A 72,089-nucleotide genomic window follows, 5' to 3' on the forward strand; every position below is an offset into this window, starting at 1 on the left:
CTTTGTATCCCATCGTGGGCTCAGGGTTTACTACCTCTGCTGGTCGACTGAGCACTCGGTCACGGGGGTAGCAAGATCAGCCTGGAAAAAGGCTCATATTATTGAGCACATATATAGCCTCCATCCTTGTCAACATGGCAGCCCAAGGAGTTCATGCACCCAAAGAGTCAAGGCTCTCGAGTAGTGGAGAAGGAGGTTGTGCTGGCCATCTTATACTCTTGAGTTAAAGATTCTCACACGGTGAGTCATTCTGAGAAGTCCATCCATACGATTCTCCCCCAAAATGTGTTTCTCTGTTACTAACATGCCAATCCGGTAGCCACTACATGGCGTGAAGCAAGTCATCTTGCCAGACCTTAGCTGATCTTTGGCCAAGCAACGTATGGCATCTCATTTCTGACTGGGCCACCACTGAGTCCGGACTTTGATGTACCTGATGGGCAAGCTTCTCGGAGCCCCTCACTTTGGGCAGGTTGGCACAGTGAATCCAGAACCTCTGATGAGGGCACCCATATTGGTAAATCTGGTACAATCCAAAATTATATTTCCCTCTTTTGGGCAGTCTCCCTCAGAATCCACATGTGTGGACATTTACCCCAGCTCTCTGTTTTCTACCTTCAATGTCTGTAATTCTCCTGGTGTGTAAGCCTTCGGGGTTTGACTTCATCTCCCTGGGCCGTGCAGGAAAGTGACTGGGTACAGACCTGGGGACAGTGAGAGGTGGAGGGAATGTAGGTGTGGAGGGGGCCAACCTGTGTCCCTCTTACAAGAAACCCTCTCTGGTGGGGGAACTGTAGGGCCTACAAGGAAATAAGGAGGTGCTGGATCCATTAATTGTCAGTTCTGTTTTCAGGGCCCAGTCTATCCCCCCAAGAAATGTCCTAACTTTCTCATAAAATACTTGGTGACTCTGTGAATGCAAGTAATTTGGTAACCCACAAGCTCTAACTTGGAGTTTAATTTTCAGCTGCTTTAGCCCTACAGCTTCAAGAGATAATAGAATCAGGCTTAAGAATGAAGTAATTTGTTTGTTTTACTCTTTCGTAAGCTCTCTGAATGTCTTATCTCCCTTCTAGAATTCCTTATCTTCTTCTGTACTGTTCTCAGGGATGCAGAGTTGGTCCCCACAGCCTTGCCTCTTTAGGTGCCTCATTCCTATGACCACAGGTAATTAACTGATTTAGCCTTTTGCTACTGTAAGCCATTAGCTGCCAGATTCCCATTCTGAAACATTAATGGTGGTTTTCAGAATCTTTGTATCTCTCTGAACGGACTGGACTGTAACAACTACTGATATTTTTAAAAAATTAGTCGAGGGCTTCCCTGGTGGCACAGTGGTTAAGAATCCACCTGCCAATGCAGGGGACACGGGTTCGAGCCCTGGTCCGGGAAGATCCCACACATCATGGAGCAACTAAGCCCATGCGCCACAACTACTGAGCCTGCACTCTAGAGCCCATGAGTCACAAATACTGAAGCCCACGTGCCACAACTACTGAAGTCCAAGCCCGCGTGTCTAGAGCCCATGCTCCGCAACAAAGACAAGCCACCGCAATGAGAAGCCCGTGCACCGCAACGAAGAGTAGCCGCCGCTCGATGCAACTAGAGAGGACTGTGCACAGCAACGAGGACCCAACACAGCCAAAAATAAATAAATTTAAAAAAATTAGTTGAAGTTTTTAATTGCAAGCAGCAGAAATTAATCCTAGACGTCTTAAGTAGAGAAGAAAAATTTCTGGAATACACTGGGGACTGCACGAAATCAAGAGAGCCTAGGCTGGAAAATGGGCACAAACCAAGACCATCTGAAAAAGACATTGCCAAGTTCCCACTGGAGCCCCCAGGGGAGGGTCTGTCCTTGCCTCCTCCAGCCTCTGGAGGATCCAGGAGTTCCTTGGCTTGTAAGCATAGCTCCGACTTCTAGCCTCCAGGATTGTGAGAAAGTAGGTTTCTGTTGTTTAAGCCACCCAGTCTGCGGTACTTTGTTATGACAACCCTACCAAACTAATACACCATCCCACCAGGTGAGGGAAGCAGGCAAACCTCCCTGCTTCAGTGGCCATGGAGAAAGGCAAGGCCCTGCATCTCACCAGTACTGCACACTAGAGGCTGTCCCTAATCACAAATACAGCTGCATGTGAGGCAGTCCAAAGACACAAGACAATGGCCACCAAAATGCTAGTACTGATGTGTTTCTGTATACTACAGAGTAGACACAAGGGAGCACAAGGTGGTGAATCCTAGCTGGGGTCAGGAAATATGACCCAAGCTGAACCTTCAAGAGAACTGTGTCTGGCAGGTGGGCTAGAGAAGAAAGGTAATTCCAGGCAGAGGGAAGAGATGAGCAAAAAGCACGAAGACCTCAAATGTCTAAACTGTTCGGAGAATCACAAGTCAAAAAGGTGACACCAGGTAAGGAGCTTGTGCCTGAGTGTGAATCAGCTAAGTTGCTAAGCTGACGGCCTTTTTGGGGACAGGCGATGTTGAGTAGCACTGTAGGACACAGGGCATGGAGCTGGGGGGTGGGACATCACAAGGGACAATGCTGGGGGTGGGCTGGGGTCAGACTGTGGAGGGCTTTATGACCTGCTGAGATATTTGGACTTTCTCTTTAAGTCCGAAGAGGGGAAGCAAGATGTGACTGTGACAGTGCTGTAGAGGATGAATTTCAGGGCACAGAACTGTGACGGCAGGGAGATTGGTGGGTTGGGAAACCACTGTATTAATCTGCTCTCCTAAACCCAGTTCTTTTTTTTTTTTTTTTTTTGGCTGCGCCACATGACTTACAGGATCTTAGTTCCCCAACCAGGGAATGAACCCATGCCCCGGCAGTGAAAGTGCCGAGTTCTAACCACCGAACTGCCAGGGAATTCCCTAAACCCAGTTGTCTATTCCAGTGTTGGTTTGTGACAGTGTTTTCATCAATCTGTAGTAAAATGATAAATTTTTAAAAGGTAGAGTACATTTTTCATAAAGCTGAATTTTATTTAATTTTAAAGGACTTCTTCAGTTCAAAATGGTGACCTCCCAACATCTGTGGGGATAAACTGTTTATTCATCGATGCAATCATGGTGTCAGTGAATAACAGGTTTTTAAAAAAAATATAGGTGTGTGCTAGCCTTCAAGTGAAGAAACAGCTGGTCCCTCTGGTTCTCCAAATGTCCCTTTGAGATTTCCCGGGTCCGTGAAATCCACAAGAGTGTGAACTCCTGGATTACTAGGGCAGGGCTTAAGCTCAGGCTGAGGCAGTGGGGAAGGAGACGGGGAGACGCATAAGGGGAATGAGACAGAGGTGGAATCTGTAGGACAACATACTTGACAGTCCAGATGTTACTGTACTTTGCACATGGACTCTCTTCCTGAATGTCAAATATACAATCAGATTTTTTTTCCAGTAATATCCCATGAGTGCCTCTTTTGGGTCAATTGTATTATAAACGTATTTTATAAAATACACCTACATAATTCACTCTCACATTTCTCCCCTTAATTCCATTCTTAGAATAACCATCATATGACTCATAGTTTTACGGTTGAGTACACGGGCTTCCCGCAAAAGCTCCTTCTTGAACAATCATTTGACGAGAAGATTCTAAAATGACCATGAGATTCCTTGTCATGCAACCTGCCGAAACCTTCTTCCCTCAGAGGAGAAGGGATGGGTACTGTGCCGCTTCTCTTCTGGCTTTGCCTTTCGTGATATCACAACCATCTCCTCCCCAGCTCCTGTGCCGGGAGCCTATTGCCTCGACTTTAACACAGACCGAGAGCTGGTTTCATCAAATTGACACGAGCAGCAAATGCCGGGGGTTATATTCTCATTTGTCTTAAATCTCATATTTGACTTTCTTGTCCTTCTCTGGCATTCTCTAATCTACACAATCAAGATGAACTGTGATAGAGTCACAATGAATACGGCCCAGCCGGTGCCCGCGGAGAAGCAGCCTTGGACAATAGATCTCATAATGAATATTGTGCTTCCTCATTTCCTACGTTTTTGTATTCTCCACCCGGAACAACCCCCCGTCCCTCACACAGACACACATTCCTCGCCTAGATGTTACCACCTTCATTTCCTTTATTTAGATTCTGGAGATACTATTCCACTCTGACACGAAGTCAATTTAGACACACAGTCTTCGAACATTTTCAAGAAAACCAAGTATTCTTTGGGACTATTTGATCTTTCCCCTAAAAGAAACCCCCTCATTTTGTCCACATTCTTTCCACATCTATTGACTCCAGGGTAACCTTTCGGTCCCTGTTGGGATTACAGAGAGGGTCCTGTTCTCCCAGAGCTACATATTTGGTTAGTTGAAAGCCCTGAGTTTGTTCTGCTCATAGGATTTCAATTAGAAATGCCGGCTGCCGTGCTCCTACCATTTCTACTATAATCTCTGGTGTATCATTAAGTGGTTCTGTGTAGCACAGGCAATACTAATTAGAACAGCACCCTGGCTTACATGCCTCATTATTTAGAGCGAGTAATACTCGGAGTTAAAGGGTCACCCCAAATTATATTTATTTATTTTATTTTTATGGCTGCGACTGGTCTTAGCTGCAGCACGCAGGATCTTCATTGAGGCATGCGGGATCTTTTGTTGCAGCGTGTGGGCTTCTCTCTAGTTGTGGCATGTGGGTTTTTCTCTCTCTAGTTGAGGCGCACAAGCTCAGTAGTTGTGGCGTGCAAGCTCAGTAGTCGTGGCGTGCAGGCTTAGTTGCCCCACGGCATGTGGGATCTTAGTTCCCCGACCAGGGATGGAACCCATGTCCCCTGCATCAGAAGGTGGATTCTTTACCACTGGACCACCAGGGAAGTCCTCACCCCAAATTATAAAAGCTGACACTGCTTGCTACCTTTGCTGCTCTATCGATAAATCATATGCTTGCTCCCTACAGTGTCACTCTTCACCTGTAGCTTCTTGAGAGTGAGCGCCACCCACCTCTGTTCTTCTCAGAGCTACTGAAAGCAACAGTTGCCTAGTAGTTTCTCAGTCGGTATTTCTTGCATTAGTCTAATTACTCTAGAACCCTAATAGCACGTGGCTAACCTCTCCTCTAACATGTATGGCGCTGACTATTGGTGATTCATGGTCTCCTCACCTCATGTTTTTTCTTGCTCTGCACAATCTCTTGATTTAATTCACTCCCTTTCTGTGGTGGGCTGGGTTTTAAATTATAAATGCTAACTGCCTCCGGGTGAAAAAGAGCTTTTAATAAACACCTTATTACCTCTTCACTGGACCAGCTCAACAACTTTAATTTTTTAATTGTGCAGAGATTTTTCCATGTAAATAGAAATGATCGTTAACTGGTTCCTTGCCTTTGCCTCTTGGGTCCATCCCCTGGACCAGGCTGGTGCTCAGGAGATTCTGTTTTTTAAGCTATTTGAGTCAGACCAAACTGTATTTGGTTGTGTCTGAACACTACATGCCTTCTCTCTTTGGGAATAAATGGTAAAAGTTAAAAAAAAATGTCACTGCCAAGTCCTAGGATAATGATGGTTTTTAAATGATTTCTAGTCCAGCCTGCTCCCCTGAGCTTCATATCCATCTTACTTGGTTGTCCTTCAGATACCACAAAAACAATACGTCCAAACCTGAACCCTCCCTCGGATGTATTCCCTCTGACAGTGAACTGTAGCACCATCTAAAGGGCCCTCTTTTTTATTCTTCTCTGCCTTTCTTCACATATTTTTACCACAGACACCGACTGAGTGCTGTGTAAATTGCAATACTCAACAAGGATGCAGCGATCACGAGATCCACTGTCCCTATCTGGAAAATGTTGCCATCAATTACAGAACATACGGAATATATACAAGCAGCCCAGGCCATACTATAAAATATAATGTGCTACTGATCACTATGGCAATTCCGTTACAACACCTAGTCCTTCTTATAGCCTCTTTCCTGTAGATGCATACATGTTAAGTAACCTTCTCTGGCTGTATTCACATGCATTCCAAAGGAAGCGTTTGTCACAGTTTATATATGGTCATTACCAAAGTTTCCTTTTGTTTGCCTTTCATTCTCACTCTCTCTCTCCCTTTATTTTAGGATGGAGGTGGTAGATCTTACAGGATCAGCCTTATCATATCACTGCTTCCTCTTCAGTGTGTTCTTTGCCTTAACTCTTCATCAGTCACGAAGTCCTATTAATGTGATGCTCTCTCCTTAGTATCTCTTGTATTTTCCCCCTCCTAAGCATCCTTAACATCATTCTTTGTCTACAGTATTTAACTAGGTTCTTTCTCTGTGAACCTGTCCAGGAAATATTAGTCTACACTCTTGCCATAGATTTCTGGAAACCAGATCAGATTTTGTCATTTCTCTCATTGACATAATTCTATGGCTTGCCATTATGTCCAGGATAAAATCTAACTTCTTAGAAAGCTAAACGAGGTCCTATGTGGTCTGACTCCTACGTACTGTTACAGCATCACCCATCCCTCCCTCCCTCCCTCCCTCCCTGTCGACTGTCTAGGTAAGAGTGTGAACTCTGGAATCTAACCTTCTGGTTTCAAATGCTGGCTCTGCTATGTGACCTTGGAAAGTCACTTATGTTCTCAGTTTTCTTGTCTATAAAATGGGGACAAGATAGTTCCTGTTTCATATAGTTATTGGGTAGATTGAATGAGTTAATATATGTTAAATGCTTATAACAGGCCCTGGATGGTAGTAAATAATATATGTTGTGTGCACATGTATGTGTGTCTTGCTATTATTAAGTTACTTGAAGTTCATCAAAGATTATAATTAGTCTCATTTCTTTTTTTTTTTTTTTTTTGTATATGCTGTTTCCTATGGCTAGAATCATGCACTCCCACTTTACCTGACTTACCCCTACTGTCTTCGGAGCTCCAACTTGGTTGTCAGTCTCTCAAGGAAGCATTCACACGCAGCCCCCGCCCACCGCCCCCCCACCCCAGGCTGGATGAGTTGCTCCTATGGCACCTGTGCACCCCTGGATCATAGCATTCATCATACCAGATGTGGGCTCTTGGCATCTGTGGTCTTAAATACTTGTGATGGCCCAAAGGTCCATGAGGTAGTAATTTGTAATAGGTTTATTTTATCTGTTAATCTTTCTATCTATCAATCAGTCTATCTATAGATCGACAGATAAAATAAGGCAAGGCATAAGTAGCTTGGGGATTCAGAAGCTCAGAAGCTCTCGGGATGTATCCATACCAATAGTAAAGGTTCTACCATATTTTAATTTTCTATTTCTTTGTATGTTTCCCGTATTAAATTTTGGATTCCTAAATTGGGGGACTTAAAAAAACCTTTACCGTAGTGCCTTATATTTACATAACAGAGGTTTAAATAATATTTACTGAGTGAATGAATGTGTATTTTTAATTTAATACAGATTTTTACCCCAAAACTGACTTTGCCCCTGAACCGTAGCTTGAGGTGCTGACCCTCTTCTCAGGAAAATATACACACATGGTTAACCTCAAAATTTCAGAAGGTTTGAGTCACCTTTGCCCTCAAGGACAGTTTCCCATTTATTCAAGGAGAAAGGGAGAAGGAATGCATTTTTTAATACTAAATACTCCAGAGATGTATGGCTGATAAAGTAAAAGGACTCATTTGAATTCAACTTTTGAAAAGATAGATACTACCCTATTTTGTCTTTGCCCAGCAACTTCTTGGAAAAGGTAACATGATTCGTTTTCAAGAGAGGCAAATTTGGATCATAATTTAGTAAACTTATAGAAAGTCAATTATCTTTATAGGTGTTTAGGGACTCTGATTCGGGGATATAGAAGAAAAGTTCCCCACCCCTGCTTTCACCCGAGTAGCTCACACACGCCTGCTGCACTATCTGAAATTCTTTTCATTCAGTCACTTTGTGACTAAGGCTCGGAACACTCTGCCCTCAGTGGCATATCTGAGAGGGTGAATGCGTTTGGGCACAAATGCCTGAAGGAAAGGTGCTTAGACAGCCAGGGTGGCTGGTGACAAAGCAGCCCCTAGGTCAGGGCAGGAAGGGTGAATCCCAGGGGACAGCCTTTAGCTTTGCCACTAGCATGGAGGCTCAGACGACAACATCATCTCCTTTATGATTAAGGCAGGCTCTAAAACTGCAAAAGGAAGGGTGAGATCTTTTGGCTAGTAGCTCTTTCAAGACTCTTCCTAAATGTTCTTCCTAAAAAGCCAAGCTTCGTGGGTCTCAGTGGTACAGATCGTATACCTGCATATGACTGAGAGATAACATGTTAAAATGTATATGCATATTCTGAAGACCAGAGAGAAGCTTTCCAAAGCACACCCAAATCAGTGCTTCTTAAAGAGGGACCAAGAGTGGGGTGGATGGGGAGCTCAGGGAAGTTCAGGGACCCTCCTGAGAATCACTGTGTGTAATAAAGGGGTACAGTTCGTGGCACTGAGGTGCACACACAAAGGATGTGAAGACCGAGGAAAATGGTTGAGAACTATGATCGAGATTAAAGTCCATGTGCCTCATTTACAGGTAAGAAATCAGGTCCCCAGGTGTTACAGGATGGGCTTTTCCTACCGCACCAGACATCTCTTCAGACCTCATTTTACATCCTAAGACCTCTCCATTACAAAGTGCTTTCTGTCATACAAAGTCCTTTTTTTTTTTTTAAGTAACTCAGAGTCTTTTGATGAGCTTCATGACAGACCTGCTCTATTATGAAAAAAGAAAAAAAATAAATGTGAACAACGAAGAATACCTAGGAATACTTGTCAAAGTGACATGGAAATAGCTGATAATATGAGCAAATATTGAACAGTTAAGTTGTACTGGAATGACTTAATAACATTTAGTCATATCTCTTAAATAGTTACATTTAATTAAACCACTGGATTCAAAGTTGACTCTCAGTGCTTGTAACTTTTTGAGGAACAAGATGAAATCAACCAATTTAATTTTGGAAGCAAGTACTGTATGTTTTACAGAAAGCTGAGGAATTGATTTAGAAACTACTCTTATAGTTCTGGCATGTTTCATATATTAACAGTTCTTTCGAATCCCTTCTTCTCTGGGTAATTTATGCATATGTCAAGAGGTCAACCTGGGCTGTAGCTGGTTCAATATTTTTATTATGTAAAATGAACTTTAGTATTTGTTTTTTTCCTAATAGGTCCTGTATTCCCTTCAAAGGCTCATGCAGAGTGGTTCGTCGTCTGAAGGGCCTTGCTATTTGATTCCACTCCTACTACTTTGCATTTACATTATACATTGAGAAAATTATGAACAACAGCTATCACTCTCTGAGGGTGGAAACTGCCATGAATCACAAAGACAAGAAGTAATTTTCTGTAATCACAAGATGACTCAGGTTAGTAGCTTTCAGCTATCACAGCAATTCACATAACATGAGTATATTCGGGAAACCTAATTAGTCCCAATTCCTTTAATTTACAATTTATGACAATGTGATATAAGGTAAGCTGGAGTTTATTTTTGCACTAGGTGGAAAAAAGAATTTGAAAATAGTTGTCCAGGGTGAGTTAAAATTACAAGAATGTATTTAGTGTTTTATTAGAGAACAAAATGTGTTTCTAGGACTTAAGCATATTGTGAAATGATAGTTTTTATCATTCAAAAGGTTGCGGTATAATTTGTACTTGAAAATAATATGTAGGTGTTACATTTGAAGTATCATATATTAAAAAGTTTTTTAAAAACCTATGTATTTTATAATGAAGTCTTTTTATAATGTAAGTAAAGTCTTTGAACTGTCCAGGCCAATTTGTATTTTCACTTTAGAATTATAGTTTGAATCCATCTTTGAGATTTAAAGCAGTTCTATTCTCTTTTTTTAAATATTGTGTCTTCTGTGGCATTTATAACAAGAGAACAATGTACAGTTATTTATATTTGTTTTTAGTTATAAAAATGTGACTATTGTGTGTCTAGGGTATATCTCTGAAACAGGCCTCTGCAAGGGAAGGAAATTATGAAACACAAAACACAACCGGGAAAGCTCAGTCTTAGCCCTGCTTCCTGAGTGCCTCTTGACTCCTACCAGGGGATTAATGATTTATGACCGAATATCTGAGGACCAGTTTATCTGGAGTAAAGCACTGTTGTCTTGCATAGGGAGCTAAGGAAACAGCTCACTGATTCATTAGTTCTACAGTTAATTATTGAGTGAAGGCACTATGATATATATAAAAGAAAGATCAAATTTCAGTTCTGCCCTCCAGGAGCTTCTAATCTAGTTGGGAACATATACAAAGTTGAGAGTTCAAGATAGTATCAGGAGAAATGCTCTAAGAGTGATAGTGATAATAAATATGCAGTATATAGAAATACTGAGAGAAATTATTATTTTTATGGATAGCTATCCTTAAAGTCTTTATGGAGGAGAAAGAGGCTGAGCTAGACTTTGAAGGTAAGATTTTGGAAGGGAAGCATTTCAGATGAGAAAGAACAGCCTGCTGGCTTCAGCAAAGACCTGGATGACGAGCTATAAACAAGGCCCACTCAGGGAAAGGTGAGTCGAGTTCTCTGGGTAGAGCTGAGAACTTGAGCTGTGGCAGTTATAGGACATGGCTAGAAAGCTAGACTGGGACCAGGTCATGGAGGTTTTTGAATGCCAGATGGAGGAGTGCAAGCTTCATCTCATAGAGGTCTCCTGAAGGGTTTTCAACAGAGAGGGGAGATTATCAAATGCACATTATAGGAAAATTATCCAGCATCGGCATGAACTAGAGATTCTAAACTGCGTTTCTTGGGTTCATGGAGGGAAATTACAAGTTACAGCCATCAGGCTAAGAACAGCACATATGCAATGTGGTCTTTGCAGTTGCCTTTTACTATAGGAGTGTATGGTGTGTCCAGCAAGTGAATAGTGATTGAAAAGGAGTATTGCAACCTCCCAGCATGATGGATATATTAGAGGTGACGGGTGTGAGGAGTGGGAGGAAGGCAAGGGGGACAGAGAGACCAGCTAGAAAGCTGTAAGAACAGCTCAGGTACTAGGTTGTGGCAGTACAGAGAAGGAAGACGGAGAGGTGGCAAAGATGGCAGCACTATGACAACAGCTCTGATCTTCTCTTAGTCTAGCGTTGGTTCCAATAGGACATTGCGTCCCACTATGTTCTGTTGCCAGAGGGCTCCAACAAGAGCCCTTTCATCTATGTGTGGCAAGTCCTCTTGGGACTCTGGTGGCCACAGCGCATCTCTTCCACTGTGACACCCCCTGACGTCCATGTGGTGATTGTGAAGATGCATTCAAGTCTGAAATAAAGTGCTTTGCCTGCAAACATCAAAACGAACAAGAGGAGGGATATGTTGGGAGTATACTAAGTAGCTGATATAACAGTAGAGCTGCAAACCAAACCTCAGGAAAGGTAAGACTTAGGAGAAACTGGAGGATATTTCCTTTAGTGATTTGACTTCAACTACCTCTTGTCAGTTTCTCAGGGGAGAGAGAATGATTGTCCTAGATTAGGTCATGTGTCCACCCCTGTCCTACGTGACTGGCAGGCTCCAGCGTCACTCGAAGTCCAAAGAGAGGTGCAGTTCCTCAAAGGAAGAGTGGGTAAGCAGAAATTTTTAAAAGTATTTAATCTCTGAAATGTCTGGGATTGTAAATAATGGTCATAAATGCTTGGGCTCAGGTTTGGGGAGAGATTAAGTATTCCCTCGAATCTTAGATCTCCAAAATTATTTTTCACTACTACCTCTGACAGATTCTCTTCTTTTTCAAACTAATGTCTTACTGTTAAATACACACACACACACACACACACACACACACACACGTTGACAGAAACCGCTTCCAGCAATACCTTGATGCCTTCACACTTTCAGGTCCACAGATATTAGTGTCCTTTCTCCCTGCCTCTCTCCTTTCCTTCCTTGGCTCACAATATTAAATTAAGTTTTAAAAAGTGGGATATAGAACCGTATTCTGTTTTCTCCCAATTTTGTTCTATCTACAGTAAAACGTATTAGTATTTATAAAGAAAAAACAGGACAAACTCACATAGTAACAAGTTATCTTCTAACAGAATATGATTGATAGTTTTTACTTTTTCATTATCTAGATAGATAATCAACATCCTTTATGATGAGCTGTCTGTTCCCTTATTTTTGGCTTAAAACATGCACACTGTCCATCCATAAAGAGGAGTCACTCAGGGACCTGGGCTGATGCTTCCAGGATCGCAGAGACACACACTGGCTCATAAAGCTTCTGCCCAGAAGTGATTCACATCTTTTCTGATCACATGTGCTGGTCAAAGCAAGTCCCATGGCTTTGCCTGAATCAAGCTGGGTAGACAAGTGTTATCCTAGTTACATGCCCAGAACAGGAAAACCAAACATCTGTGACCTGTTACTGACCACCCTGTTGCTAGAAGCAAGGATGCTGATGTTTCTCTCTTTGCTTCTCTCTCCATGGGAGACACACCAAGCCAGTGACCTCTCCTATTAACTTTCTCTCCTCTTTTCTGCTTTCCAAGGAACCACTTTCCATTGTACTTAACATAAAGCCCAAAATAGTTCTTCAAGTGTTTGGTGCATTACGTTCTATGACTTCTCTGTCCCTTTCAAATTACTTTCTCTTCTTTCGTGACTCACCAACAAGGCATCAGCTCCAAGGGCTGGACTTTGTCAGCACACAGATTAAGAAGCCTGGCTAAACCAAACCCTACCTTCCTAGCTACAGCTTGAACCCTATGTTACTACTTTAGTACTAGTCTTACTAGCTTAGTCATATTACCGGATTCACAAGGAATTTGCATATGTGTATACTGCAGGTAACTTAAATCCACAGACGGTTGAAAATGTCATATTGGATGGCCCCAACTCTACAGATCAATTTCATGGTCAGCTATATATTCTGCAGAATATAATCTTAAGTGTAAAGGAAACAAAATGGATTTATATTGTTCACACACTTTATAATAGCTCTTTGAGGTTACTTGTTTATAGTAGAAGGAGGGCAACTTGGGGGGAAGACTTAGAGAAAGATCTCCACGGGGTGCTGTTCAGATACTACAAATTCTGAGCTTGTAGTTGGAGCCAGATGGAGGGGAATTGAGTTTATGTTGATTTTTCCACTTAACATGGGCAAGTGCTGTAAAGTATTAAAATGTATTTGTTTTACGGTTCTCAAGACTGTATGGCCTGATTGATTCCTCGAGGGGGAAAAGTAAATTAAACAGACTTAAGTCTACTGAGATTTTGATTAAAGAGAAAAGCGCTCCGTGTTTGGGTTTTTCTCATGTGTAGGCAGTTATAGCCAGCCATATGTTTACTTTGTAAATTCTAGTTGAGGGTGCAATATAAGCTGTTTCAGTTTGGGTGGAAGTTTTGTCAGACATCACAAATGAGATTTGTACTCTGTCAGGAGTTTGCCAGTTTTTTGCAGGGACTGTGGGCAGGTCCGTAGTAATTAGGGATAACCTACTGCTAGTTTGTTCTAAGAGTGAATACTGAAAAGCTCTTCCTCACAGTTGAGGGAATGATGGAATTAGAATATTATCATTTGGTGATAGTATTACTCAGCCATAAAAAAAGAATGAAATTCTGCCATTTGCAGCAACGTGGATGGACCTAGAGAATATTATGCTTAGTGACGTAAGTCAGAGAGAGAAAGACAAACACCATATGATTTCACTTACATGTGGAATCTAAAAAATAAAACAAATGAATGTATGTAACAAAACAGAAACAGACTCACAGATATAGAGAGCAAACTAGTGGTTACCAGTGGGGGAAGGGGACGGGCAAAAGAGGGTTATGGAATTAAGAGATATAAACCACTACGTATAAAATAGATAAGCAACAAGTTTACATTGTACAGCACAGGGAAATACAGTCATTATTTTGTAATAACTTTAAATGGAGTATAATCTATAAAAATACTGAATCACTATGTTGTACACCTGAAGCTAATACAATATTTTAAATCAACTATACTTCAATTAGAAAGAGGCATCAATGGACTGGATGCGAAAAGTGGTGAGTGAGATGATGAGAAATAGGATATTTACATGGTCTCAAAGTATCTCTCATATTTCTTAAATAGAAAGCCAGGGAGGGGTGGCGGAGGGGCAGGCACTTTACAGTGGAGTAACTAATCAGATGCCATCTTACCCAAGTGCTTCCTACTTCCTAGAGTGGGAGTAGTGAGGGGGTGGGCGTATGGAGGGAACACAGAGGCTGTGCAAGGACATTACCTTCTCTTACCATATTCCCATCTACAAGCTTGTGGGTGTAGGGTCCCCTCTCTTCCCACACTCCCCAGGTTACTCTCTTCTACCAAAGCCAATGTTACCCTCTGTACTCAGAGTCCATTCTGGTTGTTTGTTTGCTTGTTTGTTCATTTTTTGAAGGCCTGCTGTGTGCTAACTACTGAGGATTCAGCATTAAGTAAGGTAAGTCCTATTTACCTAGGATCTTCCAGCCAGTGCTAGAGAAAAATATCTAACAGACTGTTACAGTCCTTGGTAATCTGTAGAGGATGCATGGGATGCAACAGGAGTACAAGGGGCAGGACTGAGCTAGCTGGTATGCACGAGTAGGGTCAAATGGGTTCTTCAGAGATTAATAATACTTTCATATTGGTTGGTAAAAAGCCACATTCTGAGCACTTCCCTGGGATACTACTCCTCACTCACATGCCACAAGACAATAATTAAAAGATCAAACCCCAAATAAGCAGAGGCCTCTAAGAGCTGCTCTTGTACTCTGCCCACTCCTTTCTGATTGCCCTTATCCTGCATGGAAGTCAGGGAAGTCTTCCTGGAGGAGGCGATGCCTATGCCAAGGATGAACAGGAGTTCGCCTGGTAATGCACAGCAACAGTCCAGCCCCTGGATGACACGGGCTGTGTCATGCCTGAGAAGCCACGATCACTGAGTATTACAGGTGCATCTGATGCTGGGGAAGGGTGGTGAGAAATGGCTTCAAGAGGAAAATGGAGGCCGGATCAAAAAGAGCCTTGTATGCCCCCTGAGATACCTGAACTTGATCAGACAAGCTATAAAATGCCTTTGAAAAAGTCTAAGATAGGAAGCAACACAGTAAGACTTGTGTTATAGAAAAACAGTTGTGGCATAATTGAAGGAAAGGGATTGAAGGGCAAACAAACAAACAAAAAAACTGTTCACAGCCTGTTGAAGCAATTCAGGCAAGAAATGAGGACCTTTTCTAAAACAGAATCAGTAGGATATAGAGAAATGGTTGGAATCCAAAAAAATTAAAAAGGTAGAATCAGTTGGGCTTTGTGATTGGATTGGAGTGCTGAGCGACGTGCTATGAAATTTTACAATCTATTTAGCATCCGATAGAACGATTTTATCCAAAGTGAACCTTTGCTAAGACCTTTGTGTATGCTTCCAAAATTAAGAATTGATCTTTCAGAGAAACATACTATAATTCGCTCATTCCCAAATGACTGTTTTCTGAAGATGTGCAGGTAAGAAGGATGCATTTGCTAGCCTTCTGACAACTCTGGTGAGGTTCCAGTGAAGGCTGTGTTCTTTGCAGCTTATAAGAAAGTATAAAAACAGGGACTTCCCTGGTGGTCCAGTGGTTAAGGCTCCGTGCTTCCAGTGCAGGGGCTGTGGGTCTGATCCCTGGTCAGGGAAGTAAGATCCCACATGCCGCGTGGCATGGCCAGAAAAAAAAAAAAAAGTATAAAAGCAGCGCAATCTTGGCAGTTGTGAGTTCCCAATTTTAGGAAATCTGCATCCCCATCAGCCATCTCTGGTGCCTACTCTGAACTGCGTTCCTTGGTGTGGCCCTGTTTTCCCCAGGATGGATCATGCAGCTGCACAGCTGGAGAAACAGCACGTGCACGATGTGTATGAGAGCACCGCTCCTTACTTCAGCGACTTGCAGAGCAAAGCCTGGCCTCGTGTCCGCCAGTTCCTCCAGGACCAGAAGCCTGGCAGCCTCATCGCTGACATAGGTAACCCGGGGCGGTGCCACGTAATCTGAAATATATTCCATCATGCCTTTCCTTTTCAGATTCATTTTTCATTTCTGTTCTAACCAGAAGTCTGAAATTGTGTCCTTGGCATGTCAGCACCTGGAATATTCACTTTATAGCAGAAATTCATACAGTCAAGCCAGAAAGTAGAAAAGCCCCTCAAATCTACATATAGACAGTGGCAATTTTTTCAGAGCCTTCGTGCACATCCTCCCACAAAAATCAACCTGATGTTGCTTGAATAAATCAGGATTGAAATGGCCGCTTGTGAAACTGACCATTTTAAATTCAGAGTGGACTTCCCTGGTGGTGCAGTGGTTAAGAATCCGCCTGCCAGTGCAGGGGACACGGGTCCGAGCCCTGGTCCGGGAAGTCTCACATGCCGCGGAGCAACTAAGCCCGTGCGCCACAGCTACTAAGCCTGCGTGCTAGAGCCCGCGAGCCACAACTACTGAGCCCACGTGCCACAAGTACTGAAGCCCGCGCGCCTAGAGCCCGTGCTCTGCAACAAGAGAAGCCACCGCGATGAGAAGACCGCACACCGCAACGAAGAGTAGCCCCCGCTTGCTGCAACTAGAGAAAGCCCTCACGCAGCAACGAAGACCCAACACAGCCAAAAAATTAATTAATTAATTAATTTTAAAAATACTTTAAAAAACACGGAATGATTTAAAAAAATAATAAACTTAGAGACATTCACATTCGTGAATACAGTGTTTTGGTGGCTCACGCTGAGTAGCTCTCACGCCTTCTAAAGAAGAGCCAGAATTGTGAGATTATAGAAGAGGTCCTATAACCTCTTATGAATCTCATGGATCCTGTCCCTTAACTATTCCTTAGGGGTCTTATTATTAGAGCATATCTTTAATTAGATCATATCTTCATAATCAAGCAAATAATGATTTGCTTGGAGGACTTTGGCTCAGTATCTTTTGGAATGTAGAAGTGGTAAATCACAGCCCAGGAGATCTAAGATTAAGTTTTAAGACATGGTAGGATTCCTATTTGAAGCATGCCCACTTAAAACGGCTTTCTAGCAATTACATGCATACGGCACCGTAAGAATCGTTAAGTCTACAGTTACAAGTTCCGTCTAATTTGACATTCACTCTAAATTTTGGTAAGAGAAACAGATGTGCCCAGGGCTTTTGGCTTGTTAAAGATGGTGCGAGCGTGTAGAATTTGGGGAAGGGGTACGTGTCATGTAGAAGTGGAGAGGCTTTAAAAACATCTTTATCATGTCAACTTAAAAAAAAATCTGGTTTCATAAAATGCAGTGAGTTTGGAACTCTTACCACTCACAATATAAGCAAAGTACCAGAATCTTAAATCAACTGGGAGGAAAAGGTTTGGGGACAACAGAATATATATGCTACTTTCTCATACCTTACACCAAAAATTCCAAATGGAGCAAAGATTTAAGTATAAGAAAATGAATTCATTAAAGGACTAGATGATGACTATATAATTTAAAAAAAAATTCTCAAAAGCAAAAGGCCTCTCAATGTATGACACAAAAAAAGGGAGAAGTCATAAAATAAAATACAGTTGACTGTCATTATCCACAGTAGTTAGGTTCTATAAAGTTTCCGTGAACCCTGAATTAGTGAATACTGAGTTATTGCCCTAGGGGAAATACTGGATTAGGTTCCTAGGAGCCTGTGGTCACAATATTTTTGTCGACTGATCAATACCTAACCTTGTTTCATGTGTGCTTCTGTTTAAAGCTTTACACGCATGCGCTGCCAGTACAGACGTGGGCACTGCAAATAAATTTTAGCAATTAGGTGAAGAGGCAGATACAGAGTCTGTGAGTAATGAGGATTAATTGCGTTGGTATTTTTGACAACATAAAATTTAAAAGGTTCTACAAGGCAAATTTCTAGACAAATATATAAATGAAGTAAAAAACCAAAAACAAACTAGGTAAAAATATCTGCAATATATCTGACAGAAAAATAGGCAATTTTCTTACTCTATGGAGCCTTCTTCAAAGCCAGTATGAAAAAGACCAACAACCCCCCTGCAAAATGATGAAGTCATATGAACAAACAGTTCAAAAATGGGGGGAATACAAATTGCTTAAAATTTTTTTGATAGGAAATCCATTTAAATGGCTTAACAACAAGGTACAAAAAAATGTACAGTGAAAAATATTCTCTCATCCCAGTCTTCCAGCACCAAGTAACCCACATCAGAGGCACCATGCTCTTAGCTTTTTTTTTTTTTTACAGTACGTGGGCCTCTTGCTTTAGCTTCTTGTATAATCTTCTTGAGGTATTTCACATAAATATAAGCGTATTTGTGCATATAAGTGTGTGCATGGGTGGATTTCCCTTTTTCAATTACACAAATTAGTATGTTATACAAACTGCTATACACCTAGCTCTTGTTTCTTTTAATATATTGAGATCACTCCATGTTTGTTCTCATAGAGCTGCTAACTATTAAAAGCTGCATAGCTTTCTATGCTAATAACACCATACCAACAGATATGCATGTTGTTTGCTACATTTTGCTACTACATATTATGGCACAAATAATATTCTTTAAGTACCACTGTGCAAATCAATAATTATATCTAGTAAATGTTATTTTACCCATTTGTATCTTTTTTTTTTTTTTTTTTTTTGCGGTACGTGGGCCTCTCACTGTTGTGGCCTCTCCCGTTGCGGAGCACAGGCTCCGGACACACAGGCTCAGCGGCCATGGCTCACGGGCCCAGCCGCTCCGTGGCATGTGGGATCTTCCCAGACTGGGGCACCAACCGGTGTCTCCTGCATCGGCAGGCGGACTCTCAACCACTGCGCCACCAGGGAAGCCCCTGGGCTGTGTAAATCTTGAATTACTTGGGTCTCTGCCACCAGAAAGTGAATGTCAAAAATGGTCTATTTAAGGGACTTCCCTGGTGGTCTGGTGGTTAAGACTCCCAATGCAGGGGGCCTGGGTTCGATCCCTGGTCAGGAAACTAGAGCCTGCATGCCGCAACTAAAGATCACGTGTGCCACAACTAAGACCCGGTGCAGCCAAATAAACAAATATTTTTTTTAAAAATGGTCTATTTAAGAAAAAATAGTTCTTTGTCAGAGTTGTATTCAGAGTTAATAGAGATCATTTAAAACCTAGCACTGACAACAGATTGGATAAAAAGATGCTGAAATCCTTTTTTCATTCAAATTCAAATTTTCAATTTTTGAAAGGCCTGTTTTATTGTGTAAGTTATTTTATCTATACCCATTGAAAAGTTGTTGACAGTAGTCTGTTTTACATAGCCAGCAAGTGATGAAGGTTTGGAAAGATAACACAAGAATAAATGCCCAGAACATGTAGACCTAAACATAATGAAATATGTGTGTGAAGGTAACTTTTGTAGAGAGACTGGACCTTGTCACTAGGATACTAGGGAACTATTATTCTCCGCTGGAGGCCAGCTGACATTTCTTGATTGTGCTATCCCGTTAAGAAAGCCCTATGGACATGACCTCATTAAATATTCAATAAATAATATTTCTTTTTCCCATTTTCATTTCCTCTTATCTCCTATATAAAAACATGTATGTGCTCTCTGAAGGCTTTTCTTTTTGTTTTTGTGTGTACCTTCAATCCATGTTGTGTTCTGTCTTGGTTAGTTAATACAGGCAGACCTCATTTTATTGCACTTCCCAGATACTGTGTTGTGTTTTGTACCAACTAAAGGTCTGTGGCAACCCTGCACTGAGCCAGTCTATTGGTGCTATTTTTCCAACACCATTTGCTCACTTTGTGTCTCTGTGTCACATTTTGGTAATTCTCACAGTATTTCAAACCCTCCACCAGCAAAAACATTATGACTTGCTGAAGGCTCAGATGATGGTTAACATTTTTTTAGCAATACACTGTTTTAAAATTAAGGTATGTACATTGTTTTTGTAGACATAATGCCCTTGGACACTGAACAGACCACAGTATAGTGTAAATGTAACTTTTAAATGCACTGGGAAGCCAAAAGAGTCATGTGACTCGCTTCATTGGGACATTCGCTTTATTGCAATGGTCTGGAATGGAACCCGCAGCATCTCCGAGGTTCGCCTGTATCAAGTTATTTCTATTCCCTGTGATAAGACAAAGTGACCGACCATGTTCCCCTTTCCGTTAAGGATAGCGGGTAACACAGGTTTTTCTCTTACAGGTTGTGGAACTGGAAAGTATCTGAAAGTGAACAGCCAGGTACACACCCTGGGCTGTGACTACTGTGCACCATTGGTAGAGATTGCCCGGAGTAGAGGATGTGAAGTCATGGTATGTGACAACCTTAATCTCCCCTTTAGGGATCAGGGCTTCGACGCCATCATCTCCATAGGAGGTAAGGCAGCCCCGTCACACATTCACTCTTCACCATGAGAATAGCGTTACCTAGCTGAGGCTGCTCTCACAACTCAACATCCATTCTTTGTAGAAAGATCTATGTAATTCATTTTGTCTAATTTTTAAAAATATTGCAACTGAACTATTTAACTAAGTTCAAATGTACTTATGGTGGTACATACGATTGTTTTAACTAGTTCAACCCTCAAACTGTTGTTTTCTTCTTTTTGATGACTCATTCCAATTTCTTTCACTTACGAGTAACAAAGTATTGGAGGAATTGTACTCATTGAATATAGTACTTTGTTCTACTGAAATGAAGCCAGATTCTTTCAACGTGAAGTAGATCTTTAGAAGTCATATTACCTTTTCCAGGCCACAGGTGTGCCCTTTATTAGCAGAATATTGCAGGACTAAGGCACTGAATGTCACTGGAAGGATGTGTCACCAACCTGCCACTCACTGTACAAAAGTCGCTGGGGAAGATGGTCCCACCTGGTCCCAGATTGCATTGTTTTTGTAGTGCCAGTCTGCTCTCTTACTGCCAGAGATTGTTCATAAATCTAGGGAATACATTCCTCATATTCTCCGAACAAGTGTGCCCATAAAATGCCAAAAATGAAAAGAAACAGCAAAAATCCATGCTTGAAATATACACAGGTAAGGGTCATTTTATTCAATACATATAGTCCTGAAACTTAGTGTGCTGGTCATATTTAAGTGTGCTGGGGAATCATATTATTTAAGGAAATCTTGTGGCAAATCCTTTCCCAAAGCAAAAAATCTTTTGCAGGGCAAATTATTCCCTCCAACACACTTTAAAAAAATTAATGTATTTGAATATAACAAGCTTTATCAAAGCAAGGTGAATCTATATAAAACTGACTGCCAGATAAACATGGAATAAGACTGTTTGCTCCGTCCTGGAATAGATGAGAAATCGCTATTTCCACCATTCGCTGGGGCCTGTATCTTTGCATAGTGAGGGGATGCCAGCTTGGATGCCATAACCTTGGAACCAGTTAGGACTGGCAGGAGGTGGTTGCCATGGAAACCTGCTCTTTGACAGCCCTACTTCTTTGCGTTTGAAACTGTTAAGTCCATTTGGTTTTAAGCATTAAGAGAAGGGATTCTTGTTGAACCAAGCAACACTATACAATGCTCTGAATCTTTAGTAGGAAGAATTTTTGGTTTGGTCATGCCACCTCAAGAACCAGAAATTGGAGGGAGGTCAGAGAAGTGTATTTTCTTGCTCTTCTATTGTTTACTTTAGTTGTAGAGTCTATACAGCTGGCTACCTAGAAAGAGCCTGTGCTGTTGAACCACTGTTGCAGGCGTGGGGCTCCTGACCAACTTTCTTACTTCAGGGAAATGCTCCATGTTGTACATGGTTAAGTCTTTCTTTTCTTTCAGTTTAAGTCTCCTGCCCACAGAGGAAATGGAGCACACCAGGTTGCCATCTTCCAATGAAAAATGCTTCCTTAGGTGGAAGGAAACCCAGCATGTGTTTTTATGAACTGTAACTATAATTAACGTGGTGCAGTCAATTTCCAATTAGATTTTACATTTAGAACTATATTATGAGAACTTTCAATAAACTGTCTCTGCTATGTCCATATATATTTACTTCCCTATATAGAATTCTGTATGTTGGCATTTCTTGCTTAACATGAAGAAATATGGTTTTAAATATATAGTTTTCCATGTCACTTAGTAATGAGACGGTAAGCATCATACCTAATTATACATTCCTTATGTTTTACTCACAGATTACGAAAAGAAACAGTCTTTCTGCTTGCTTTTAGAATAGTATGACATGTGTCTGGAGAGCTGATTCACTTTGTTATACAGCAGAAACTAACACACCATTGTAAAGCAATCATACTCCAATAGAGATGTTAAAAAAAAAAGACTAGTATGACCAAAATTTTATAAAAATTTGTTCATCTATTGAAATAGTGTCAACCAACTATTCGTGCCAGTGGTTCTCAACTTGCGGTTACACTGCCCCCCACCCTCAGGCGATGCCTGTCAATGTCTGGAGACATTTTTGGTTGTCACAACTGGGTATGTGTATGTGCTGCTGTCATCTAGTTGCTGCCTCCCCAGCTCCCACAAGAAAGAATCATCTAGCTTGTTTACAAACGCCAACAATGCTGAGGTTGAAAAATTCTGCTTCATGCTAAACCCACAGATTCTGAATGCTTCCAGTTAGATGAGACAAACACCCTTAAAAAATTAAATAACAATACATCATAAAATCCCAAGATATAACAGGACTTTAAAGATGATCTTGTGTAATTTCTGATTCTGGAGTCCAGTCATTGAATTCTACCTACCCACTTGTTCAATTCAACACCCTATCCTACAGGATACATATAATGAGTACTACTTTTGCCTTTAAATTGTGGTTATGATTTTTAAACAACAGGGGACATTTTTATCCTTTAAAATTCAACACAGTTTCCTGACATTGATAAAATTCATATAAATATATGTTTAGGTCCCATTTGGGTTACATTTACAATGTTTCTTAATAGAACATGTATGCATAGGCATGTATAATACATTTTATATGTAATGAAAACTTCATTTGTAAATTTTTTCTTTTTCAAAAGCATTTGGCTTAAAAGTTACTTAGTATTATAAGTTAAATATAAATATAAAATATAATATGAAAGATTCAGATATTTCCTGGGTGAAATTATGGTATTAAAATAGATTATCGTATAACAAATATTTCAGGAATGAAAAATATAAAGATGTTCTTCCTTAAAAACAAAACTTCTGAGGACTTCCCTGGTGGTCCAGTGGCTAAGACTCCGCACTCCCACTGCAGGGGCCTCGGGTTTGATCCCTGGTCAGGGAACTAGATCCCACATGCTGCAACTAAGACCCGGCACAGCCAAATACATAAATAAATATTTTAAAAAAACAACTTCTGAAGCCAAGAATCCTGAAATGTTGAAGACCTATAAATCTGATAAAAAGAAATTACTGTATTAAAATAGTCCCGGTTTAATGGCATTTTTTGTTTAATGGCCAAAACACAAGAATACAGTCGCTTCTCGTTATTCACCATGGTTATGTTCTGTAATGTCCCATGAACACTGAATTAACAAATACTGAACCATTGCTCCCAGGGATAATACAGGATTAGGTTCTTGTAAGCCTCTGGTCACAATACTTTTGTCAACTAATCAACACGTCATCTTGTTTTATGTGCGTTTCTGTTTAAAGATGACTTATTTAATTTTGAACTCATGCCAGCAACACTATAGCACCCAAAAGGAGCTCATCTAACTCACATATTTTCACTGTAAGACACATCGCAGCCTTACGGCTTACGAACCCTAGACAGCACTTCCACCCGGTGCTGGGGCAGGGCTGTGAGGGATCGTCAACAGAGAGACCACCAACAAAACACCAAAATGCGAAAACACACGGCACGAAACAGGCTGTGAAAAGGACACTTGTTGACAGCACCAGAGCTGAGACAGGAAGGCAGAGCATCTCCTCGCGGGACCCCAGCTGGGAACGTGGGCCTTGGGAGGCTCAACTTTTTGGCTGTTCTACGCATGTCAAGGAATGACTACGAAAATGCTGAGCATACTGAGTTCTGAAGTCACAAGGCAATTTTAGCAAGTAGGCAAATTTGCAGATACAGAATCCACCGATGACGAGGATCACCTGCATTTAGAAAACGCACCCATGGAAGTTCCAGAGTGAATGAGGTGCAAGTTATGGGGGATATTAACGGCCAGGAGTATCCTAGATGTGAACGTTAGTACTGTCCTAAGTCTTACTCAGTCCTGACTTCTCTGCCCCCTTTTAGCTCATTGACCATGACACTACTTCGAGAAGTGTAAGCTTTCAAACTGACCATTATAAAGGGCCCTTTCTTTGGGGATGGGGATTGGGGAGAACAGCCTGACACCTAGCGAAGTAAAGTACTTGGTCAAAGATCACAAGGCTGGTCACTGGTAGATCTAGGACAAAATACACTGGTGTCCTGTTCTTTAAATGCATTTGAACCTAATACCTCTTGCACTGCTGCATGGTACAGTAAGAGAAACCAGGGTTTGTGCACTGCTGATAGGAAAGCAAACCTGATTGGGAACAATACAAAGTGTGCCTCTTGTATAATCTTCCTCTGACAACCTCAGCCATATAATCATCTCATTTTAGGCATTTACTACCTCTCTGTGGCAGGTAAACTGAAGAGATTTATTTGCCTGAAACCATTACAAACCTCTGGATTATGCTGAAGTTACAGGAGCTGTTTCATCTTCTCTGTTCCCTCACTACTCATATCTGAGCAGTAGTGTCCAGACTTTCCTGAGAGCTAATTTCCTACCTGAGATAAGTGATAGGCATATGTGTGGAAAAATAATTTGATGTTTTCTCTTGACACGGTGTGATTAAACTCTAGAAGCTAACAGACTAGTGCTTTCTATATACTGTTTGATAAAAATATGCCTAATAACCCACCTAAGACTAGATACAGGCAGTCCTGCTTGACTCTCACTTTAACTCTGCAACGACTGCAACTAAAATGATGACCTATAAGCTGCTTTTTCTTAAGTATACACAACAATTTCATATATTAACATTATTAAAAACTATAAGCAATCATTACTACATGTCAAAATTATATCATACTAAGTGAAGTCAGTCAAAGACAAATATGTGATATCACTTATGTGTAGAATTTTTTTTAAAAAATGATACAAATGGGGCCTCCCTGGTGGCGCAGTGGTTGAGAGTCCGCCTGCCGATGCAGGGGATACGGGTTCGTGCCCCGGTCTGGGAGGATCCCATATGCCGCGGAGCGGCTGGGCCCGTGAGCCATGGCTGCTGGGCCTGCGCGTCCGGAGCCTGTGCTCCGCAACGGGAGAGGCCACAACAGTGAGAGGCCCGCATACCACAAAAAAAAAAAAAAAAAAAAAAAAAAAAAAAAAAAAAAAATGATACAAATGAACTTATTTACAAAACAGAAACAGACTCACAGATTTAGAGAACGTACTTCTGGTTACCGGGGCGGGGAAGGGTGGGGAGAAGGAATAGTTAGGGAGCTCGGGATTGACATGTACACATTGCCATGTTTTAAGATAGATGACCAGCAAGGACCTATTGTATAGCACAGGGAACTCTGCTCACTATTCTGTAATAAATAACCTAGATAGGAAAAGAATCTGAAAAAGAATAGATACATGTATATGTATAATCACTTTGCTGTACACCTGAAATGAACACAATATTTTTGATCAACTATACTCCAATATAAAATTTAAAAAGAGAAAGAATACCTCTTTCTTTACCATTCTTCAACCCAGAAAACAGTTGTGATATAATTCTAATAAAAATCTTTATTTAGGGAAAAAAATGCATCATTTTTATATGGAAAATACTAGCCTATACATGTGTAGGTTTATGTGTGTATATACACACTGAGATCTAGTTTCTTCTTTTTCAGTCATACATCATTTTTCTACAAAACAAAGAAGAATCAGAGCAATAAAAGAAATGGCCAGGGTCTTAGTTCCTGGAGGCCAGCTGATGATTTATGTTTGGGCCATGGAACAAAAGAACCGGCACTTTGAGAAGCAAGACGTGCTTGTTCCATGGAACAAAGCCTTGTGCTCCCAGCCCCTCTCGGAATCCAGCCAGCCTGGGAGAAAGAAGCAGTGTGGGCATCCAGAAAGAAGCCATCCCTACCACCCTCCCTGCTCTGCGTGTCGCTGTCCCGTTTGTTTTAAGGGGTGCTGTGATTCCAGGCGGTCCCATAGTGTGGACTGTGACTCTGCTCTAGCTGGCACCTGCTGTGCAAATATTTCCAAGGAAGGCGAGGAAGAGAATGGATTCTATAACACGCTGGGGAAATCTTTTCGTTCCTGGTTTTCCTCTAGATCTTTGGATGAATCAACGCTAAGGAAGCAAATTGAAAAAATGAGACCCTTGAAAAACACAGAAAGTTGGGCCAATAGCACGATATCCACCCAGCCTTCAAGACACTCAAGTTTTGACTTAGATCATCCAGAGCCATTTTCAACAGGACAGCAAAATTTAGATGAGGAAGTCTTTGTGGAGACTTCTCAAAAACACCTGGAATGGCTGAGAGCGCCCGCCACACACAAACACATAAATGGAGACCATCCAAGAGGCGTGAGGAGAAATGGAGATGGGAATTTTCTGGGTAGCACCAATACCAAGGAGAATTGTATGGATGCAGGTAACTTAGAAGAGGGTACCCCTTCTGCTAGTAAAATATGGAGGAGGATTTCTTCAGCTGATTCCAAAGATTCCAACCCAGGTGACACCATTTCTGTCGAAGAACAACAGCCCGACATTTTGGATTCTGGTGCCTTTATGCGCTATTACCACGTGTTTCGAGAAGGCGAGCTCTATGGCCTGCTGAAGGAGAGTGTGTCAGAGCTCCATATTCTGAGCTCTGGGAATGATCATGGCAACTGGTGTATCATTGCAGAGAAGAAGGAAAGTTGTGACTGATCAGATCATTTCAGACATCTCCTCCAAAAGATGAACCCCATTCTTCTCACTGGGTTTGTGATATGGTCCCCTGAATGGGCATCCAATTTCGTCATTGGGTCTGTATTGAATCCATTTATATTTTGGTCTATAGAGACTATGAATTCATCATCTTTTTAGTCTATAGACAAGCACAGTGCTTGGCATCTGACAAAGAGTATTTGTGGTTAAATGTTAATATAAGAGATCTGAAGAAGCAATATAACATGAACTTCAATACAGCTGAATTACTATAATAATACATGTATACTGTTTTTCAGTATTACATATGATTTCAAAAGATTCTGCTTTTAAGTATACCTTTTAAAAACATTATTTGTATATAGGAAGGGGGTAATTCCTACTTCTCTGGTTATAATTTAGATCTGCAAGATTATAGGTAAACTCATACCACTGCACAAATGTAATTTGAACCATGTGATAAATGATTTCGTTGCCAAGGCCTTGCTTCTATTTAAAGTCTTCAGAAAGGTGAGAGATGGTGGAGAGAGACAAGAAGGTTCTGAGAACTTTTCTAGATGATAAGCAAACTTGCTTCAAGATAAGTAAATAATAAGGTTTTTGATGGTGCTCAGAAGGCTTTAAAGGCACTGTCAGCATGTAGAGAGTGGAGTATGTGGGCACTGGGAAGTTGCTGCAAGTTACCCAGGTGGTATTCTTCCAACCTTCTTAGAAGCAGGAATATCCAGTTACGGCAAGACCAAGATTGACTAATGAGTTTTCATCTGGAATGATGCTTTACTTATGCATTGAAGGGATACTTAGGAAATGAGAATCTGGTTGAAACAGTGCTTTTTATTGGTTCTCAATTGAGAATTGGTTCTCAAACAAACAGATCAATAAGGTACAAGATATTTGGACTTGGTGGAGGACTGATTGTTGGATCTTTAAAAATAATACCTGGGCATTTATCTTATTGAAAGGGACTACATTTTAATAGTTATATTAGGGATTTAGGTAGAATCAAGTCCTATTAATTAAAGGTTCAATTTCTGCCACTTTATAGACAAACGAATAGCTGGGCACTGTGTGACCACCACATCTGTTTACATTTAACCATGGGTCTGGTTTTTTTTTTGTTTTTTTTTTTTGCGGTACGCGGGCCTCTCACTGTTGTGGCCTCTCCCGTTGCAGAGCACAGGCTCCGGACGCGCAGGCTCAGTGGCCATGGCTCATGGGACCAGCCACTCCGCGGCATGTGGGATCTTCCCAGACCGGGGCACGAACCCGTGTCCCCTGCATTGGCAGGCGGACTCTCAACCACTGCGCCACCAGGGAAGCCCCCATGGGTCTGTTTAAATCCATGTCGTGGATCCTGAGACACAGATATAATTAGGAGAAGCAAAAGTTGACCCAAGAATACAGTTTCAGGCAGTTCCTTAATGAGGAGAGAATCAACACTTGACAAAAGGCTTTTTACAGTACGGACCACTGTAAACCCAGAGGAAACCCAACTCTTGTTTTGTTTTCCACTGAAATTACTAAAATAGTATAAGATTTCATTAGCATTGGGCTTATTTTTCCCTTCTGTAATTGTGCTCTAACTTAAAATAATGATGCTACTTTCAAAGAAATTTAAAGGATTTTAAAAAATATTTATTTTCGGCTTCATTGGATCTTCGTTGCTGCACATGGGCTTTCTCTAGTTGTGGCGAGCAGGGGCTACTCTTCATTGTGGTGTGCAGGCTTCTCATTGCGGTGGCTTCTCTTGCCGCGGAGCACGGGCTGTAGGCTCGTGGGCTTCAGTAGTTGTAGCACGCGGGCTCAGTAGTTGTGGCTCGCAGGCTCTACAGCTTAGGCTCAGTAGTTGTGGCACACGGGCTTAGTTGCTCCGTGGCATGTGGGATCTTCCCAGACCAGGGCTCGAACCCGTGTCCCCTACATTGGCAGGCAGATTCTTAACCACTGCACCACCACGGAAGTCCTAAAGGATTATTTTTAATGTGCATCTGAAAAGTACTGGTGTTTATTACTTTCTCTTGGCTTCGAAATAAGATTGCATCATCACATTTTCGTTTGATGAGGTTGTCGGGTGGAAATGAGGTCTATGATTTATATTGTTCGGCACACAGTTTGCATTAGAGGGACGATGAAAACAGACATAAAAGTGGAATATAAATTAAAATTGAATTTAATGTCTTCCATTTCTTAAATGAGGACATTAAGTCATGAGTGTTAGTGGGTTTTTTTGGTGGAAAGAAATGTTCTCAGAGTCAGAGACATTCTTACAATTAAGGCTTGATGACCTTTTTATTATGAGTGGATTTTTCCTCTCCTTGAAGCCTGTTGTCACATGTATCTTTAATCCCAGCCTTGCTGCTAGAAATCTGTTTCAAGTCAGGGCTTCCTGGTGGTAGCCCACCACTAACATGGAACTCAAGTTTATTAGATGGCATCAGAAAAGCTTTGAGCAAACCTATATGAGCAATTCCCTACACACACACACCCCACTTTGTATAAAATGACTCTCTAGAATAGTTCTTGAGAGAGGAATATTTTCACATAATTTTGACAGGGCTGTAAATTAAAAAAACACTAATAATAGCAATCTTTCGCCCTTCATCTGCCGAGCACAAGAATTCTACTCATCCAGACATTATTTCGTATGCAAGTATTTGACTTTGTGGTTGATAATATCTCTTTGGTATTCATGTGCAAAGCACTCTTAAATCTAACTTCTGCCTTTGGAGATTTATACATACATATATATGTATAAATCTCCATGGATATATATGGATATGGTATATCCATATACTTCATATATACATGATATATATGCCCTTGAAGACCCAACCTAATGTAAATATCTGGACCATTTAAAATAAATTTTGTTCATATTAGGACTGTCCTTAAAAGGAAATACAAATACGTGAGTTTAAACATACACAGGTTATTTGTGAGTATTCAGTCGGCCTTAACTTGCTCTATTATAGATTTTGCTAATCTATCTGAAGTACATACTTTGAAAACTTAGACTCCGTTATTAATACTGGATCAAAGAGTGTCTTTCCTGTTCATTCCCCTTTACTTGTTGGCATCACTGCAGAGTCCCAGTATCTGAAGTGGAGGTGAGCATGTGCGGGGGATTCTTGGAAGGGCCTTAAAAACCTCTGCTGGCTTATTGATGCCTCACTGGCCTACTTGAGGAATTCCATAAACAGTCAAACGATGTGGGGGAAAGTGCGCTAACACGGACAAAGGATGCAACCAGGCGAGTGGCCCATTCAAGCTATTATTTTTAAAATTGTCACCAAAGTGATTAAATGACACCAGCAAGTCATGGTGACTAACAGAGCATCTAACACGTCTTGGATTATCAATTTCGCTTGTTCTTCCCTTCTCACCACGCATCCCTATATACAACATGGTGTGTGATTTCTGGTTTTAGTTTGCCTTTCTGTGTCCTTCCAAATTCTAGATGTCAGTACTTCCTCTGGGTTTTAACTGACCATCAACTGAATGGGCAAAAATTGGCAGTAATCCAGAGAGAAAACAATCCAAATTTAAATCAGCTAGGAATGTTAATGTACTTGTATATTAATGGCCATCAAAAGTATAAGCACTGGTGGATTTTTTAAAAATAAAAGTAAATGGGTTTGCATGAGGATAGAGGGTCTAACCCTATAGTTGTTGATCTCGGTAGGGGAGGATATTCCTTAAAAATGAGTTGTGAGCACTCAGTTTGGGAGGGAGGGGGAAATGGGGTATAACCACCGGCCAGGCAGCTGCAGTCTGGGAAGAACGAATTAGGGCAAGCCTGAGCATGTTTCTCCTATTGTGTAGGAAATATGAAATAATAACAGCAGCTAACTTCTTAAATATCTAACATGTATTATTTTATCTGTAATCCTCACCATTGCTAAGTATACTTATTGCTCCCACTTTGCAGATTAGGAAAACTGAGTCAGAAAGAAATCAATTAAATTGCTCAATGCCACATTCATCTAGTAAAGGGCAGGGCTGAGTTTCAAACCAGGCAGTCTGCCTCCCAGCCTGCGTTCTTACCCACAACACTGTATACCCCCAGTCATGGTGCAAGGCAGATCATGAGAACATTTCAAGGGAAGTGTGATTATCCCCTTTCCAAATAAGCTTTAGTAAGGTTAAGCAAAGATTTCACAGTTAGACAGTAATTGGACAGGAATCCCTTATATATTTTTCCCTATCTTTTTTTTTTTTGCGGTACGTGGGCCTCTCACTGTTGTGGCCTCTCCCGTTGCGGAGCACAGGCTCCGGACACGCAGGCTCAGCTGCCATGGCTCACGGGCCCAGCTGCTCCGCGGCATGTGGGATCTTCCCGGACCGGGGCACGAACCCGTGTCCCCTGCATTGGCAGGCGGACTCTCAACCACTGCGCCACCAGGGAAGCCCTTCCCTATCTTTTATATTAACTTTTTTCATCTGTAATTCTCTTTCCATTTGATTTTAATTAAAAAAAATAGTAACAAAATGCGCTGTGATCACTTTTATCCAACTCTTCGATCCTCTAAAAATTAGTATTATTGTTTTCCCATTTTATAGGTGAGAAAATAGAGGGCTATCCAGATATTTCATTCCTTCTGTTTGTTCACTGAACCCTGTTATGTGCCAAATACATAGGATAATATGGCAAAGAATATCAGGTGTATCAAGGATACACGGAATATTAGAATTAACTGAGCAGAAACTGCCAAACTGGAGCAGTTTTCATATTCCTTGTGCACCTACTACCTCATTCTATTGGTTTGCTTGAGAAAAGCAATTTACAAAAACCCCTCTTAGAGAATCTCAATGCACATGAGCATATTTAAGGCCTCCCCTAAAGTAAACTGGGATTTGATTTAACTGAGCTTGCCCTCAACATGGTAACATCCTCTAGCACAAGCATTCTGTGGAATACATTTCAGAAAATAACACACCCAACAGAGTAAAATGCAGACTCTTTAGGGTGGCCTGCACATCCCCCCCTACATAAATTCTCTCAAGTATTTTTCAGCCTCATCTCTTGCAATTGCAAACATTTTTTTCTGTTTTGCAATCTGCTGTTTTAAACAACACTTTCATTAGGATTTACATAATGACAAGTAATTATCACATCCCCTGGATATAAACTTGAATTTTAAATGCCAACTGTAATCCTTCTCCAAAGAAAAATGCATGAACAGACTTCATTCTGTCAATTCAAAGAGCATCTGAGATAAGTGTCATCACACACCCATCCAAGAAAAACCATGGAAGTGGAAGGGAATTACAGAAGCATCAGCAGACCTCAAACCAGAACACTCAACTCCCCCCATCCCAATCTTAACTCAAATGTATGATTATTGGTTTGATATTATAGACTCCATATCTGCAACCTCGAATCTCTACAAAACCGGAGTGGGAATATTTTAAAAGAACGCTTACCAACTAAGGCTTGAAATGATAATGCAAAGAGAAAGCATTTGGCACAGTATGGGGAATGCAAACACGGAAGCCTAGGAGAGCTAATCACAGAGCTCACTGTGAACTGCCCTAGTTTTATTCACCTCCAGGATGTGACGGTCCTCCAGTACGTGATGCATTCGTAGGAATGTGAATCATTTCAGTTATAACCCACATTCTGCTCCCCTCCAGAAGCAGGTCTTTCCCAACTGATTGTGCCTTGTCATCACCCTACCTGGGTGGGAGCAGAACTATAAGGTAATCTATATGGCCAATCCGACGGACCGCTCGTGAGAGCTGACTGATTGTCAAATTGGATCTCTCATGGGGCAAATCAATATATATTTTGTCTCTCCTTCAACTAGAACTGGCAAAAATATAATTTACCCAACCCAACTGATTATTAATTAATCTACATGTAAAAATATATTTTCTCCACACAAAACATTTATTCTTCTCTGGATATTACCTCCATAAAGAAAAGACAGAGGGTCACTGTCGTTAATCCGGAGCCAGAGTAACTGAATGTTGAATTCCATGAAAAATTTACATTTATATTTATGCTCGCCCAGAAGGGAATTTGGCTGAATGACAGGCATTTATCTAATGAGCTAATCATACCGCTTCCATTGATTTTCTATTAATGTATGTAGATGGACACCATTAGTAAAGGTTTGCTTTTCTATTCTACTTATTTATACAGAACCTTGGCAATACTTAAGGCTCACTAATGTGGACCCCAGTGGAATTTCTCAGATACTTTGAATATGTATGTAAAAACTGTCCCATTTTCTTTAGATGTTCTCTTAAATATGTATTATGTAAATATATATGTATGTATATTCCTAGACATCTAGTGTTTGCTGTCACTAGTGACCTTCTTATGCACTTGTAAAAACGTTAAATTAGCAATTACAGTGGAAATGTATTTCATTGAATACATTTTGTTTTGGGGAAATATGAAGAGAATTGTCATATATTATTGTGCCTCCTCTGGTGTTGACGTGTATTTATATCAAAAGTGCAAAAATCCTTTTCTTCTACAATATAGTTAGTTACTTTAGCTTTTCCCAGATGAAGCTAGCAATAGTTTGAAAAGGACAAGTTGATGTAAAATATCGTGACGGTTGTACTAACTTGGAGGTATTTTATTTGCATTAACCAATAATGTTTAGGATCTTTTGTAGTAAGTATTATTAAAAATAGTGTAATTTGTATGCCTATGAAATGTATAAGATAGTTTAAGTTGTGTCTAAGTGTACTTTCTAAAATGTTACTAGATGAACAAAATTCTGCCTTTCATCTCCACTCTTGAGTGTGACAGGACAGGTATTACCCTCTTTCCAGTCACACAGGCACCTCTCCTTAGACTCAACAGAACTGGGCGAATTTGTATTTGGATTCTGTTAGTTTTGTCTAAAAGAAACGAAGCTAGCCATTTAATAACACAGTGTCATTAAGGGGTTAATAAAGGGATATTATTGACTAAAGCAAAAAGACATCTTTTAAGATGAATAAAGATGTATTAGACTATCTGAAAGTGGGCGTGTGTGAAAATACAGTACTAATATTGAAAGAGCATCATTTTTTATGTTATTGGAATGCAAGCACTTTTATTCTTTTTCCTGACCTGCTCCGTCTGCAGGCTGTCAGCTCATTATCAGAGTTGGGGGTGTGACGTAAAAGGGGATTGAGACTGGCACTGCTGTGGCTCCCACGCAGCTCAGCGGGGCCGTGTTCGAGCAGCAGATGGTGCCCTGGCATGTGCAGCCCTGACCACCTCCCATCCCTTCAGCATCTCCCCGAGCAATGGAAGAAGCTACAGCATCTCCCCAAGCATCCGTGTGCTGACGAAAACTGATGATGTGGGCTTGGTCCTTGGAGTTCACTGATCAAGGGTTAAAATGAAAACCACCAGTGACCAATTATCTAGCCATCAGTTACTAGCCCGAGCGTGGCTGCTTGGGAGACAAAAATGGAAAGTACCGACGACAAATGAAATACACTCTGTGCCCGTCTTTTGGCAAGAATCAACGAAGCCTCCATCATGCACTACGCACTCTTTGGCAGAAATCTCTCAGTTTAAAAACATCACTAGTTCCTGTCTTTAGAAACCATCACTTCTTCTATCTTTGTGCTCATCTTGCATTTCTGAAACATCTAAGTGTAAATTCAGCTTTAAAAGCTCTCTATGCATAATGGGTTTGTTAGCAGTTTTTAGAGTTTTCTCGATGGTTGGAATCAGAAGGGAATCACCAGCTTCAGTGCGTGCTTTTTACTGTATGCGTCACTCCCCGCCCAGTCCTCAGGGGCAGGGCACAGAAGACAGTCCCCATGATGATGGTGTACCTGTAAGCAGTCTCAGGGGGTGGGAAACTGCCAGATGCTTGAGCTGCCAGGGGCCTAAGCTGTCACTGACTCCAAGAAGGAGGGACTTGCCCCAGCCAAGAACCAGACCTGCTCTTCCCACCACACCACGCTGTATTCCTTCGGGGGGTTTCGGCCCTTTGCATCCATCCAGGTCTTTGTCACACTGCAGCCCCCAGCTCAGGTCCCACCTTCAGGGAAATCACCCCGATCCCCCTGCTCCACGTTGATTTCATCTTCACCATCCTACAGCCCTGTGCATTTAGGATAATTGACAGCACTACTTTTCCATATTCACCTTTAGCAATGAAAAAGCCTTCCTGCATCATCCATGATTTTGTCCCTTATGTCTCTCCAATTAAAAAAAAAAACAAAAAAACCCCGGCAAGTTGACTAACACCTTTCCAGCTCCAGTCACTTTTCTACTTAGTGTCTTTCTTCTCCGTGTCACCCCCAACCCTGACCTCCAGAAACCAACCCTCATTTGCCATTTTAAATGGCCCGCCTAAATGGACACAACGGAGCTCTCCCACCCACCGGCGACTCCAAGCCTGGCTTCTGAACACGAGAAAGGAAGAGTCCAGCTCTGGCTGCTGGAATTCCACTCCTGGGATCAGCTGCCTATGGAGGGCTGTGTCTCAGCTTCACTGACTCCCCACATTTTGAGTCTCCTCCCAAGATAACTTCTCCTCGTAGATCCCGTACTTCTAAGTCCTCTCATCTTTCTCTAAGACTCCCAGGTGGGAAGAGTTAAGTGTTCACTTATCTGTGAGATTTTTTATTTGAGGGCTGATGACAACTGATGCTGTGGGCTTGGTCCTCGGAGTTCACTGATCAAGGGTTAAAACCACCAGTGACCAACATTTAACCGTCAGTTACTAGTTTTGTCTTTCTCTTGAAGAGAAAGAGGCCACAGTATTTGGCTAAGTATACAATGAAGGGCGTGAGAGTTGGAGATACAAAGGGAAATCGCTTCCTTCCCACAAGTCACTCCTGAAAAATCAGGGCCGCCAGACCTTCGTGTTCAGAGCTCCCTTGCTCCAGAGGAGAACAGGACCATGAACTTAACCCGATCCATGCCTTTGAGAGGCCGAGGCCCCCAAAAGGTTGATCAATGGAGACGCCGCATTAAGAGGAAGGCTGGAGCAGCCCCACTAGCAGGGAGCCAGTTGGGGCCCCCAATACTGCCCCAGGGGTGGAAGGAACCTGCTTGGGGGTAGCCCCACATGTACCATGAGCCTGAGCACTGGCCCCATGTTTGGGAACCTTGGCAAAGATTCCTGTGCCCAGGCTTCGGGCTTGGCATAAAGTGGGTGGAGCTGTGACTTTCAAGTGGCACAGTGGGGCCATTTCCACAGGCCTTGTTCTTGCGCTGTGATGAGAGATCACCGTCCCTGTGCCCCGGACAAACCATTAACCTGCTTGTGCGCATCCTCATCAGAGGCACCTGAAAGTTCCTCATCAAAAGAAATGCAGTTGGGGGCTTCCCTGGTGGCGCAGTGGTTGAGAGTCCGCCTGCCGATGCAGGGGACACGGGTTCGTGCCCCGGTCCGGGAGGATCCCACATGCTGTGGAGCGGCTCGGCCCGTGAGCCATGGCCGCTGAGCCTGCACGTCCGGAGCCTGTGCTCCGCAACGGGAGAGGCCACAGCAGTGGGAGGCCCGTGTACCGCAAAAAAAAAAAAAAAAAAAAAGCAGCTGGATCCCCAGAGTTCCATGAAACGAGTTGAACTCCATGTGACGTTGATCGTTAGGGTGTCCTCATCCAGTCCCACACCCCTCTGTTTTATTAACGGGGGACCTCAGTGTGTGAGCTGAAGTGACCTGCACACCCCATGCAGAAAGCGCTCCCTTGCTCTGGGGGGGAGGCACAGCACAGCCATCCTGAAGAAAGTCACCCATTTCACCTTGTGAGGCCTCAGCCCTCAGAAGTGGGTGTCTATGGAGAACCTGCCTGGTTTTCACTACCGTGATACGTCAGTACAGGCAGACCTCGTTTTGTTGCGCTTCATAGATATTGCATTTTTCACAAATTGAAGGTCTGTGGCAACCCTGCATTGAGCAAGTCTATCCGAGCCATTTTTCCTCACTTTGTATCTGGGTCACATTTTGATAATTCTCGCAGTATTTCAAACTTTCTCATTATTACTGTGTTTGCTGTGATGATCTGTGATCAGTGATCTTTGATGTTACTGTTGCAAAAAGATTATGATTCACTGAGGGCTCAGAGGGTGGTTACCATTTTTTAGAAATAAAGTATTTTTAAATTAAATTATGTACAATTTTTTAGACATAATACTATTGCACACTTAATAGACTATAATATACTGTAAATGTAACTTTTATATGCACTGGGAAACCAAAAAATCTGTGTGACTTGTTTTATTGTGATATTCACTTTATTACCATGGTCTGGAACGGAACCCACAATATCTCTGAAGTCTGCCTATAACTGATTCAAAGTGAGTGGAGTAACCACCCCAAGAAGGGTACTGAAAACACAGCAACAGAAAGTGCTATTTTCTCCATCATTTTAAAGATGGTGCTTTTAAAACTCTACATTTCTTTATATTTTGTGTTGGACAATTTTTAAACAATTCCTTTTGGCAAGGAGCTATCTAGGGACTGTTGGAGATCTTATGGGGATAAGAGACAGTCCCTGGTCCTGGAGAACTGAAAACTAGCAGGAGAGATAGATGTGCACAGTTCTCTCTTTCTGGAATATTCTTCCACCCCCCTACTTGGCCTGACTTAACTGCATGTCCACCTCAACTTAAATGTGCCTTTCTGAGGTCGGCCCATGCTAACCCAGACGAGATACTAAGTCATGTTCCTTCTCTACGTTCCCAGAGCCGTGTGTAGCCTTCCTCTTGAAACTGGTCACACACATTAATTACTCCCTTAGCATGTTCTCACTCCAGCAGAGTATCCGTGCAGCGAGGGCGGGGACCCTGTCTCCCCTTCCACTGCAGAAACTTACAGGCCTGGCAGAGTGCTGGCCCCAACAGGAGTGCCCAGGAAGACGGTTCATTTTTGCCAGGCTCAGGGCAGGAGGGGCTCCCAGAGGAAGATGCAGAGAACCACGGGGCCCCGGGGTAGAGGAGGGTTGTCTAAGGGAGGTGACACAAGGCTGGACCTTAGAGGGTGGCACATCGACAGGTGAGGAGGGTAGGGATTTGGACAGTGGCGAAGAGGGCGAAAACTGACGAAGTAAACTGACGAAGATGATGATAACAGTGATGGTGCCCTTTATCACCTGGACGCTTTGTGCCAAGAGTTTCATTAATTGTCACACCGACCTGAGGGGAGGTGTTGCTGGGCCCCGTGAGTAGAGGTGGGCACTGGGGCCTAAGAGGTCAGGCCACCTGCCGGAGCCAGGGTTCTCCGCTTTGCACGTGGGCTCGTCTGTGCAAACGCCCGGGTTCTACCCACTCGGCGGGGAAGCAGCTCCTGCCAGAGGGAGAAAAAGGCAGGGAAGACGACGGAGCAGGTGGCAGCTTTGATTCTCATAAGCCTTGAACACCTCACTAGGGGGCTGGGCTTCAACCTAGAATGCTAGAGAGGCTGGAGGATTTTCGAGCAGACGCTTGGCCAGAATACAGTGGAGCAGCGCGCAGGTGTGGGGGGAGGGGCCGAGGTGGAGGGTCCACGGCGGGCCGAGGCGCAGGGCGGGGCTGGGCCAGTAGGTCTGGAAATGAAAATAAGACACGTGCAGAGCTCAGGGAGAATGAGCAAGAATCTGATTAGAGAGCCAGGGAGGAGAAAAGGAGGAAATGGCTCCCATATCCCCCCCTGGCTGCCCAGGAGGCTGGGAACAGAGCCCAGCCGGGAGCTGGGAGGAGAGGCCCTGCAGTGAAGGCGGAACTAGGGCGCCCTCTTCTGGACAGTAAAAGCCGGCTGTGCACCGTGCTGTCAGCCCCGGCCCAGCGCCACCTAGAGGTCTTTCCAGAACCGGCTGATGCTGAGTCATCACTAACTTCCAAACACTTGGTAACTAAGAAGCTGGTAACCAGGTAGTAATTCAGACAAGTCTGTGCAGAGACAAGAGGCTGCCCAAGCCAGCTGCTGCATCTTCTAACGCATACTACCTCGCACTTAGAAGCTGTTCAGTGATACCAAAGAATCACCCTCCACAGAGAGTAGAAGAGAACATAATCTGTGGAAGAAAAATAAAGGCAGGTCTCCCGGGGAATGTTAAAACACGTGCAGAGTTGACAGAGGACTGAAACCATGATCTTTAGCTGCTAAGGCGACACTGGAATACTTAAGGCTGTCAGCTGCTGAAATGTGGAAGGTTTGAACAACTTAAGAACGTTGCACTTAAGAATTTGCCATTTGGCAAAGAGAACAGGAGAAGGACACTGGGCTGCACGGGTGGGAGGCGACTCAGTGGGAGGCCTCTGTGGCTTCCTTGCTAGATACGCCTCAGCACCCAGCTCCCTGATTTCCACATCCACCCCATGACAGACATGTGTCCTGGGCCACTGACAACGCCAGTGAAATGGCTGCTCTGGCCTGAGAGTATCGAGGAGAAAACTGTCAGCGACCTTCCAGCACCTACTGCTCGGACCCCATTCCCCTCCAGTCTCATCGCTCACTCTGCTCCCCTGTGTCCGCAGCTCTGGCCTTGCTGCCTCCTCGCTATTCCTCAAACATTTCAGGACTCAGGGACTCCGCACTTGCTGTTCCCTCTACTGGGTCCCTGAAGTGAAAGCAATGCTCCCCTCACTTCTTTCCAGCTTTGGCTCGGATATCAGGTTCTCCAAGTGGTCTTCCCGATCGGCCCATTTAAAATTCCGCACACATACCCACTCCCTAGTCCCCCTCCACGCTTCTTTTTTTCCCCAAAGCCCTCACCATCTTTAAATATTACATTTTACTTGTATATGTGATCTGCTCCCCACTCCCCAAGATGCAGGGCTCCAAGAGGACAGGGATTTTGTTCTGTGGTTTTGTTTTTTGTCCGCTGCTATCTCCCACACCAAGAACAGTGCTGGGCACAAGGCAATCACTCGATAACTACTTGATGGGTTCCAATGAATCAGGTCTTGGCTCGGCAATACCCAGCGTTCACCCCCGTGGAGACTACGTGACTGACCTTGGGCCAACTGGGCTGGGGCGGGGGGCACACCTGGCGGGGGGTTCTCTGCAGCCTTTAATTACCTACATCTGACTGCTCCTGTCTTCTCCCTTCCCAGGCTGGGGGAGGTCTGTGTGGAAGCGAGAAAAGAAAACACACTTTGCCTTTCACCTACGCAGGAGTTTAGAGCTGGAAAACTGAGAACTGGGTGCCTCGATTTTCGGATTTTGAAGGGATGCCCTTTCCCAACAGCTGAGGGTGAACCCCCCCGGCTGGCTGCCTGGGAGACGGTGTTCAGGACACAAGTGGAAAACTATAGTGAGCACGGCAGCTTGGACCAGGGGGAGGTAAGAGAGCAAATGGCTTCCTTTCTCTGAGGTGTTAAGCCTCCCCTCCTAGGTTTTATCTCTCGCTGCTGTTAAGACCGACAGGCTTAACCAAATGGCTTGACCCATCCTGAGCCTCAGTTTTCTCACCTGTACAATTTCTTCACCTGTGAACTCAGGTTAATGGTAACAGTCCTGGGCAAACTGAGTAAGATACAACCTGTGTTTGCGTTTCAAAGCATCAGGAAAGGGAATAGCTGTCAAGGAAGGCTGCAAGCACAGGGTCAAATGTAACATCCTCTCCAAATAGGTGGCCCAAACATCTTGTTTTAAAGAACAAACAGGACAAGAATAACTGGTGAGTAATGATACTGAGACATTTGTCCTGTTCTTTCTAATTGTAAAAAGAAAAACATTAGAGTTTTGTATTGAATAGTAAAAAAAGAAACAAAATTGAAAGAAACAGAGAAGGCAAGCATTTGTAGCATCAACAGATCAAACTCCAAACTTCTAGTTTATACAAGGGCATTTTCCCAGTAACATATCCAACTAGAAATTGCCCGATGGTGTCAGGGCCAGGTCAGGGCCAGGCTTAGGCAAACCTGGGCAGCGTCCCCACTGGTTTTCACTGTCCTCCCCCCACACTCTGTGCCCACTCTGGTTCCTCCGTGTCCCCAGCAGGCATTGGTGGTCCCAAGCCATTCCCAGGAGCCCAGGGACTCCAAGTGTCCTACAGGCCATACATCCCTGGGAAACGTCTCAAGCCCAGAGCAGTAAATTCCAGAACTTGGCTCTCTCCTCTCCAACCAGCGATCTCATTCGCCCGGGCCCAGCTTTCTAATCCACATTCATTCAACAGCTACACGCAACTCCCAAAGCTCCCCTCTCCGGGGAACTCAGGCCTCCTCCTGTACTGCTTCATCCACTGCAGCTCCACACAGCCGTCAGAGTCGCCCAAAATGCAAACCTGCTTTAAAAACCTTTCCCGGGCTCTCCTTTGCTTACAGAAGTGGTTCTCAGCCTGGCTGCAGATGAAAAGCACACATGCCAGTGAACACAATCCACTCCAAACCCACTAATTCAGACCCTCTGTTTCTAACTCTACTCGGATGTGCAGTCGCAGTTGGGAACCTGGCACCTGAAGTCCCAGCTCCTCTTCCGGCCACAAGCCGTCCTAAGCCAGGGCTTCTCTCCCGCCTCCTTGCTCACCGTCATCTACACGAACAGTCCGGGGATGCTCCCCAAATCCCCTGACCACTTCATGCCCAGGCGGTTTTGCACATCCCTCTGTGGGTCTAGGACCTCATGACTCAAAGTGCGGTCCCCAGACCAGCAGCATCCACCTCACCCAGGAACCCAGAGTCGCAGCATAAGGAATCTGCATTTTAGCAACATCCCCAGCTGATCTGTAGGAACATTAAAGTCTGAGAGACACTCTGGATCCTTTCCCAGCTCGTTTCTCTGCAGAATTCACATCATGCTTCCATCTCTCACTCGAGTGACTCTTCTGCAAAGCCTCTCCACCCTCATCCTCTTCCCTCCCAGCCCTCTCCCCCAAGGAACTAACCCTCCCCACTTCATTATGCCACGTCTGCAGCAGCCAAGCCCCGAAACCACCGTACTGCCCTCTGCCCGTGTTAAGTAATGTTAGGACCAAACAAAATAATCTAGCTGTTCGCTTCAGGAAATACAAGCTCCTAGAAGAAAACAATGAACCAGCTAGACAGCTGACTTACCAAGACTCATAGCTTGTGCATCAAGAGTGGCCCCAGGTCCTCACTTCACCGTGCCCACCGATCCAGAGAAAGCTAGGAAGGCGGAACTCGGCCCAATCCTGACCCCACCGTGCAAGACGCACCTGAAACTCACCCAGCCCAGGTCCTGAAACCATACAAATACCCTGCCCTCATCTCCTTTTTCGAGACACTACCAAGACAATCAAGGTTATGTTCTCCCTCATCGTGGCAGATCTAATAACTTAGCTTTGCTGAATCAACACGTTTGTCCAGTGGCCTTTTAGACAGTTGACGGGCAACACGCCAATCACAGAGTATGGCAGTTATTTATTTGTATGGTGGATATGACCCCATTCCCACGGCACTGCCCCTTCCTGGGTTCTCTCTCTCTCTCTCTCTCTCTCACACACACACACACACACACACATACACACACACACACACACACACACACAGAGACTCACACACAGAACATCAAAACAACACAACCAGATGACTGAAAAGTTGAGCTGGAAACAAGAAGAGAGAGGAAAACAGAGTGAAAGGAAGGATGGGCCAAGGAGCAACTGAGAAGAGAGACGGGGCCAAAGAGGGGAAGCTTCCCATCAGGCAGGAAATAAACAGTCCTGGGCTGAGCCTAGCAGAACTCCTGCTCACCCCTCCTCCCTGCAGGAGCTCAGGACAACTGAATTGAATACAGCAGAGGAGCCAGTTTCAAATCCAGACAGCCCAGTGGAATTTTAAGGATGGAATATACAACTTGAACCTGAAACTAAAGACTCTTCTGTATCTTCTGTATATTCTAAGAGATTTATTATATGTATGGAGTTGTGAGTTATCTGTACTGAGTACTGAATACATGTATAATATGTACTTGATCACTCAATTGCATGTGTGTGTATACAGATATATAGAAATATACATACATACACATTTACCGAATATATATATATATATATATATATATATATATATATACACACACATTTACTATATATATATACACACATACACACAGTTACTCTATGTATGTATATACAGTAAATGTGGTACACATATATCAGCTTGGGTACCTTTGTGTAATAATGTTCCTATTCCTTCAATGTTATGTGACCTCTCTCTCTTTCACTCTCTGTCTGTAGTTCTTTGAGAGCTATCAAGACAGAGAAAACATAGGTTAAAATTAAATAACAGAGACAAAAGAATCTTTTGAGCTTATGTTGAAAGGGTAGGAGCGAGCATAATTACAAAGTCATGATCTTAGTAGGTAAAAACGTACTTGGATTTATCCAGAACTTTCTAATCCAAATATGGAAATATTATCAGGTAATTTTTCAGCACTGATGAATTAATTATCTATTGCTACATAATAAATTACCCCCAAATTCAGTAACTTAAGACAACAAGCATTTATTTTTTCACTCAGCTCCCGAGGATTGCGAGTCCGGGAGTGACACAGCTGAGTGGTTCTGAGCTAGTGGTTCTGGGTCTCTTACAAGGTTGTGGTCAAGATGCCGCCAGGGTCTGCAGTCATCCAAAGGATTGACTGGGGCTGGGAAGCCACTTTCCATGAGCTTCACTCGAAGGGCTGTTGGTAGAACATCTCAGTGTCACGTGGACCTCTACAAGACTGCTCACAGTTTTCCCCAGAGTAGGCCATCCAAGAGGAAGAGCCCGTGACTTTATGACCTGGTCTCTGAAGCCTCACACTGTCACCTCCGCTTGAGTCAGTCATATACACACTACTGTATATAAAATAGACAACAATAAGGACCTATTGTAGAGCACACGGAACTCCACTCAGTACTCTGTAATGGCCTATATGGGAAAATAATCTAAAAGAGTGGATATGTGTATACATAAAAATGATTCACTTTGCTGTGCCCCTGAAACTAATACAACATTGTAAATCAACTGAACTCCATTTAAAAAAAAAAGAAGTGAGTCAGTAAGTCCAGCCCACACTCAAGTACATAGTAATGAGGCTCCCCCTTTTGAAAGGAATGTTAAATAATTTGTGGAGATTATTTATTTATTTGTTTATTTATTTATTAATTATTATTATTATTTTTTTTTGCGGTACGCAGCCCTCTCACTGTTGTGGCCTCTCCCGTTGTGGAGCACAGGCTCCGGACGCGCAGGCTCAGCGGCCATGGCTCACGGGCCCAGCCGCTCCGCAGCATGTGGGATCTTCCTGGACCGGGGCACAAAGCCATGTCCCCTGCATCGGCAGGTGGACTCTCAACCACTGTGCCACCAGGGAAGCCCTATTTGTTTATTTATTTATTTTTGGCCGTGTTGGGTCTTCATTGCTGAGCGCGGGCTTTCTCTAGTTGCGGCGAGTGGAGGCTACTCTTCTTTGCAGTGTGCAGACTTCTCACTGCGATGGCTTCTCTTGCTGTGGAGCACGGGCTCTAGCTAGGTGCGTGGGCTTCAGTAGTTGTGACTCGTGGCCCTAGAGTGCAGGCTCAGTAGTTGTGGTGCACGGGCTTAGTTGCTTTGTGTACATAGTTTAAACCATCACATTCCTCCCACATGCAAAATACTCTCATCCCTCCCAACACCTCCCAAAAGTCTCAACCCTGTATAGCAACAGCTTAAAGTCCAGGATGTCACCATTTATTTATTTATTTATTAAAATATATACTTTACTACTTAACTCAACAATTGTTTATCTTTTTTAAGATTTTTTTTTGATGTGGACCATTTTTAAAGTCTTTATTGAATTTGTTACAATATTGCTTCTGTTTTCTGTTTTGGTTTTTTGGCCCCGAGGCATGTGGGATCTTAGCTCCCCAATCAGGAATCGAACCTGCACCCCCTGCACTGGAAGGCGAAGTCCCAGCCACTGGACCGCCAGGGAAGTCCCCAGGATGTCATCATTTAAACCAGGTCTCAGGACAGGTGAGTCTCCTTAGGTGAAGTCTTTAAGTACGGATCTTCAAGTAGAGTTCAGACTTTAGTTATGAACTAAAGATATTATCTTAAACATCTATTAGTTATCTGTCACTCTGTAACAAGGTACCCCAAAGCTTATTGGTTTAAAGCAACATTTATCATCTCCGTTTCTGTGGCTCAGGAATTCAGAGATGGTTTTGCTGGTAGGTCTGACTCAGTGTCTCTCAGGAGGCTTCAGTCAAGGTATCAGCTGCGGCTGTGTCATCTGGAGGCGTGATGAGGCTGGAGGACTTGCTTCTAAGGTCAGTCACTGACATGGCTGTTGGCTGGAGGCCTCAGTTTCTCACCATGTGAACCTTTCCACAGACCACTTAAATGTCCTCATGACATGAGAGTTAGCTTTCCCCAGAGTAAGTGATCCAAGAGCAAGCAAGCAAGATGGAAGCCAGGATGTCTTTTATGACCTAGTCTCTGAGTTGACAAATCATCACTTCTGCTGGGTTCTTTTGGTCACACAGAACAACCCTGATATGATATGGAAGGGGACTACCCTCATGAATCCAGGAGGCAAGGCTTATTAGGGGCCATCCTGGAGACACTGGAAGGCAAAGTCCCAGCCCTAGAGTGCAGGGCTGAATTAATGTTAGAAGCTGGACCCAGGAGCAATGTCAGAGGCCATAGAGTCTTGTAATGTTTCTGCCACTCTTCATATGATCTTCATACAGCAACAAAACTTACGGGTACCATGAAAATGGGGGTCTTATATAATAACTGTTTCTACCAGATGAATGATTATTGAACGGTGATGACTGACCAAGAGGAGTTGTGTGAAAACAGCCCACTGACACAGGTGTTGCAGACGCATGCTTATCTGCAAAGAGGGTACTTTAAAGTCACATGAATCTGGCAATTGTGGTCTTGGAAAAAAATCACTGGCTTTCTCTCTTCCTTGGTTTGTCTTCTCAGCTCCAAAAAGAGCAAATAATAGCTTCTTCGGTGACATTTTATAGGGATTCAAAATTACATGTGTAAGGCAAACAGCAACTATTAAATTAAATTAAAATTAAAATTAAATTAAATTTAAAAATAACTATTGTAAAGATTACTTCATATTTCATGATATTGTATGGTAACCCTCTGAGTTGATAGATGACTTTCAGTTTTTGGAAAGAAATCTATAAATTCATAAAACATAAATCTCTCCCATTTTATATCTCATATAACCACATTTCAGAAAACTAATAAAGAAAAAAATCCATTACCCTGAAACTCTAACACAACCTCATCACCATATTTCCTTCCAGCCTCCTTTTCTATGCACTTTTCCTGTAATTGAAGTCAAGAGTGTACATAGGGGCTTCCCTGGTAGCACAGTGGTTAAGAATCCACCTGCCAATGCAGGGGCCATGGGTTCGAGCCCTGGTCCAGGAAGATCCCACATGTCGTGAAGCAACTAAGCTCGTGAGCCACAACTACTGAAGCCCGCGTGCCAACAGCCCGTGCTCCGCAACAAAAGTCACTTCAATGAGAAGACTGCGCACCGCGACAAAGAGTAGCCCCCACTAGCCGCAACTAGAGAAAAGGCCCACACGCAGCAACGAAGACCCAACACAGCCAAAAATAAATAAATTTTTAAAAAAGTGTACATAAAAGTCTGCCTTTTGTTTCTTTCACTTTATGTCTTAATACAGAAACTTCATATAGAGTTTGACAAAGAAGCTATTCAAAATGTGTCATACTCGGGGCAGTGAGCTGAGGGTGGGAGTGGGAGGTGAAAGCTGGGGGAAGGAGGGAGGCATCACGGGTCAGTAAATGCTCAAGAAGGCTGTGTCATGATCAGCTGAGGCTCCGAGAAGCAGAAGTCTTGGAGGTTATAAAAGGCCAACGAGGGGAAACAGTAGGAGGTGCTGAGAGATTCTGGAAGTTGTGGTCTAGAGGTGAAATTAATTACCTAACCAATCTTTGGTCCAATTTCTCTACTATAAATCACAGATGCTACGTGCACCTACCTTATAGGGTTGCTGGTGGGGGGTTAGTCAAATTAATATATGTAAAGGGCCCAGAATATAGGAAAGATGTTATTACTAAAATGATAAGATTCCATGAATCAGGATCTAGGGTTTCCCAAAAACTGTTTAGCAGCCTAAGAATTCTTAACAGACCTCTTAGGCATACAATTTATGCCCTAAAATAAGCTAACTCATGACTAATTTCTATTGTTTAATATAGGACAGTCCATCTGGACATCAGGTCAGTGTAGGACTGATCACTAATCAAAACCATTGATAACAAATGCCAATGAGGACAGGAACCAGGAGGGCAACCCAAGGACAGGACGCTGGGAGGAGCATGAAACCTGGAGGGTGGAACCCCACCTCTAGGGGGCAGCAGCTACCGGCCTCCTTGCACTGTGGGAGTGTAGACTAGGTTGCCAGGTGACAGCAAGCGAACATTTTCATCATTCATCAGAATTAATGTGCTATCCCACAAAGCAAGGTGATGCTACAAGGATGTTTTTGGAAAGTTACACAAACCAACAGTGGTTAGGTAACAGGGTTCCCAGCACAGGGAGAAGACCTACACTTTCTGTCTTATCCCCAACTGTTGGGGGTTATTTGATTTATATATTAAAATACAGTTAATTTATAAATTTTTTCAAAAGTACACAGACATACAAAATGTTTCAAGCAGTCCTACACTAGAGCCAAGAAACCCATTAACTTTATGCAGCCCAGCAGTTCTCATACTGTTTGACCTGGAAGCTTTGTGTGCCTCATAAAATGTATTAACACCCTAGAAAGCACACTTTGGGAAAGGCTGCTCAGCTTTCAAAAAGAAGGCCCAAGCAAACCCGTCAACAAAAACACATAGGATGTTGTTACGGTGCCATATGCCCGGAGCACCCCAGAGCTGTTCCTCCAATGGTGCTGGCAGACCTCTGCCACCTGCCATCCTCGTATCATCAGCTGGGACACAGCAGTTACTCCTGAGGGCCTGACCCTCTATCTCTTCTCACTGCTCAGCTCACAGTGAACAGGTCTGAGCATCATGTTAGCACTTAAAGATGTGAGTGTCCCCCTGAATCCTTGGAAAACTTTTTTTTTCTTTTACTATTTCTCTAACAATAACCTTACTACAGAAGCTTTATGAGTATGCGAAAGATAGAGAACTATCTCCTCCAATGAGGCTTGAATACACTTGGTACTGTTGGAACCCTGCCAATGGTGTTATGATGAATTATAATGACAATAGCATATTTCTCACTTGCTTCTCTTTTATCTTCTTTATCAGCTTGTGAACATGGACAGCAGGCTGTGGTAGCCTTAGATTCCTTGTCTGTAAAATGAGCATAATCATATTCATCTTACAGAGTTTTGTCAGCAAGAATTTTTTAAAGATCAAATAAAAAGGCAAATGTGTGTAAAGTTCCTAAAACAATACCGGAGATGTAGCAGTACCCAGTCACTGACAACTACTGATATTCTTTCTATACTTCCTCTTGGAGGATGGAAGGAACCATGGATCTGACATGTGTACCATCACTAGAGTAGGCCACAGAATTGTAATGCTTGCAGTTGGCTGAAATTTTTTAAAAGGTTGGAAGGATTTTAGAAATGATCTTTTACAGATGAGAAAGAGAGAAACTGAGGCTGAGAAAAATCAAGCAACTTGACCATGTTTTTCACATGAGTGTAAATTACCACCCCCCAACACTTGGATCTCAAACTAAGAACACAAAACCTCACTGAAAAGTTCAAAACAACATTCAGGACTCATCTGAGGTGAAGACACCCATAAATCTTCACTTCACATGGTCCCAGGGATTCTGTAATTTACACACATTTGAATGGTTAATAACACACTAGAACTTTCTGTATATCAACACTAAGTGACCTGTTGCAGTTCCCAGTATGTGACTTAGGTCCCTGTTTGCCTGTATTTCACAGTCCACAGGTTTTCTCAGGCAGGCATTGCAGGAATTAGGCAGCAAAACATCAGCCCATTCCATCACTAGATGGTGCTGCACCCACTCGTGGCGGATCTGGGGAAGCCGGCAGAGGGAGGGACAGCCGAAGCTTGAGGAGAAAATAAGAGAAGTTTAACGTCCGGGTTCTATTTTAAATGTTCATACTGGGCCACGAAAGCAGATGAGTTAAGTCTGCCATTATCCTGCATACTTCAATCTAATTAAATTTAATAAAAATAGAGCACAGCTGGAGAAGAGGCTGCCAGCCCAGCCTCTCTGGGCTCTGTTGTGGGCAGAGGGAGGATCCTGACAGAAACCAATCTCCAAACTCTAGGTCCGCCCCCAACTGAACAGGAAGGGAACGCACTCTGGACCTTCTTTCTAAGAAAACGGTGACCATCTGTAACGTGATTTTAGAGACAATGGGAACTGAGTGATAAGAGCTAGTGAAAGAGAACCATTTTGAAAGAAGTTAAATACAAGAGCACTTAATGTTGGGTTAATAAAGGGAAATGGAAGAGGACAAACAGCACATAGAAAATAAAATCAGAAAGAAGAGAAATGAATGTTTCAGAGCAACAAAGTGTGGTGAGTTGGAAAGTGAGGCTTTTATAAGAACTCCGAGTTGCAAAATTTCAGAGCTGGAAGGAGCCTTATAAGGAAGCAGAATTGGGCCGGAGAACTAAATAATTTGCCCCGAACTACGCAGATAATTCGTAGCAGACAACCACTGGACCCACATGTGCGCTAACCCAGAGCACTTTCCACAGAAACACGTGGCCCTCTGCACGTCTAACTGAAAACCTTTCACAAAATCCAAGGAAAACCGTGTAGAAACACCCTCCCTTCTGTCTCCGCGGGCGGTGTGCACACACAGCCACCATTCCAACAATACAGGAAATTGATGGAAGCCATCCGAAACTTCAACGGCGGGCACAGCTGCCACAGATAACATATCACACGAAAGACTGGAAATCCGTGCTGTGCACATTCACACAGGAAGCCCAACTCAAGCTGTTTTGACCCTATTTAGTAATCAGTTACATGCTCACAAAAGAATGCCAGAGCAAAAACAGAAGGGAAAGAAAAACCACACACACACACACACACCACACACACACACACACACACACACCCCTTTTTCTTACGAAGAATAATCAGTCCAAGAAATTTAAAGAGAGGCCCAGCTGGTTTACAGTTTTGCAGGAAATCTGGTAACTATTCTGTGATGCCATTGTCTCCGCCAGCCCAGGGTGATGGCACAGCAAGGCAGGCAGTGGGGTCATTCAAATACATCAAAACTGTATTTTACCTCAATCACACTTACATTTCAAGTGAAAGTACTTTGGACACTTACACTTACACTTCAAGTAAATCACACTTACATTTCAAGTGAAAGTATTTTGGACCTCAACACTTCTGATAATTTGCAGATGTACTGGGGTTTGACGGGAGGTGCTGGGCACACCTGTGGTTCGGCCACCCACTTCAGGGCTGTGTGATCTTGGGCAAGGTAGCTAACTACTCTGAGCCTTTCTTCTACCAAAATGGGACTGAATACCTATGACCTCACAGGATAGGTCTGAGGAAGAAGTAAGAGCCGACTTCCTACAGCACAAAGGAGCATCCGTAGATATTCACCTCCTTCCTTCAGTATTTTTTTCTAATTCACTTCATTGGTGTGGACTTGGCCTCAATTAAAGAGAAACGTGAGAAGAAAATGGTTCATTCTTTGGAGCCACTGCTGAGTTCTTTTAACCCTAATCTAGGCCAGGGGTTCTCCAAACATTTTGGCCTCAGAATCCCCTGAACTTTTTTTTTTTTTTTTTTAACACTTACACTCACAAAAGGGGATTCTGAGGAGCTTTTCTTTAAATGTAGGTTATCAGTATTTACCATATTAGACATTAATACCGAGAAATTTTTTAAATATTTATTTATCAAAAAAATAATACTGCATTACATGCTAACAAAAATTATGACGGTTTTCCCAAACAAAACGTTTAGTGAGAAGGGTGATGTCCTTTACAAATCTCTTTAATGTCTGGCTCATGGAAAACAGCTGGATTCTCATATCTGCTCTGCGTCTACATTCAGTCTGTTGTAATGTCTTGTTCTAGTTGAGGTTTATGAAGAAAAATCAGCCCCCGTGTGTGAGAGGAATAGGTTTTTTAAAAATAAAATAATTGTACATATTCTTTGATACTGCAACTAAATGCAGTAAAGTGCTCATTTCTTTAAAGTTAATTTTCAGTGTGGAATCTGCAACCTTGTCAATGAACTTTTAAAACTCTTATATGAAATCCATTCATCTATTTTGCTCTTTGTACAGTTCATTTTCTCATGCATGATTTTGTAACATTTGGAAAGTGCTGACTCATTGAACTATATAGATCATTCCAAATGTTGACCTATTTTATCATACAACATCAAAAAGTCCCACTATTCATATATCACCACCAATCTCAACAGAAAAGTCTCTATAAGGAAGCTCTCAAGATTCCTGTGATGGACACAAGTTTTCCATAATTCTAATTTTCTCTTGAAACTTAAAATTTTATTGCTGGCAACTGATAGTGTCATTGTTTCACATGACAAGCTCACTTTATTCATTTTTGGCAGAATATGTGTGAAATGCCCAAGTCTAAATAACTATAGTTTGTCTTTCATTCTCTAAAGTAAAAATGATGTTCCATGACCAAAAAAGAGCCAATTTAGCTCACGATTCAATTGCCAAGTGTTTTTCCTCAAGGAAACGAACATATTTCACTATTCAGCAGAAATGTTCTATGTGTATTTCCCATTTCACCCAGAATATGAAATAGACACGAGGTCGAGATTTCACAAAATGAATAGCTTTCACTGATTTATTGAGGACATTCTTCAATGAAACTGGAATCTGTTTTGCTGTGAGTGTGTGGTGGCAGTTTGGTGCCTCTGCTTTGGTTCATGCCCTACCCTCTTTTGCTTCTGTGCCATCAGTGGAAATGTCACCAAAGTGAAAAAGTCAACATCTGAATAAGGTTATGAAAATAGTTTTGATGTTACAGGCTCTCTGAAAGGGTCTCAGAAACCCCTGCCCCCGGGGCTCCGCTGACCACACCTTGAGAACCTCTGCTCTAGCCCCCTTCCCACCCCTTGATGTTCCTCCTTCCTCGGCGCTCCAGCGCTCCCACCTTCCGTGAGCTCTGGCTGCCCTGAGCTCCCCTCTGGCAGCGCTCAGTGGGATGTCCTATTTCCCCAAGTTCTCCGGTTTACAACTGACCATATCTTCTCTCTTCTTCAAAAACAACAGCAACAAAAACGACTGCATACGTATTACGTGCCAAACACTGTTCTCAGAACTGAAAACACAGTCATCAAGAAGACAAGCAAAGTCCTTGCTCTCATTATCCTTATATTTTCAAGGGAGAAGAAGAGACAATAAACTTGCAAATAAATTACATACAAGATAGTTTCCAAGTCCTGCGATAACCACGGACTGATGCCGACGGAGAGAGACAGCTGAGGCCGAATGAGACGGCCCCAAAATGAGAGGTGTCACGTTTGTGCACCCAGTGTGACTAATGGTAATTCATGGGTACAAACGGGGATGGGTGACGTTTCCAGTAAACTAGCTGGCGTAGAACTGGAATACCTCATGGGAAGCTGGGAAGAGGAGGAGGGGAGAAGGCATGGTTCTTTGTGTTTCAAAGGAGGGGCTACCGTGGCCCTGCTGGGGCAGGGGGGATGGCAGCAGCCAGTCCTCCAGGGGGAAAGCAAGGCACTGGGGGGAAATGAAAAAGAGTGGCTGGGACTTGGACAAGAAGCCACTCTGCCCCCCGAGGACCGATGTGGGGCTGCTGAAGTATTGTACTAGGTGCCACCTGGTCTGCCTGGAGGCTGGTGGGAGGGGACAAGGAGGGAACGGAATTATCTGTAATACACGACGACCTTCCAATACCCTGGTTGCCATACCCAACTTACACTGACATCCAGAAGCTGGCTGTCACTTCTGCTCCCAAGGATTACAGAGCCACTTCTAGGATACACTAACATTTCCATCCAAACCAGTACACGCCTAAATTAGGGCAAGAATAAACAAATAAAAATAAAAAACAAAGAAATCACATCTAACACGAAAGAATGACTTGGAGGTTCCACTAAGAGAAGCACTTTGCCGTGGAGGAAATCATGCCACGCCCTTGAGAAGGTCTCTCTAGAATTAATTCTTGCCTGGCTTTCCTCTTGCCTTTACCCCAGCAAGACCACGCCGTGGTTCAGGCTGAAGGAACATGTCCTCTGCGGGGGGGTGGCGGGGGTGGGGTGGGGCTGGGGTGGGGTGCAGCTCTCCGGAAGTTTCCGGTGTTGTCTCTCATTGAAGCTTTTCTGCTTAGTCCTGGGAGTGGTGTCTTCTCTGGAGCTCAGCTTTTCACGCCTCCTTCCCCTGCGATTCCTCTCCTTTGATTTCATGTTCCTCCCTCCAAGACCCACAATTTTGTTTCACAAGTTTCACACTTTTCCCATGAATTATTGTAACTGCAACAAAGGTATATTTTTCTCTTTCCCTGGTCACGTCTCTTTAGCCACTTCCTGTTTTTCAGAAGGGACACACTGGAGAGGTCGCGGGTCTCTCCGCAGGACACCACACTTCAGGCAGATGGTGTGTATGCGACTGGCAACGTGAAAAGCCTCCCTGCTCTAGAAATGCTCATCCAAGGGCATCCATGCAAACCCCTCTACCGAGTAAATCACCAACGATTCCCTCTCCTAATGAAATCATAAAATTCTGGAGGGTAGGGACCTTTATATTGCTATAGCCCCAGGCCTTGCGGACTGCTGAGGCTTTTACGAGAAGGATGTCAGAAAACGTGCTCCACTCTACTACTCAGCCTTCTTCATGCTGTTCCCAGAGGCAGCTGGTGTGGGTGGCAGTGATAAGGGCACTGGGAGGGCGGGTCTTTCTCTAATCTCTGTTCCAAGAACAACAGTACGTCTGCTGTAACCGCCCCTTCCCTGATCACGTCGCTTATCATACGCTCCCCTTTTGCGTTGGCTCTAAAATGTTTAAAGCCAAATTTATACACCACATTTAGCAGCCCTGCAGGACCTTATCACCAGCATCTTAAGAATCAGACACATGCAAGGCAGAGGACCACAGCTCCATCATTTCTGCCCCATCTTGCTTTTTGAACTCTGACCTGTGTCTTGGCTACAGTCTGTCTTCCGAAAATAGACCCTTGTATAAACGTTAACAAGCTGGTCCTGCATCTCCATCGCAGGGACATTTTTCACTTTTCAAAATCCCATGAATCACAGTGAGCTTTCACTTGGGGCCCTGGGGAACACGGCAGGGAAACAGCACATTTTAATAACGTTAAGGCAAGTCAGCGTCACAAGGGAGTCAGTAGGTTTCCACAGCTGCCTAACCTAGTTTGATACCACCAGCTCGCATTCTAAGTAACACATGAGTCATCAGCGTTGGCTGCCTATTGACTGGATTAGGATGGGGGTAGGTGGAAGCCATGAGGGGGTGGGCAGTGGCCAAGGGTCAGGGAAGCCAGCAGGAAATCACAGAGAAAATAAGCAAAGCTAGAGATGAGCTGTCCACTTTTCCTTTGTCCATTCTTCTGAAAACTCTATACTTTATAGTAAATTCACACCCTGCAAAGTGAATCTAGGAAGACCAGGGTGCATCCTAGCTGGTCCCTTTATCCCTCTTCATCCGAGATTTTTAGCTTTATATCCATCTTTAATCCATACCTCCAGCTCTTCGGTTTCTGCAAACAGCTGATTCACCTCTTAGCTTCTTGAAATGGAGCTTGCTTTCTGTCTCATTGAGTCTGCTCAATCCCTTGCTTTGAGTGTCTCCTTACAGCCTTTGAGAACCCTAAGAAACCACTGGCTCCATCGCCCCTGGCTGAACCAGTAACCAGTGGTAGGCCTGGGAGAGACTGCACTCAACGATCTGATCAAAAACATGCTTCTGCTTAAAATCAGTATTAAAAACTAAAAACAGAGTTACCATATGATCCAGCAATCCCGCTCCTGGGCATATATCCGGAAAAGGCAAAAACCCTAATTAGAAAAGATACATGCACTCCAATGTTCACAGCAGCACTATTCACAATAGCCAAGACATGGAAGCAATCTAAGTGTCCACTGACAGATGAATGGATAAAGAAGATGTGGTACATAAATACAATGGAATACTACTCAGCCATAAAAGAACGAAATAATGCCATTTGCAGCAACGTGGATGCAACTAGAGATGATCATACTAACTGAAGTAAGTCAGACAGAGAAAGACAAATATTATATAACATGTGTGGAATCTTAAAAAAATGATCCAAATGAACTTATTTACAAAACAGAAGCAGACTCACAGATTTCGAAAACAAACTTATGGTCACCAAAGGGGAAAGTGGGGGGAGGGATAAATTAGGAGTCTGGGATTAACATATACACACGACTATAAATAAAATAAACAACAAGGAGTTACTGTATAGCACAGGGAACTATATTCAATATCCTGTAATAACCTATAAAGGAAAAGAATCTGAAAAAGAATATATATATATATATATATATAACTGAACCACTTTGCTGTACACCTGAAACTAATACAACATTGTAAATCAACTATACATCAATAAAAAATTTCTTAATCAATATTAAGTAAATAAAATGAAAGTTGTGTTTTTTGCCCAAATCTTAACTCTTCAAATATTTTCCTTCAACTTTTTCACTTATTTTTTTCAGTATAATTAAGCTCGTGGAGAAGTGAAATAAAAGGAGCTGAAATCCTAACCCATGTAGAATTTCTATTATGTAATATCTGCTCATTTATTTTTAGATGAAAATTTATCCTGTTCTGTAACCTTCCACCCAAGGCCTCCACGGAAGATAGTAAGCATCGATAATGTTCAATTTTAAGAAGCTGAGATTTCACAGTTGTTATTTTTCTTCAGCTCTGCACAGCCAAAGAACGAAGCCTGTAAACAGCTTCCCTGAGAACACTCCGGCTGCATTTACACTGTTTCCTAAAGCAAGCACACTCTGGTAGTTTCTGTTAAGGAGGAGGAAACTTTCCTCAGCTTAACTCCCAGAATACAGAGCTTGAGTGTGTGGGAGAAATCAAGTGGACTTGACAAACACATGACATTCACATCAGGGGGACAACAGATGGATGGCTTCAGCCTTACCTGCCTAGGTTTGGTGAGGATATTTCCTATGGAAGAGGACCAGTGTGGCACAATGGAAAGAACAGTACGTTCACAGGTACTTTGATGGATTTAACTTTGGTTTTGGTTCATCACTCCAAAAACTGAATGTGTGAGGAAAAGCATTCATCCCCCAACAACGTTACGAATTACATGGCTACGAGCAGAACAACTGTTCTGGTTTATATCCTGGTAGGTGGCCACCAAGCCAGAGCCAAGGAACCCAAAAGCCAGGTATTAATCACCTGTCCATTCCTCACCATGCCCATTCCATACTGTATTAGTCGGGGTTCTCCAGAGAAACAGAATCAGTAAGATGTATCAAGAGATTTATTTTGAACTATCTTCTCACACAATTGTGGGAGCTGGCAAGTTCAGAATCTGTAGGGCAGGCCAGCAAGCTGGAAACTCCAGTAAGAACTGATGTTGTGATCCAGAGTCAGAATTCCTTCCTCATCAGGGAAACTCAGTCTTTTCTCTTAAGGTCTTCAATTTATTAGATGAGGCCCAATTCACATTGTGGAGGATAATCTGCTTTACTTAAAATCTACTAATTTAAATGTTATCACATCAAAAAAATATTCTTATAGCAACATCTAGACTAATGTTTAACCAAACAACTGGGCACCACAGTCTAGCCAAACTGACGCATAAAATTAAGCATCACATCCAGTAAGTGCTCAACAAATTGATTTGATTGGATAGGAAACCCCAGACAAAACATGTTCCTGAGCCACTATTTCTTCAGCTGAACAATGTAAGGTTTAGACCTCATTCCTCCAATCCTGGTAGTCCAAGAGCAAACATTTAAGTCTTGAGAACATGGAAAATCTATGGCCTCTGGTCTCCTTGGATGAGTTGATGACTTTTAATCAGATGATAACACCATCACCACATGGTTACCCCCAGTGTCCACAACAGAATAAATGCTATATAAAGTTCTGCAATCCAAAGAGCCACCTTCCTGCTGCTCTGATTTCCTCTGGCCTAATCACACAGAGGGGCAGGGCTCAAGTTGCTTGTGGTGTCCAAATCACCGGCTCTCCATGGGACAAGGGCTCCGACTCTAAAAGTGAACAGGCTGCTTAGGAATTTAGAACCTAGGAGTAAAGGAAACGCCTCTTAAGTTGAAGGGAGTTCACAGAGAAGCTTCCAGAAAGGCTCTAGTTCCATCCTTTACTCCTGGTTCTTTGTTGTTTTTTTAACCAGTCCAGGAAGGAAATAACATCCAGTGTCTTTGGCAGATTATCAGAAGAGGGCCACCGAGGAGGAAGGAAAGTCAAAACACAGTCATACCTTTTTCCTCATCTTGGTGCCCCGATTTGCTATTGAATTCTTTTCACCAGAGTTTGTTGTATTAGTTTGCTTGGTAGTTCATAACAAACTCCCACAAACTGGGTGGTTTCAACAACAGAAATGTATTGTCTCAGAGTTTTAGAGGCTAGAAGTCTGAAACCAAGGTGTGAGCAGGGTTGGTTCCTTCTGAGGGCTGTGAGGGAGGGATCTGTTCCAGGTCTCTCTCCTTGGCTTGTGGACGGCTGTCTTCATGTTCACATGGTCTTCCCGTTATGGGTGTCTGTCTCCAAATTTCCTCTTTTTGTAAGGACACCAATCATATGACCTCTGTAAAGATCCTATACAGGTCACATCCAAATAGTCACATTCTGAGGTACTGAGGCTAGGACTTCAACATATGAACTTGTGGGGACACAATTCAACCCATAACACTTGTTCTCTGCATATGGCTGTTAGTTTCCCTTCACTGTAGATGCAATAAAACAGTATCATAGGAAACTGGTATTTCTGTAGTGCTTTATGTTGTTCAAGGGAGATAATAATCTCCTGGATGGAAGGAACCTCATCTATTTACCTTGAATACCCTAGAGCAGGAGTCCCCAACCCCCGGCCACAGACTGGTACCAGTCCGCGGCCTGTTAGGAACCGGGCCACACAGCAGGACGTGAGTGGCGGGCGAGTGAGTGAAGCTTCACCTGCTGCCACCCATAGCTCCCCATCACTCGTGTTACTGCCTGACCATCCCCCCACTTCTGTGGAAAAACTGTCTTCCACGAAACCGCTCCCTGGTGCCAAAAAGGTTGGGGACTGCTGCCCTAGAGCAGTGCCTTGTCCGTGACACTCAATAAATAAATGTTTGTGGAGTGGACCAGTCATCCTCTCATTTTATACTTTCCCCATCTCTCTAAATATTTTCTTGAGCCCCTAATCAGAGGTAGCATCCAAGGTATTGATATGCTCTGCTTGGTTCAACCCAAGGTTCAAGCAGATGAAACCAATACAAAGGAGACCCTAAACACCACAGCAAGTCCTGCTCTGAATCCCTACATCAAATACAATGGGCATTTCTTTTAGGTGACGTTCCACAAGGAGAAAAAAGGCAAATATTTTCGTTCAGTTCTGGTAACACACAGATCTATTTCTGTTTCCTGTCTGACTCCATGCATATGAGCACTTTCTACACCAGGAAGGCAATTTGGTTTAGAAATGTTTTCTTTCATTTAGGGTTCTGTTTGTTTTCTGAACTTTCAGATCACTGACTGCGCCAAATAATTAAATCATAAATCTGGCATTTTATGCATGTAGATTACATCTTTTCAAAGTTGTTTTTATATGTGGAGTTTATCTGAAGCAAATGTACGGGCAAGGAGAAACCCCTGGACTTATTGCCAATAGAACTGGGCTCTTATGAAACCCCAGATGTCATGTAATTTATTTCTACAGTGTAGAATAGATGGATAAGGCCAATGGTTTGTTTTCCATGAGGCTTTGAGGGGTACTATACCTTAAAGGGGTTAACACAGACACAGGTCTGGAATTTCAAAGATTAACTCTGCCATGTTGGATCAAGCCCAGGAAAAACCAGCCTCCGAGTTAGGTGATGTTAAGAGTTATGTTCATTACCCTTTATAGCTCAGAGTCATCCTTCTCTACCAAAGGGACATAACTCTCAAGTAAAGTAGATGATCACTTCCTTAGTGAAACTGCTTCCTAAGAAGCAAACGAACTGGTACACCGGGAGAATAAAGGGATGCGGGCCCTTACTGTTGGGTAGAGGAAGGTTTTTTTTTTTAAAGAAGATAACATTTAAGCTGAGATCTAAAGAGCAAGAAGTCAGCTGTGTGAAGCTCAATTTACAGACTTAGTGATGGATAAGATGAAGGCAAGTAGGGGTAAGGGAGAGGGAGAAATCATGTAGGACTCCCAGGCGTCTGTCTTGTGCACCTGGCTTGGTGGTGCTAATGTTCCCAGAGATCGCAGAAAGTGGGGAGGAGAGGACTGAAGGAAAGTCAAGGGTTATGTTCTGGGTATGTCATGTTTGTGATGACTGTGAGAATTCCAAGGGGAGATGTCAAGTAGATACGGATGCATCAGGATCCTGGCTGGAAACCAGGATGATTTGAGGAGAGTTTAATAGAAGGATTATTTACAAAGGTGTGAGCAGAGTTTAGGACAAGCAAAGAGAGATGGAGCGGTACATCTTGAAGCTAGTAACCATGCGTAGGCTTGACAGAGCAAGTGAACGGGGCGGTAACTGGTAGAGAGAGAGAGACAGAGGGAGACACTGCCGGTTAGATGGAGACGGCCTTCTGGTAGGCGCCGTGGCCCTCAACAGAGAGATGCAGTCTGAGGCGAACCACAAAGAGGGAGCTAGGTACTAAATTTATTGACCTCACCCTCCTCCTGCCTTTCAACCTTCTGCTGGAAACTTCTATTGGCCAAACCCAGTTGAAGGGAGAGAGTCTGTTGATGTATCCCACAAAGGCCAAAGTGCCAAGGGCAGAGAGGAGGGTCAACAAGAGTAGAGAGTGGATCTAGAAGGACAAACAAAATATACAACACAAGGCAGCTGGATATACTGAGCTCTATTAATGGCAATGTAAAGTGGCGCAACCTCTATGGAAACAGTATGACAGTTCCTCAAAAAATTAAAAACAGAATTATGACCCTTGAGATCTTTGTACACCTGTGCTCACAGCAGCATTATTCATGACTGCCAAACAGTAGAGGCAACCCGAGTATCCACCAACAGACAAATGGATGAACAAAATGCGATATACACATATAATGAAATATTATTTAGCCTTGAATAGGAATGAAATTCTGACACATGCTACCACATGGGTGAACCTTGAGGACATCATGCTCAGTGAAATAAACAGTCACAAAAATACAAATACTATATGATTCCACTTATATGAGGTACCTGGAGTAGTCAAGTTCATAAAGACAGAAGGTAGAATGGTTGTTGCCAGGGGCTGAGGGGAGGAAGAAAGAGGGGGATGGAAGAATGTTGCTAAATAGTATAGGGTTTTAGTTCTGCAAGATGAAAAACGTTCTAGAGATTGCTGGCACAACAATGTGAATGCACTCAACCCTACTGCACTGTGCACTTACAAAGGGTTAAGATGGGGACTTCCCTGGTGGCACCGTGGTTGACAATCCTCCTGCCAATGCAGGGGATATGGGTTCGAGCCCTGGTCCGGGAAGATCCCACATGCCGCGGAGCAACTAAGCTCGTGCGCCACAACTGAGCCCGCGCTCTAGACACTGCGAGCTACAACTACTGAGCCCACGCTCTAGACACTGTGAGCTACAACTACTGAGCCCACGTGCCACAACTACTGAAGCCCGTGCGCTATAGGGCCCGTGCACTGCAATGAGAAGCCCGAGCACCACAACGAAAAGTAGCCCTGCTCACCTCAACTAGAGAAAGCCCACACAGCAACAAAGACCCAACGCAGCCAAAAATAAACAGATTTATATTTAAAAAAAAGGGTTAAGATGATAAATTTTATGTTACATGTATTTTACCACAATTGAAAATTAAAAATTAAAAGTTTATAATTTTGCTTTACTTCATTTAAAAATATCAACTGAACATCTTTTCGTATCAATTGAACATTTTTTGGTACTACCTTAGCAGTTACATAATAGTCGATTTTATTATTGCATATCTTATTTAATCAAATCACTGTTTTTTGAAATTTAGGTTTTCTACAAAACCAAACATCATAAACAAACTGCAGTGGATGGCGCTTAGCTACCTCTTTGACACATGTGCAATTATTTCCCTAGAATAAATTCCTAGAATGGAATTGTTGGGTCAAAGGAGAATACGGCTGTGTCAGGGGTGAGACTGGGGTCGGAAATGCAACATGAAAGCTGAAATACGAAAACCAATCAACAGAGACCTGAAGTGGGATGTGATATAAATTAAGTGCTATATATATAAATATTTCTGGTTGGAAAAGGAAACGTGATTTACTCATTCATTTATTCCTTATATAAAATGTACTGAGACTCTGCCATGCACCACTGCTCTAGACACTGTGATATCACACAGTTGTCCTATTAAACACTCTCTTAGCTCTCAAGGAACTTAAAGACTAGGGAAGAGAGAAACAAGTAAATCACCAATTTCAGTGCAGCTTGGTACATGAGGGAAGGGAGAGATGCCCAAGGGCTAATGCAAGGAGAAGAGGAAGTTCACCGATCAGGGGAGGCTTCTCCATGGAACTAGATGTGTGTCAGTGAGCAGAGTTTTAAGGGACAAGTCAGAGTTGTTCAGACTTCGAAAGTGGATAACCACATGGCAGAGCCCACCTCCAAGATGGCGCCCAATGACCCTCACCTCCTGGTATTTGTGCCCTCGTGTAGCCCCCTCCCACAATGGACCAGGGCTGTTCTGAGCGCCTAATAGAGAATGATGGAGATGACAGTGTGTGAACTCTGAGGCTAGATTATAAAAAGCACTGCAGTTTCCCTCTTGCTCTGCTGGATTGCATGCTCTGGAGGAAGTCAGTGTCCGAGCCATTCAAGCAGCCCTGTGAAGCGGCCCATGTGAAAAGGAACTGAGGCCTCCCACCAACAGGCAGCGCAACTTACCAGTCAGGTGACTAAGCCATCTCAGCAGGGAATCCTCCAGCCGCAGTGGTGACCGCAGCCCTGGCCAACATCTTAACTGTGGTCTCATGAGGGAACCTAAGCCAGAACCGAGAGTCATATAAGTGATTACTGGTTTTGTAAGCCATGAAAAAGTTCTGGGGGATTTGCTTCTTGGCAATAGTTAATTTAATATACTACATATCAAGCAGAGCTTAAAATGTCTAAAAATGGGAGATATTTGGAGTGACCCGAGGGAAGGTTACATGTGGGGAAACGCAGGAGCCGGAGCTGGAGAGGAGAGCAGGGGCCGGGTTATTCCTGGCCGTGGTACAACCTGCCCACCTCCCCTTCCTCCTTGCCAGCGGAACCAACCTTGTGGACGTGTTAGGTGGCCATTTGGATGAGGTCACACTGGGAGGATGCGTGTTAACAAGGTCAGTGGGCTGAGGGTAAGGCCTTGGCTGGGGGAAAACCCTCCAAGGGTGAAAACCCTCCAAGGGTGAGCAGAGGCAGAAAATTACAGCCGCCCAAGAAAGAGTGACCACTGAAGTAGGAAAGAAAAGGAGAAAGTGGAGCTCCAAAAGTTATACTTTCAAAAAAGGGGGAAGGTTAACGGCGTCAAAGGGAACAAGGAAATCTAACAAAGGGACTTCCCTGGTGGTCCAGTGGTTAAGACTCCCTGCTTCCACTACAGGGGATGCGGGTTCGATCTCTGGTCGGGAACTAAGCTCCCTCCTGCCACGTGCACAGAGCAGCCAAAAAAATTTTTAAAGAAAGAAAAAAATCTAACAAGGCCCGAGCATTGGGCACTGGAAGGGTCACCATGGCAGCCCCTGTGTCCTTTGTTGGGGCTGTGGGAGCTTCAAAACACTGGGTCCGACCCTCTGACTCTGGTAAAACCCCTCACCTCTCTATCTCACCCCTTTGTCTCCTCCCATTTTCTCTTTTCTTCGCTTCCCATTGGCCATCTGGCCTCTTCCCTGCTCCCACCTCAAATGTCTTTGCCTTTTGCCTCTCAGAGCGTGGAAGAGTTTCCCCACAAAGGTACACACTGCTCTCTCCTTCGACAACTTCAGGCTGACGCCCCTGTCGTCTTCCACGTGCCTGAGTTGGAGCCTCCCATCCCCACTGACACACATTCTCTATTCCGTCCTCCCCCCTCTTGCTCCCCCTACTGGTCACTCTACAGGCCACATCTTTTACTTGGTGCTTATTGCATGTCCCCTTCTCCAGGGTGTCAGCTCCAGGAGTCTGAACTCTATTCCCAGAACCCAGCACTGAAGTGTTCTTTAAACATCAGTTAAATGCTGCAAAAATAAGGCACAGTTCCTGTTTTCAGGACTCGTGACCTCCAACCAAAGTGTGACAGCTGCTACCTTTGAGGCAGGCACTGAGAGGGCTCCAAGGAAAGACTGACAGAGGAAGTAACTTCCGAGCAGAGAATACAGAAGCAGGGGAGGCGGAGCGTGAGAGGGACATCAGATTCCGACGTGTCTGGACCATGGGGTGGGAGTGGAGGCGGAGCGTGATTGAGACCAGACTGTAAAAGGTTTGGAGACAAGCACACGAAAGAGCCTTACCTTTATCCCAAAGGCCAGAGATTTTCAAACTGTCCCCTGCGGAGGCCAAGGGCTTCACACTTGCCAGGCCACTCGATGCATTCCAGCCTCCACTGTTTTACATACCGGGCTTCTGATTAGTCCTTCTATGGAAGGCTTCCATTCCGCCACCAGACTTTGAAAACCATCTCTGTTGGTAATGGAAACTGTGGTCTTAAAGAACCACCAAGTGCAAGTAGTATCAGTCATTCCCTTTGATTGAGGGCAGGCAAGGCCTGGGGGGCTAGGAGGGCGTGAGAACGTGCAGGTTTTCGGACTCAGCTTTGGCAGCAGTGGGGCGTAGGAACCAAGCTTGGGCTTTGAGTAGGGCTCGCACTTTATCAAGGCTCAGCAAAGGACAGCGGTGGAGCGGACCTGCCTTCCACGCACGTAACACGCACGTCCCGCTGCCTCGGGGCGCACCTGCGGTTAGCCCCTGTTGCACTCCCCGCTTCCCAAGAGATGAAGCAACTTGCTAAAGACACACCCTCACTTGCTGGCGAAGGTGGGGTTAGCTCTCCCAGCTCTGCCGTTTTGTTTTGTTTGTTTTGTTTTTTTGCGGTGCGCGGGCCTCTCACCATTGTGGCCTCTCCCGTTGCGGAGCACAGGCTCCGGACGCGCAGGCTCAGCGGCCATGGCTCACGAGCCCAGCCGCTCCGCGGCATGTGGGCTCCTCCCGGACCGGGGCAGGAACCCGTGTCCGCTGCATCGGCAGGCGGACTCTCAACCACTGCGCCACCAGGGAAGCCCTACGATTTTTAATGCATTGTTTCAAGTCCTAAGCCACCAGATAAAAATAGTGCAACGAGTGGAGTGAGTGAGGCAAGGGCGAAGAACGGGGGTGGGGGGGAGGGGCGGGAACGAGGCGGGTAAACAAGGGAGCGCGGGGGGACTGGGCCGGTTCCATTTGGGCCAAACCCGCTTCCTTATCTGCAAAACCGGAGAAACTCGTGCTCTCTGAGCCACCTGCTCATTCGGTGACACTTCTTTGCTTTCAAAAAGTGTAACAGATACACGAATGCGCCAGATTCCCATTTTTCTGTCAACTTCTAGGAAGATACAGCTAAGGGAAGGAAAGGAGGAGTTTTCGCTTCCTGTATCACACCCATAACTCAAAGTGCTGACCTTCAGGAGTCCGCGCGGTCCGAGGGCGGCGCGGAGCGGACTGACTGCCTAGTGGCTACGTGACTGCGCGCTCGCCGCGCCCCTCGACGCCCGAGACGCGTGCCGCGGGCTGGCTCCGCCCCGGCGACTCGGGCGAGGAGGGGCGGATCCCCTCGCCCTCCGCCTCCTCTCCCGCCCCCCCTCCCCGCCTCCTGCGCGACTCCTGGCGTCCAAGTCGGGGGAGCCTGCCGTGCAGACGCACTTCCAGACGCACGCACCTCCCCCTCCTTCCTGGATCCAAGACGCACAAGGTCGGCAACCCTGAGTCTTGGCTTCCTGGTTCATAGACTCACGACTTGGTGAGGCTCCCTGAGGGCCCTTCCAGCTGCTCTAAGGTCTGAGGTTGTGGTTTCATGAATGATGCTTTTCCACTCTGCAAACATTAATGAGACCATATCTGTGAAGTGCCGTGAGTTCTTTGGGATAAAAGTGCTGATTAATTTGTCATTCATTGCTTATAAAATCCACTAAAAATGGCATTTTAAAATCAACATTTACTTAGATATAACAACCTTCTTGTACAGCTTGCCAAATACTTTAAACATCAGGCTGGGATCTGAATCATTACTTCATTTTTATGGATGAGGTGAAACATTGTTTCTTATAATAGTAATCATCATAATATCATTATTACTGAAAGTGATCCATTTTTGAGTGAAAAACATAAGTTGCTAAATACATGTATCTCTGAGAAACTCTTCTGGAGCCACTTTCAAAGAATGCTCCCCATCTGACCTTAAACAAAAGGAAAGGGCAAAGTGATGTTATCTTTTACGTCAGGAAAATAAACAGAGTTTTCTATTTTCTTGCCTCTTTTGTAAGCACTGACATTTGAGAGGTTTCTCACCAGCACGTGAGCCTAAGCAAGGCTGGGGCCATCTCGGGGGGCACCTAACTGTGTAAGTGTGAGGCAGTGGAAAGGGAGGCTGCGGTTTTAGGGAAATATCTTCCTGCTCATTTACTGGTTGCGTGGCGTGGTCTCCCTGACCCCTGAAAATGAGGCAGCGTGGAAAGGAATGAGATTTGTCAGTATCTACTTGCTCCCTTTGTGAGGCTTGGGTGATGAATGTCCAAGGAACCCCAAGGGTAGAGGTCAAGCTGCCTAACTGGTCTGGTGTGGGCGTGGTGAGGGTGATAAAGGAATCCCATCTGCAGAGCCCCTTGGATGCAGTTTAACCTGTACTGCAGGCCTAGGAGACAGACTGCCATGATTCTCTCTGTGGCATATATAAAGCCCAGGAAAGTTCCCTCAAGTAAAACAGATGGGAAGTCACACAACCAGCTTTCAAATCCAGCTATCTGAACTCCAGCTTCAGAACTGTCTCCTTGTACTCCAAAGACCCAGACGTTATGAATGTTCTCATGCGTCATAAAAGTGTTGGTCCTGGGATGGCAGAGACTACGGGGAGTGAGATGTGGGTCTCTCCAATCTACCATGATCTGGCTTCAAAGCAGTGGGATTCATGGAAAATAAGGCTACACAGCAGGAGTTGGCAGACTATGGTCCATGGGCCAAATCCAGCCCGCCACTGGTTTTTGTGTGGCCAGCAAGTTAAAACTGGATTTTACATGTTTTAATAGTTTAGCGGGGAAATAATCAAAAGAATAATATTTTGTGGCATATAAAAAATTATATGAGGGCTTCCCTGGTGGCACAGTGGTTGAGAGTCCGCCTGCCGATGCAGAGGGCACGGGTTCGTGCCCCGGTCCGGGAAGATCCCACATGCCGCGGAGCGGCTGGGCCCGTGAGCCATGGCTGCTGAGTCTGTGCGTCTGGAGCCTGTGCTCCGCAACGGGAGAGGCCACAACAGTGAGAGGGCCGCGTGCCGCAAAAAAAAAAAAAATTAAAAAAATTATATGAAATTCAAGTTTCCATGTTCACAAAGGAAATTTTATTGGAATGCAGCCATGCTCATTGCTTGCATACTGTCTATGGCTGCTTTCGCATTACAAATGCAGAGTTGAATGGAATCGATGTTCCGTAAATCAGCAGTACTGAACCATTGCCCCTAAGGAAATACAGGGTTAATTTCCTGCAAGTCTCTGGTCACAACATTTTTGTTAACAGATCAATACATAACCTTATTTTATGTATTTCTGTTTAAAGAAACTTTATTTCAATATATGTTGTTCATTCATTAAGGCTGAACTCATGACCAACTGCGGAGTAACTCATGCTTAGACAAAACTTATGTAACTCATGAATTTTCCCCTTTTAAAGCACATCACAGCGTTCTTACACATAGGAACACTAGACAGCACTTCAGAGCACTACACTTGGGGGCCATTTTAAACAGCAAAATCACTCACAAAACGCAATAAACGTGACACTAAATAGATCCCAAAAAGGATGTTTGTGTACAGTGTGAGAGCTGAAATACGAAGGCAGAAGTTTGCCTTGTTCACCCTCAGTGCTGGGAACATGGGTGTCAGGCGACTCGCATTTTTTGCTGCTCTGCCCACACGTGACTGCCAAAGCACCAAAGGTATTGATTTGGGGGTTACAGATAAATGTTAGTGAGTAGGGGGCTTCCCTGGTGGCACAGTGGTTGAGAGTCCACCTGCCGATGCAGGGGACACGGGTTCGTGCCCCAGTCCGGGAAGATCCCACATGCCGCGGAGCGGCTGAGCCCGTGAGCCATGGCCGCTGAGCCTGCGCGTCCGGAGCCTGTGCTCCGCAACGGGAGAGACCCCGTCAGTGAGAGGCCCGCGTACCGCAAAAAAAAAAAATGTTAGTGAGTAGGTACATTCACAAATACGGAACCCAAGAATAATAAAGATCAACTCTACTTGCAACAAAGACCACATGGCCTGCAAAAGCTAAAGTATTCACTGTGTGGCCCTTTACAAAAACAGTCTGCCATCCCCTGCTCACCAGTATTCTCAGCCTTCGCCTGAAGAGAGTGAAACAGGCAGAAAGGAACCGGCTCCTCCATAACCGTGTCCAAACTAGTGGGAGCTCAGAAAGGAAAGCAAAACAAAACCAGTCACGAGGTCAGGAAACTGGGGGCTCACGTAGTTGAATGTGGGGAGAATTTTCAAACTGGGGGGCAAAGCTTCAACGTCTTCCCTTTGCAGATCTGGTTTTCATTCAACAAACATTTATCTATACCTTTGAATTTGCAGGAGTTGGTGCTGAGAGTTGGAAGCCAATCAGTTACTAGTTTAAATAGGAACGCCCTCCCTTGGTCAGTGTCCTGAGAACTGAAGTGTAAAGGGCCGCTGGGAGGAGAGGAGACTTGAAACGTAAGGCCTGGCCATTTTATAACTCGAATCATGGGTCTCTGAAACGGATTAAGCACTTTCTTTGCTTGTTAGGACTTTCTAATGTCCAGAAAGGGTTGGAGACAGCTCACAACCCAAGCACGTGTTACAGTAGGAGGAGGGAGACTAACAGGATAGGTGCAGAGGTCTGAGGAGTGATGCAGTACCATCAGGCAGGCAGGAGGGGCCACGGACTTGTTCCGTTGAGTTTCAACTTAAATTCTGAGGCTCCATCTCAAAAGACAAGGACAGGGGAGAGAAAGTCAGTTCTGAGAGCGCACTCGGTGGAGGAAAGGCTTTCCGCAGCCCTTGGCAGTAAAAAAGCCTTTTCTGATTGAGGTCTCTGCTGGTGGACCCAGAGGATGAAGGGGCCCCAGCGGCACAGCCCAAGCAGATCCAACCCAATGCCTACCTGCGTCCTGCTCTCCCCTTGGGGCTTCCCCAATGAAAATGCAGCTCTCTGTTTTCCTTGGAACCTAAGGATTAAACGTCTAAGTATTTACTTTTCTGATGTCTGGCTGTATCCAAAGAAAGAACTCAAAGTACCAAGAAGAGTGATGGACTGAATCATTCTGAAATAACCCTTCACAAGGAACTCTTTCTCGCCTAGCCTTTGGATAAGAGTTAGAAGGCATCTGTTCATGGGCTTAGAGAGACCCTATTTTGTGTCATTAATTGAGGGGCGATCCGTAGACTTTAGAAATATTTGAGTACTGTGGAAGGTGAAGGGATCAGAGGCCAAGCCAGGAATTTTTTTCAGGAAATAGTTCGGGGTCCACCCTTGCCCATGAACAAGTCACAGCTTTATTTTACAGAGAGGGCTCAAGGTGATTTCATCCTGGAAGATTTTCAAAGTCCACCACCCCCTGAAAAAATTCCAGCAATGCTTACAGACAGAAAAACCGTGTTTCTCCTAAGCCCCTTGTAGAGTCTAGTATACCTGAAGTCCCTTTATGCTTACCCTGACCCTTCATCTAGGTGACGTATTTCTTCTTCCTGTTTCTTGACATGGAGACAGATACTCAGAGAGTTTAAGAAGTAGAGTCCTAAAATTCTGATCTCACTGAATTTCCCCATTAATCAATCATGTCCTGTTTCTCCCAACTACCAGTACTTAGTGGTATCAAAAGAGTAGCCATGAATGGAAGATTAAGGCACAGGATGTAGGCTGGATAACGACAGCGTGACCTTCTCCATCTTCCACCCCACAAACACACACACTGCAGAACTGGCATCTCAGCCTGGACATAAACTGATGTGATTCTCAAGCACTGCAGTGTGGCCTTGAAAATCCTTGCTGGGGGTCAGAATGCATCCTAGCCACCGGAAGCACTAATCATCCACTTTAGCATCTGATCTTATGAAGTGGATCTCCCTTGAGGAGTCTCATACAGTGAGTCGTTGGAATGGGTCTCTCTGCCTTGAAACCCATTCCTCCCTTCCACCTCCCTGTCCCCTACACTCCATCACGAGCCTCTGCAGGTTTCTAAGCAGCTTCTTATACCTGAGACAACCAGGTTCTAAAGATAATGCTAAAAAAAAAAAAAAATCAGATGAATAGATTATAAGCCCTTTCGCGTAGAGGATTAATTTGAAGGATTTGTCAAGTCCAGAGGTCTCTTCCTGGCTTGGTGGAATCCCAGACTCCCCTTGTGGACCAGGCTGGAGAATTCCAGTCTGAAATCTCATCTTTGAATCAGGATGCAGCCTCCTCCCGTGGTCCAGGCAGTTTACACTGACGCACTTAAAGGACACAGGGAGGTAGGTGTAAGTAGCAACTGGAGTCTGAACCGAAAAGCTCCGCCCTTCAGCCTCATTTACATCTTTTTATTTTTTCCTCCCCAGGTTGTTGCTACCACATTAATTCTCTGCATGGCTCCTAGTTGCTTCTTCCAGAGGTGACGCTTTAGGCAAAGATAAGAGGATATGAGGAGAGGCCCTTTATCTGGGAAGAGAAATGCAGCATAGAAAACAGGGGGTGGTAGTTAAATTACATACAATACGTTTCTTATCCATTAGGGACAGATGTCTAGCAGTTCAAAGATTTTAAAAGTAGCCTTCCCCCAAATGCTTTCGTAAGCCTAGATTTCTATTTGTGAACTGTTTGTGCTGAGTGAAATAAATATCTGAAGACTCTGTTGCTTGTTTTTTTTTTAAAAGGAGAGCCACTTGGGTAAGTGAGTAGGTAAATGACTGGAGAGGTCAGCTAAGAAAGAGTCATACCTACCAGGATGCACATAAAACAGAGCTCCCCAGAAAATGGTCAGAGTAATTTGAAGCAGAGACAAGGACTGCAATTACAAACAGATCTGGTAAAGCCGGAGACAACTGAGGTCTTCATTACAAAGGGGGAGAAACACACGTAGCGAGCATCTGGAGTTGAATCTTACCCTTGCCATTTGCCAGAACGGGAAGACCCAGCATTCAATGCAAATACTTTTGTCCATCTTTGCCCTAATTAAAACTTCTTCCAGGCTCCACTAGTCCCAACTCTGAGGATAAAAGCTTATTTAGATCCATTGTCTCATAGGGTGCAAACTGATAATCCACCATCCAGTGCTCAGCTGCAGGCATAGCCTGGAGGAAGAGATTCCTGTATCCAGCAGACCCAGACTGCTAGGTGGCCTCCTCTCCAGCATCTTGCTGAGCCCAGAGCTGCTGCTGGAGCTTTCGTGGTAGAAAATACCCGTTCTTCATCCTCTGTCTTCAAAGGCAAATCTCCTTGTAGAGCAGATGGTGTCCTGCTTCACACACATTTTTGGAGCTCTGGAAATATGCCAGGCACTGTGTTCGGTGTTGGGAACAGAGGCAGGAATAAGGTAAAGTTTGCCCCTAAGAGGTTGCTGTCTGATAGCAGAGCCAGACCCAAACCAAAACAAACCGAAACACAAACCCAGACAGTGACAAAAGCATCTGGAAAAACAGAACCCAGAGGGAGACTTCACCCACCCTGGTGGGCTTCTTAGAGTCTCTGGAAGGATGACTTGGAGTTAGCTGGGCAGGATTTTAAATTTTCCATTCATCTCTTTCACAGAAGTGTTTGGAAATGTGAGCAGGCAGGATGCTTTGGTCACCTCAGGAGATGCCTGTGGCCCTGCCAGGTGGCTCCCAACTCACTAAGTAGGACAGTGAATAAGAGCAGAGCACTTGCTATGGATTCCCAGACTTTTTGCCAGCCAGGGTGTCACTTTATTTTTATTTTTTTAATCCTCAGAAACTTCACGTTTTGAAACCTGATGTCTTTCAATTAAAGTGCATTAAGTATACCTAACTAGTTTTCTCATAATTTAAATAAGTTAATAATTTAAATGACATATAATAATTATTAATGATAATTTAACTGCCAGTTGAAGCTTCTGTTTATCACAGGAGAGCAAATGACACTACACTGGGGAGGATGTAATTTCTTCTAAAATCAACCAAGTGTTTTAATTAGTTTGTACAGACTGACTGCGCTAAGGCATGATTTTTTTTTTTTTTTTTTTTTTTTTTTGCGGTACACAGGCCTCTCACTGTTGTGGCCTCTCCCGTTGCGGAGTACAGGCTCCGGACACGCAGGCTCAGCGGCCATGGCTCACGGGCCCAGCCGCTCCGCGGCATGTGGGATCCTCCCGGACCAGGGCATGAACCCGTGTCCCCTGCATCGGCAGGCGGACTCTCAACCACTGCGCCACCAGGGAAGCCCTGACATTCAGATTTTCTAGAAGGGTGTGCAAGACACTTCTCCATCTCACAGGTCCTGCTTCTCCTGCCACACCTTCCCTAACAGAACACCTCCTCCCTCCTCCCTCCCTGCTTCCTCACCAAGCCAGGCTCCTCCAGGCTGCCCAGCGTTGCCCCTGCCTGGAATGTATTTCTGCCCTCTCCCCCTCTTTCATCCTTCAACACCCAGCTCAGATGCCATCTCTTTCTCTGGGTGTCGGGGTGGAGTCTCCACTCCAGCACATTTTATTGAAATGATTTCTCTGTCTGTCTCCTTGAAAAGACTAGAAGCACCTCCAAGTCAAGAGGGATGACTTATACTTCCGTGGCTTTCCTCTGTTGGTACCTAGTAGGTATTCAACAAATGTTGGTTGAATGAATAACCAAGTAAAAATAGAGGGCTAATGCTGCTGAATTCTAGAGACCCCATAAAGAAACAAAGCTGTCAGGTCTTCACCACTCTGCTCATGGTGTCTGGCCACCCAGGCTTGGACGGTATTAATCTTAATTAATATTAATCTGATGCATATGGATAGTTCATTTTAGGCACAGGTTTAAACTAGGAAAGAATAAGAAACAGACATCTAGAAGTAATGATACTTAGTACTTACTATGCATTGCACATGGTTGTGATTTCTTTACTATTATTATGTC

At 43.7% G+C, this 72,089-nt stretch overlaps 1 protein-coding gene across 2 annotated transcripts; it reads left to right on the forward strand.

Annotated features, from left to right (window-relative positions):
* Window positions 1–15,751: 15,751 nt before the first annotated feature.
* Window positions 15,752–26,786, forward strand: TRMT9B (tRNA methyltransferase 9B (putative); the record flags this gene model as incomplete). 2 transcript variants are annotated; one of them, XM_079726846.1, is made up of 3 exons in its annotated part: window positions 15,752–15,911; window positions 20,101–20,274; window positions 25,753–26,786. In XM_079726846.1, exons 1-3 carry the CDS (start codon window positions 15,758–15,760, stop codon window positions 26,784–26,786), a joined length of 1,362 nt encoding a protein of 453 aa, XP_079582972.1. In that variant the 5' UTR covers window positions 15,752–15,757. The 2 variants fall into 2 exon arrangements, with proteins under 2 accessions (XP_079582972.1, XP_079582973.1); XM_079726847.1 differs by lacking the exon at window positions 20,101–20,274 and having other exon boundaries at window positions 15,761–15,911.
* Between the last annotated feature and the right edge of the window lie 45,303 nt (window positions 26,787–72,089).

This window comes from Hyperoodon ampullatus (genome assembly GCF_949752795.1).
Source record: "Hyperoodon ampullatus genome assembly, chromosome: 20".
NCBI classification, from domain to species: Eukaryota; Metazoa; Chordata; class Mammalia; order Artiodactyla; family Ziphiidae; genus Hyperoodon; species Hyperoodon ampullatus.